Source organism: Neltuma alba, unplaced genomic scaffold (assembly GCF_004799145.2).
Source record: "Neltuma alba isolate B1F8T4 unplaced genomic scaffold, ASM479914v2 tig00013118_pilon, whole genome shotgun sequence".
NCBI lineage: Eukaryota > Viridiplantae > Streptophyta > Magnoliopsida > Fabales > Fabaceae > Neltuma > Neltuma alba.
The window spans coordinates 139,557-208,940 of NW_021637440.1; the positions used below are offsets into that span (position 1 = coordinate 139,557).

Sequence of the window (69,384 nt, forward strand, 5' to 3'; positions counted from 1 at the left end):
AAAAGAAATTCAAAATTACTAAATATTAAATATAAAATTTTAATAAATTTTTTTATTATTTATAAATTCAATGTTATTAATATTAAATAAAGTGTTGTTACTAAATCTAATTTAAAATTTAATAATTTTTAGTTTTTTGAAAAATTATTTTCTCAATTATCTATTTATCATTATCAGCGGTCCTATGGTTGCTTTCCCCACGCGGGTCACAGGAAAAAGTACAGATCAGAGTTAAGCAACGGTTCAATTTCTCACCAAAATAATAATAATAATAATAATAAAAGAATCTTTAACTCAAATTTCGAAGCGCGCAAAAGTCCCTCACTCCCGCCACTGAGCTCCGCCGAGTGCGCTCGGGTTTTCTGAGCAGCGAAGGTGTTGCGCAAAGGGTCCGAGGCTCGAACGATTGCAGGCTCTTCGCCTCCATACAAAGACCCTTTCCCCCATATTAATTTGTTCGATTTGCCCTCTCTCAGGGCGATCAAGCGCGATTTCGAGATAGAGGAGACGAATGCTGTGTAGGTCGGTTGGGATCATATCTGAGGTATGTGAAGTTATTTATTGTTATGGTGGCTCGTCAATCTAAGGTTTGTGTGGTCTGAGCTCATTCACATGAATGCTTCTGAATGATTCTTTGCTGATTGGTTCTCGAAGTCAATTGGTTATGCTTATAATATCATTTGGTGTTCATAAATTGGTCTTCAGACTCTGCATGTGATGATGATTGGCATGTCCATTGATAGGTTGGGTTAAAGTATTTGGCATTGGTTAATTTATACATGCTGTTTTATTGCTCTAGCTCTTAGACTTGTTTATTATTGGGTTTTTGTACTAAACTTTTATTGTAGTTATTATCATTGAAATCCTTTCCCTAGTAAAAGGAGTATTTGTGATCTTTTTCCCTAAAAAACAGCAATTCTGATGTATTGTTTTTGTGTTTTTTATTTTATCAACTTTTATTATGAATTAGTTTTATTATTGTACAGAATCAAAATAGTATATGAGGAAAACCAAAATCAATGGCATGTTTCATCTTTGTAGAGATAAATAACTCTAATATTGAAAATATTTACTTGAGTCTAGTTGTAGATAATGAAGATGAGACTTATGCTTTATACACAAAATATGCATCACATAAGTTTTTCTATAAGGAAATGAAAACAAAGATATGTTATTGGAATTAAAGAGATTCATACTAAGGACTATGTGTTATCAAAAGAAGGGTCTAATTTTAAAAGAAAGTAGCAGTCGTTTATTTACAAGGATGAATACAAGGACAAATTGTCAAGTCATGGTTTCGTTTATTGTTCAATTAGATGGTCTGTGAAAGATCATTAAGTTGATCACTAAGCATAACTTTAAATATGCAAAACAAGAGTTATGCAGTATGCTATGAATATTCCTACTGCTAAAGGTGAGTTTATTAGTTCTATGGTGATTGTTAGAATTAGAAGTAAGGATGTGTAAAATTATTTAGGAGAACAAATACATGGTTTTGATAATATTGGATTTTTGGAAAAAATTCTTATAATTATATCAACGGGCAAAATTAAAGATAAAAGCCAGGGATGAAAAAAATTTAGTTAATCTCTTACAAAGTCTTCAAGCTGAAGATTCAATATTTTACTGTAGTCTTTAATTTAACCAAAAATTATGTTTGACAAGTTTTTTTTGAAGGATGGGAGATCAACAACTGATTATGATTGTTTTAGGGCTGTAGTTGCTTTTGAAACAATTTATCATACAATAAAGTATAATTTAATTTGTGAACCATATATTGGGATAAATCATCATTAGTAAATTGCAATGTTTGGTTATGTTTTTTGTGATGAATGAATCAACAAGGTCTTTTGATTGGTGGAGCCATTTTTAAAATCCACGGGATAGGAAGAGATGCTATGTATGAAGAAATATTTTTTCAATTGCTTTACTGCAGTGGCATCCTGATGAGTGACAATAGTTTGTGGCAATCGATTCTCCATAGATTTTAGAAATTGTTAAAATAATCATTCAAAGGACTTTGTTGATTCATTCATAAAAAAAGCACAAGTAAATATTACATTTTGCCAATGATGATTTATCCCAACAAATGGTCCACAAATTAAATCATACTTATTTGTAAAATAAGTCGTGTTGAAAACCCCATATTAATTATAATCAATTGTTAACTTCTCATTCCTCCAAAAAACCATTTTCTTTGTCAAATTGAACACTATAGTAAAACATTGGATCTTCAGTCTAATGATTTTGTAAGAGATTAGCTATTTTTCCATCCTTGGCGTGTTTCAATTTCAATTGTTGCCTTGTGACATTATTATAATAATCTTTTTTTGAAAATCCATTATAACTCTGCACATCTTTAGTCTAATTCTAGTAGTTATCGGAGATTATTAAATTTACCCTTAACTATAGGAATATTTCTAGCACAACACATAAGGTGCCTATCCTCTTATTTTACAAATTTATTGTTATGCTCAATAATCAACTTAGTAATCTTCCACATATCATCCAATTGGAAAGTAAACTGAACCATGGCTTGACAATTTGTTCTTGCATTCATTCTAATAAACGAACTACTGCTACCTTCGTCTAAATATTTAAACCCTTTCTTTGAACACACATACTCCCTTATAGGCATCTTTCTATTTTTAAAAAATAGGTTTGTTTCCATTTTCTTGCCCAAAAAAACCAATTGATGCTCATATTTTGTATATAAAGCATTTGCCTCATTTTCATTGTTGACAACTTGACCCAAGTAAACATTTTCGACACTAGAGTTATATCTTTTCTGAAAGACAAAACTTTCATGATTTTTCTTTTTCACTCATACCTGGCTCTGATTCATTTGCTATTATCGTTCTGTATAATATTAAAACTAATTAAAAACCATGTTTCCAGAATTGCTGAAAGCTAAAACATTAATTTTCCATTCTTTATAAAGGGCATAAGCATAAGATGACAACAGACTTAATTGGCATATGTCACCTTTTGTTGAATGAGTAGGCCTATTTGGAGGATGTTATGCTAGCGAGTTGGGTGATTATCGTGCATACTCAACATGCGTCTAACGGAACCTGCTAGTTGAATGTTATCTTGGAATAATTTTGACCTATCTCAAAGCATAATAAGTCCTCGTTGGAGTTGGAACTTGGAACTTGGAAGTTTTTTCTGCAGTTGATTGTATTTTTCTATTTCCCGACTGACCATGTTTTGTCTGGACTATTATGGGCTTTCTTCTATTTCCCATTTCTTAAATTTCATTTCAAATTCAAGATGCCATGAATATAATTGTGTTGCTAATTTTATGTCAGACCATACCGTAGGAAACTGCAGCAGCTACTAGCTGATGCTTACTGATTGAAATCTCATTGGTTCTGATTGATACTCTGATCCCAGCTACTTTGGGTTTCTTCCAAGACAGCAGCAGCGGCAGTTACCATTCATAAATGGAGGCCCTGTACTCCAAGCTCTACGACAAGTATACCAAGCTAAAGGTGTTTGACTCCCCCTTTGTTGGTGCTAACTCTAAGTTCCTAGTTTTGTAGCTTCTCATTCACCGTTTTTTTAATGTCATTTATAGTTAAATAACCTCAAAGGATCAAGCAAATATGTTTTGAGGTGTTTGATTTTGATGTTCAATCTTTTTAAAAAAATTCATTCGCTACTTCAGAAAATTACATAAACATTGCGTTTGGGTTTGAATTAAAGCTTTGAGATGAACGTGGGTGAATAAAATTGATATTTCATTTGGTGAGTGATTTGCCAAACAAACATGAGTTTGGTTTTGTTATTGATTCGTAATTTTCTTTTCTTTTTCCAGGCTAAGAAACTTTCTGAGTTTGATCAGATAAATAAAGATCAAGAAGTTAAATTTATGAAGTTCATGTCTGGTATGTATTTTCTTATGCTTGTCACATACATTCCTTTCTTGAAGTTTCTGAAGGCCACGAGTATAATTATAAATTTATGATAATATGAGTGTGCCAAGAATATGTAATACATTTTGAATTTCAGCCCTATATAAATGGTTCTTAAGACTCATGTTCAGGAGGTCTTGCAAAACCTTTTTTTGCTTTTTAAATTCCTGGTTTCTGTTTCTGACTCTGACCTCTGTTTTTCCTCTTTAGCTTTGGCATATAATTTTGGAAAGTGTGATGCGAAATAGTTAATTGCATTGAGCAGTGCCTAGTAGCTATGCATAGCAGCTAAATTCTGCAAAATCATTTCTATATTTGGTACTTCTTATTTAGAATTCTTTTTCTGGTTCTCTTGGTTCAAACAACTTAAGCATTATTGGACTAAGTATTAGCCATCTCTTATTGTACTTCACTATTACAGCTGCAGAGGATTTGATAGAGCACTTGAAGAGCGAAAATAACCAGTTGCATGAACAAGTGAATGACTTGAGAAGTGAAGTGGCTTCGATAAGGCTTGCATTTCCATCCTCTGCTCTTTCTTTCTCTTTTCTTTACTGCTTCACTTCATGGTCAGTTTTTGTTTTGTTCATATTGATGTATTTTGTTGGGAGGGCTGAATGTATATTAACTATGTTAGGCTTGCCAAAGACAAAGAGGTTGCTGATTATCAAAGGATTGTAATGGAGGAGAGCAAGAAAAGTGAGACACTTGAGTCATTCTTTGATGTTACTCAAAGCTCTTGAACCTACTTTGCTTGCTTTATTAAGTGATAATAGCCGCATGAGTTTCTATAGTTCTATAGATGCGTTTTATTATTTATTGTGGATGGCAATTACATAGGGTGGAATAAGAAAGAGTGAATGTATTATTTTCCGCACAAAGTTTCACACCTTTTAAAAACATCTTTTTGCCTAGTGAAAAAAAACTCCAGAATTTAATATGCATAATTTCTTTCTGCTTCTCTGTTCTTTGTTCCTTAATCTTTCCTAATGTGGTATTAGTATTATAGTGGACTTCTGTTGTACATGGGTTGCATTCCCTTGGGCTTTAGTCACACTGTATTTAATCGCAGAAAATTCTTTATTCAGAAAACCAATCAATTCATTGGTGTTATTTTGTTTATGATAAAAAATCATTGATGTTGGTTAGGTCAGCAAATTTTCTTATATCATACACTTCTCCTTGTTCAGCAGATTGGACTAGATGATTGCTTTTATAGAGAAATTCATAATTGTTTGAAACTAGTTAGTGCTTGATTTTCAAAAGTTGCATGTGACTAGCTTGAGTTTCTTAGCGTGTCACTTGTCTAAAACCATATTTGACTTTTCATGCTTTCTGGTTAAATTAAATCCTTATTAAAAGGGTGCCGTAAGAGTTACTCTTCTGATAGCATTGTGACTATGTTTTCTTGGGAAATAGAAGACTGCTTATAAGCTTTATATAGTTAACCTTATCCACTCTCCTTCTGCTCTCTTCCTTTCATTTTTATCAATTCCTCTTTCATATTCAGGACTTAGGAGTTTGAACTTTTGGCAGATGAGGCTCTTATTGAAGAAATTGGGAGATTCCAAAAGCTGCATCAGGATGGAAGTTCTGGGAACTTGAAGCAAATCAATAATAAAATGCATGAAGATGATGAGCTTCGTGCTATATCCATTACCTCATCCATAAGGAGGACCAGAAAACGTACTAGGAATGATGCATCAGAAGAAATAGATAGGTCTAAACCATGTGGAAATGCTGAAAACAATTCTGTGGCACGAGACTCAGCAGCACAAAACTTATGCAATGAGACAGCCATTGGTGAGGTGAGCCTTTAACATCTGAGAAACATAAAATTGATGCATGGATGCGTTTGTGCATCTGTGCTGTTATACACTTATAATTTGTGTGTGTGTATGTGTGTGTGTACGTGCATCTCAATTATCACATTTGAGGGGAAAATATGAATGTCTCAATGAGCTGATGTTATGTTGTAAAAAAGCAGCTGATGTGTGGTTCTGGGGCCGGTGACCAATCAGGTTGGTATTGTTAGTTAAAGTTTATGCTGCTTCCTATGAATTTTTAACTGGCATACTTTGTTAACCCTTTCTTTCAACAGGTGTTAATTTGCAGGAAAGAAACTGGTTAGTTCAAGCTCTTTTTGAGCATGTTCTGGGCATGAAATTATCCACTGACCATCAAACTGAACGAGTATGCATTTCAGCCCTCCATCAGTCAAGCGGTAATTCTATTATTTTTCAATTTATAATTTTTTAAATGAACTGACATTTTGAACTTTTAGTGGATTTTGGTTTTAATAATTTAATGTCTCAAAGTTCGATTCTGAGTTGACGTGTGGGTTAATATGCTTGAGTACATGGTTTTAATCTGACTTTATGTGGGAGGATTCTGAAGATTTACAGTCCGTTTATTTAATTAATAATCACTTTGTTAATGGCTGCTTTTTAATAGGAAGTTTTGGATTGGCCGTGGTTAGTCACATTTTCTGTTATGGGCTTGTTCCTGTACCATGTAAATACGTAGAGGTTTCTGGTAGATTACTTTCTTGGATTCTTTATTATCTCCAGGATCTAGACATTCCAATGTACTTTGGTGGATATGAGATGCCTGCGAAATGGATATCTTTTTTGTCTGCCAATTAGCCAGCAGAACAGTGTTGAAATTCATTATCCGTTGCTCTTGTAGGTTTTTACGATTCGATTATTGGGAGTTGCATGTTTTATCCTTGGTTCAGTAAGACGTTCAGTAGCTAGACCATCATCGCTTTCTGTTTTGATAACAGACCACTCTTGGATAAACCAGTTCAATTCAGAAGTAGTTCATAGATAACTTTTTGGTTAAATGCTGATGCACTTCAACTTTGAGCGCAAATACTTCTTCCCAGCTTTGAAAAATTGTAAAATAATTTTTCTAACCATCACCTTTCGGGATCTCAATCTTTCTATCCATTTCTTTAGTTAACCCCGATGATGGAGATGCTCCTTAGATTCTATTGTTTGTCACATGATACACTTCCGTGTTTAGAAAAGAAAACCTGAGATGGCATTTCTGTTAATGCAATGGGTGGGAAAATAGACAAAGGGGTTGTTTAAATCCTGAAGGTTGGTACTTAAGGAAGATATTTTCTAATCTTGAAAGTTGAGGGGCAATTTTGCAAGTGGCTCAAAGTTCTGGGGGGAGTATTCGGATTATCTTTTCCATAGAATTTATTGCCGTTTGACGTCTGACTAACAATTGCTTGTGATTACGGTAGGTTATTCTTTCAGTTTGACTTGGGTAAGCAAAGCTCCTGGAGAGGAAGCAGAACTGCTGTACCATGTTGTTTCTTTGGGCACATTTGAAAGAGTAGCGCCAGAATGGATGAGAGAGGATATCATGTTCAGCACCAGCATGTGCCCCACCTTCTTTGAAAGGGTATCTCGGGTTATCAAGCTATGCTGCTAAGTTTCTTACAATATTGGGCTTCGCGGGTCACGTCTGCACAGTTTTAACTGTAGATTGTAGTCTTTGGATGTTGACTTGATGCAAAATAGTCGGCTCAGAACCAATCTGAGCCTTACCTGTATGATACTTCACTTTCCAGTTAACTTAGTCTTTGGATGTTGGGTTGATGTAAAATAGTTGACTTAGAACCTATCTGAGTCTTACCTGTGTGATACTCCATTTGCCAAGTTCAATATCAATATATTCGCTGATTCTGAAGTACAATTGTTGTGCTGTGTATCTGCTTATTTATTGGTTCACATTGACATTGGTGCACGACTAAAGCATCACTAAACCTGCTGCAAAACTGAATGACATAATTTTCAGTACAGCTTTTGTCCTGAATTACCGCAAAATAGACAAAGCTAGAGTGAAAGGAAGAGTGCCCTTTTTTTTTTTTGGGAGAATCATTATGAAGTCTCAAGAAAGGAATGTAATCATAAAAAATCCCATAACAAGTGTGCAACATGAATTTGATGTCATTTCTTGTATCGAAACTTGTTATTATTAAACTTTCTAGTGATTACATTCCTTCTTCAGCATTTCATAGCGATTTCCGCATTTTTTTTCTTGATCCGCACAAATTAAGTTATTCCCATTTGAATCTGATCTTCTGGGTGTGCCTGAAGTCATATTTCAGTAGTAATCTGCCATCCAGTCTCCTCAAACAAAAGCTCTCTACCAACACATAGCAGCTAAGTTTCTGCCATTCACTACCCTCCAACCGTCTCACTTGTTCTCTAACTTTCACTACCCTTTCTCTCCCACAAGGCCTCCCTCCTTCCTCTTCAACCCATCTCATATTCTCAACTATAGCTGTGTTCAATCCCACACTTGCCCTTGTCCTTTTGTGTGGATCATAAGCTCTGTACCAATAAAAACCATTAGGATCGACCCTATCACTCTTGCTTGCTTGCATTCCACCCACCATAACCACCTCTCTCTCCACGTCAGCAGTCACAAGAATGGCGCCGTTTTCTTCTGTGATCTCTTCTCTTCCATGAGAATATATCTCCTCCCACCTTTGCTGAAGTGTCATGCCGTAAAATATGGACTTCTTCATTTGCCTCCTGAATCGCCTGTTTACTCCTTCCCTTACAAATATAAATGGACAATACCATCTTCCTACAACAACTGGAGCAGAGCGTTGCCTAATGTAGGGGAAGTGGAAAGGTGGGAGCTGAGATCTCAGAGCTGTGTCCACACCAAGAGCCTCTGAGAGCTTCCTATAGGAAATGAATATGAATAAACACTTGAAATATCAATGAAAAAATAGAAGTTTTGGTCAGTGAACTTTCCTTCGAGTATTGATTTAGTGCTTGAATTTTGACACAATGACTTAGTCCTTGCAGTTATCTAAGAAACAAACCAAACTGAATCCATACATAGATCATACTGTTATTTTTTATTGGACAACAAACCCATTTTTTTAAATAAAAAAGAAGAAGAGGGGTTTCCAACAAAAACATCTTTTATAACTGCAAAAGTATATTTCTATATTTCACATCTAATTGAATTGAAGAAATATGATAATCTCCTTTTATTGATTTAGTTTGGCACATTAAATTTAACTATTAACTATATATGAAATAAAAAATCTTTCTGATAACAAAGAATATATTACTAGAGAGAGATAAATATAGTGATGGGTCTCACTTATCTAAAGAAATCGACCCCGTATTTATCTCTTTCATTATTTAACCAGATAATTGGAGGAGATTCAAATTATCACTCAAACACTTAATGCATGTAAGAATTAATATAACCAACCAAAGCATGGATTTATAAAAGAAAGATTAAAAAGAAGCAAGACCTGCAAGATCTCTTGGAGTAGGATCTTGATGAGGTGTGAAGGGTCCATCCTTTTCTCCTAAGGAAGGAGGGAGCGATGCCATCAGGAACAATGGATCTTGCAAAGAAGCCACCACTCTGGTGAGTATGAATCTTGAATATTTGGTACAAGTCCTTCACATTAAATGCCTTTGGCTTCTTATCATTCAACAGATTGCTGAAGCAGCAACTCACTATGTCCCTCTCCCTTGCGCATTTGCATGCTTTCCTACACAATTTCAATTTGCCACAACAATGGTCAAAACTATTTCAAGTATCCATTGATGTATTTCAAACCAATTTCTGCCCTCTGCATTAAGCTAGTGTAACAAAAAAATAAATGTCCTGCAGATTCTTCCTTTTTTTTTTGTATTTTTTTGCCATCATTTTTTTGTCACTCTTCCTTGTGTTCCATATTACTACCTTCAGTCCTTGATATAAGATCTGGATAACTAGTTTGGAGAGATTAATAAAAGTAGTTAAGTTAGTTAATTGTAATAAATGTGTGTTGATTTTTCTAAATTATTCTATTTAATCATGTGCATTGTAACTATCCTTTGGTGAGAACTTCTTACAATCAATAGGGATATTTTAGGAAAAAAATTATAAATTTGAAAGACAAATTGAATTGAGATATTATGTTTATGATCAAATTTAATATCCAACTAACTATTATATTAAGGAGTGGAGGTAATGTATTATAATCTTAATGTAAACTATTCAAGAATATTAATTTTACCTTATGCAGCAAAGAAGGGCAAAAGGGTAATTATATTCTAATAAGCGTGCATTATTTTGTTTCCTAAAAGGTAATATTTCTTTGAGAAAAAGAAAATAATTTAAAACACGTATAAATTTCAATATTTGTATAAGATATTACCAAGGACAAATTTTTGCATCAAGACTTTTTTCGTTTAATAAAAAACAAAGAAAAGCAATTACTAGCAAGGCTTCGTACGGCAGTTTTTGCTTTCTTTTTTTTATGAGATAACTCAGAGTATTTTTAAGTCACTTTGGATTTAAGATTGATTTTTATCAGGCAGAGATCGTTAAGATTAAAGTCTTTCTAATAAGTGCTCTTTCTAAAATTTGACCTTAATGTTGCTTAGCATGTGATCAAACAGCTTGTTGGTGCAATTTTGCTACTCTTGAGTTTCTCAAACCAATTTCTTTTGTTCAGAAGGACTTGTGCCGAAGCATCAATACGACAATCCCACTTGCATGGAACCTATCAAACCTCCGATTTAAATGAGAATTTTTCTGTCATTAAGTTATAAGACTAATCATGGAAACTATCAAACCTCCAATTTAAATGAGAATTTTTCTGTCATTAAGTTATAAGACTAAGCTGCAATTTCGCAATCCATTTTTAACGCAATAAGGGAATTTTATCCTTTATGCAGATCACCCTTCGTAGAAACTTGTTAGAACTCTTTTCTTGCGCATCTTATAATAACACTAAATATTTTAGATTTTTTCTCTAAGCAAAAGCTTGCTGATTCCCTCCAGTCCAAAGATAGTTAATTATGTCAACTAGAGGGTGAATCATCAATCAAAGTGAAAAACAAGAATTATAATTAAGGAACTCATCATGGGAAGAACATATATACATACCCTTTGTGTCTGCCATTTGCTCTGATGACAAAATAGCGATTGGAAGAGAGAGGTTGGTCAGGGACAGGGATGAAGACAACCTCAACGGCGTAGTCCCGATAATGCTCCGACGAATGAACGATGGTGAAGATCTTGTCTTGTGGGAAAGGAAGCTTCTTGACCTTGCCGCGTCGGCAGAGTCCCCAGCAGTAGCTGTCTGCGGCGTCGGCTTCCTCGTCGGTGATGACCAGGTAGCCGGAATATGGAGCATCCGGCGTCGGCACTTCCATGGCGCTCGGACTTCTTCTGTACATCGACAGTGGCCTCGTTACGTACATCTTCACGCAGACACACGCACATCACACACCCAGGAAGAACCCAGAAAGGAATTTATGGATATTACTATGATCAGTTTCCTTCTCCACCAAGATAATGATCAAGTCATCATCAAAATGGATGATGAATCGCTTTAACATGGCATGGCTAATTTTTTTGATTAAAAAAATATTTCCATATCTAAATGTGCGCGGCCAAATAAAACTCTTTTTTTTTTCTTCTGAAATATTAACTTCCATCCTTAATAGAAGAAATAGTTGGCTAAATTGACTAGATTAAAGAAGTTTCTTGGGTTAGTTATTTGTAATAATTAAATGTTGTATCTCCTAAGATACCTTTTTTCTTTACCTGAATCCTAAAATATCCTTGTTAATCATATGTATTAGCTAAAACTAAACATTTAACACATAAAACTACTACAAAACCACTTTGAAAAAAAATAGATAAATATGAAAAATAAAGTAGATTAGGATCTTATATTTAAGACTAAATTAAATGTCAAGCTAGTTCTTAAGTGGAACAGAGACTTTAATAAGAGGATATGTGTACTTAATTTTTAAAAAAAACCACAATACAATATGATATTATTAGTTACCTTAATTAGAAGTGGCTTTTCTAACAGGTAGAATTGTCAAAAAAAAAAATTTCATTGCAAAATTTATTATTCAAAGATAAGACCAAGATTTGTGAGTGAGTGCAGTTCATTGTCACCAGCTATAACTTTTTTAAATTTTGTGCAGTATATTTTGAGCTGTGCACAGATATCTTTTTTGTCTTTGGCAAAAATATCTTTTATTTTGCCCATAATTAAAGATATGTTGTTTATAATTGAAGAAGAGTTGCACTTACCCACTTAAGGGCTTCAGGTAACTTCGCATAATTAATTTTTAAACAAGAGACCCTTGATCAATTTTCTCATGAAATAAAGCAAAGGAGGAACACTTCTTTTACTTTAATTTATTGCCTTTTTCTTTTTCTCCTTTATTGAGTGGGCTAGCTGCGACGGCCACTAGTGATTCTCATCAACTTTGTGAAAAGGGCTCTATACAAGTCTCATTATTGGATTATTTGAATTTGATCACGAAAAGGGGTTTGTTAATTATCAACAATTATCTTGGGGATTAAGAAATGTTATCTTCAGCTCAGAAGGCTTATGACAGAAAAATTAAAAAAAGAAAGATTTTTGTATGCATTTGGAACATGGACAAGCAGATAATATAATGAAAATAAAAAATAGATCACCTATTGAGGATGATAACTAGATGCACAGCAAATTAGTTTATGAACAAGCCATTTATAAAATTGGCTGCATAGTTGGTGACTCATGTTACAGCTTTTATATTATATAAATATATAGGTTAAAATAAAAAAATGTAAACACTCTAAAATAATGACCCAGTATGTAAATTAATTAAATATGTGCTCATTTATTATATTGAGTCTAAAGAGTGAATTATATTGTTGGGATTCATTAAGTGTAATTCTTTCAAACATTTTTTTTAAAATTTATAAGGCTTAAATTCTTGATCTTATATAAAGAGAATTGATTCCCATTCACTTGACTCAATCATTATTACTTACAATCCTTAATTAGAGAGAGAGACCCAAAAAAAGGTTGTGTGTGTGAGTGTGCACGTATGTGCATAATACGAAAGACAAAGAGGGAAGTTGTTTATCAAGAGAAATTCTTCAAAGAGGATGAAATATTATATTGAAAAATTAAATATGAGATAATAATTGGAATGGTAACTACTTAAAAGCTTTTTAATTTATAAAGGGTCTCACCATGAGGCTGTTCCCTTATGAATAGATTGACCCCTTGAGCTCTCTATTCACAAATTTGATATTATGGGTGGGAACAACATCACAATACTATCTCTGACGCTAAATACTTCCCCTCTCTTTATTATAAAAATTAATTAGAAAGTTAATGTTGGTCCTATATATAAGATATATGTTTATCTTTTTTTTAAAATTAACCGTATTAATATTTTTTCAATAATAATTAAGTAGGAGAGAGAGAATTAAGAAAGATGTTTAGGGTATTTTAGAAAAAATTTATCATATTGACTAATTTAACTAACATCCTTACTCTACTCAAATTAGTTAATTATGTCTTATATTAAAGATCGGAGGAGTATAAAAGTTATAACTAATTTGATAATATTGTGAAAATTAATTAAATCAATTTTTTTTGTCATAGATGTGCCTTGGCCCTTTTGAATTATCCTCTTTAATATTTTTTTTGGTCATTAATATAAGAGCTAATAACTAATTTATGGATATTAAAAAAAATTAGTTAAAGGAGTTATTCATAATAAATGAAGTTAATAATATGCATTGGAACTACCCATTATTGGAAACTCTTTAACATATATAATCACCATAGGATTATTTTGTGGCAAAATTGATAAATATTGGATACAAAGTATATTGAAGTCTTATATTTAGAATCAAATTGAATCTACAACTAGCTATTATATTAATAACTAAAAGAAGTAATATGCATTGAAATGCCAAAAATAGCGTCATTTTGAGGAGAATCGGAGAATAGATTGATGTATTATATTTTGGATTAAATCTAACTCCTCAACTAGCTCTTATATTAAGGATCAAAGATAGTACTACCTCTAATTCTTAATATAAGAGCTAGTTAAAGGGTTAGATTTGGTTTTAAATATAAGGCTTTAATTTATTTTGTCTTCTAAATTTATAATTTATTTTCTAAAATATTTCTATTGATTGTAAGGGTTCTCACTAAAACGTGGTTTCAATACACATAATTAGAGAGAATGGGTTAGGAAAGTTAGCATACATTTGTTATAATTGATCAACTTAATTAATTTTTTTAATCTTCCTCAATTATTTATTGGGAAAACTAACTTGGAGGTCCTTATAGTTTTTATCGGTTTGGAATCAGGGCCTTATGGTTTTTTTTCTTTTTATTATATCCTTTAATTTTCTCCTGTTTGGTCCATTAATACCTACCGTTAAATAAGACAAACATCGTGATAACTTTCTGTCAACATATTCTCCTTCCCTGCTGTTCTCGTGACCTCACTGATATGAGTAGTATGAGCTCGTCCATCAAACTCGTGAAAACACCTCGAATTCCAGTTGCATCCCACTTGTTCATCTGATATACTTGCCCACTTCCACTTTCTTCCTTTTTTTTTTTTTAATACTGGATCTGCGCAAGTCTCTCTCCCTTTAAACGGTTTCTTAAATTGAATCCATGCTAGTTATAGAATTTATCTTTACTTTATTGTTGGATTTAGTTTATTTTTCATTTGTTTCTCTATTTTCTGTTATCCTCTTATCTCAAATTTGCTTCCCCTTAGTTTGGACTCTTGAATATTCTACTTTAGTAATTCAAGCTCAAAGAAATGAACTTTGTATGAAACCCCCATTTTAAGGTTCTTTGCTTTGTTCTCTTTTCTGCTTCGCCTTCATTCCCTGTGTTCCTCCCCTACCCCTGTGAGCTATATGGACATGACCCAAGAACGCATTTCCTTCTTGGCCTTCAAAGCTGAACCAAACCAAATGCTATAATTTTTGTAGAGCATACTCGATGTACTGCCTGATGATATTTACCATGGAAGGAACAGTGAGTTGGGTGAATGGAGGGGTGGGTGAGGAGAAAATTTAACGGAAAGTTATAACGATGTTTGTCTTATTTAACTGTAGGGATTAATGGACCTAACAGGAGAAAGTTAAAGGATCTAATAGAAAGAAAAAAAATTACAAGGACCTGATTCCAAACTGATAAAAATTATAAAGACTTCTAAATTAGTTTTCCCTTGTTTATTTGACTCTTATGTTAATTCCAAGAACTAGGATTACATTTTGAGTGAAAGGGCCGAACACCACACTCTATTGCTGAAGCCCAAGATCACATTCTTAAAAATGCACAAAGCAACAGCATCCACCTTTTATAGTCCGCAAAGATTATAATTTAGGATATGTTTGGAATAGCAGTGGTAAAAGTTACTCCACCGGTCTTAATTATAAGACCTAATTGATTTATTTGAGGAGATTAAGGAAGTAAGTTAAATTGGTTATTTATAATAAATAAGTGTTGTCATTCCTAAAATATCCTTGCTAATTAAGTATATTGGCTAAAACTATCATTATTAGAAGGATTATCTTGGAAAAAAATGCATAAATATAAGAGACAAAATGGATTGGGGTCTTATAATTAGGACCAAATAAAAAGTCAAATGGGGTCTTATAATAAGGACCGGAGGAGTACTTTTTTACAATCTGGCTATTGTAAGAATTAGTTAAGGTAAAAATCAGTTAGTGTAATGTGATTTATGTTTGGATTGAATTTTATAAAAAAATTAGTTTGACAAATTGAAACTTGTTTGGATAAGTAATGAAAAAATAAGTTCAGATATAAAATAACTGAAAAGGACATGAGTTTTATAACATATATCTTATGTATATAATTTGCTAGATTTAATAAAAATAATAAATTAAAATAAAAAGAGTTAATATATTATTAGAAAAATTGATAAGTATTAAAAACCATTTAACCAAATATATTGGATAAATAAAAATAAAAATAAATGTGAATATAAAATTGTTATTAAAAAAATTCTAAGCACAGAAAAACAATTAATTAGATATATTTAACGTGATTTTTGTAGACATGTTTATTGAATATTATTTTATTTTTGTAAATTTGTGGGCTTAGAGTAAACTCTCCAAATTAAATTTTATTAGTTAATTTTTTTCATATAATATTTTTATAAACATCAAATTATTGAATTAGGTGGATGATTTAAATACCCTTCTCCTTTTTTTTCATCTTCAATTTTCTATCTCCACGGTGTGGGTGAGAAGCAGCAATTTTGAGTTTCTCATTCAGTCTGACTTTTTCATAAAAAGCTCATCTACTTCACTGTGATCACAAACAACAATTTTTAGGTTAAAGTTCGTTTCAGCCTTCAAATAGAGCATCCCAGATACATACTCTTATTAGTGAACCATTTGTGGTTTTGAACTTGCCCTCCTAAATAAGGGTGGTAATATGGGCTAACCTACAGGTTGCAAGTTGGCACATAGCTGGTTAGGATTAAGTGGTGCGAGTTAAAAAAGGCTCATGTAATAGTGAGTTGGCTTTTAGGTAACTCTAATCTGTCACGGTGGGTTATCAAGTTGCCTTGCCAACCCCCAACTTTTTTTAAAAAAAAATTTTCATTCTTAAAATATTTTTTTCTCATACAATATAAAAAAAGTAATAAAATTTTTACTTTTTCTACAAATATTTGATTGAAAACACCAAACAAATGATATTGATTTTTTTTAACTTCTTTTAGATAGGATATAAAATACAAAAATATAATTATAATAATCAATAAAATTTTAAAATATAAAAAAAATAAATGCGGGCTGGCCTGCTGGTTGGTAGGGTAGCCCATGGTGGGCAATGGGTTATGCGGTGTAGGTTAAATAGTTTTGTTTGCTAACGGGTTAACTTTTAGCTAACCATAACTTGTCATTTTTTGTGGATTGGCAGATTGAACTCACGAGTTCAACCCGTATTACCGGCTCTACTCTTAAGATGTATATGTCACCTAATTTTGTGAGCCTGCGCCCCTGCGCACATCAAGTTCCGTTCGCCTTTTACATTTCATCCAAAGGATTTTAATTATAATTATTACTCACTCCAATCTTTATTATGAAAGCTAATAATTAATTTGTAGATATTAAAGCAAAAAATATTTTAGATATCAAAAAATTAAGTACTTGTAGAAAAAGGGTGCCGTTTTTTTTTTAAATGTTCTCTTTAATAATTTGTATTATTAATGTCGTTATTTATATTAAAATTGATATTGATGGTTGTCTATTTTTTTTTAATATTTTTCAAAAAGCTCTACTTTTTCCTAAAGAAAATTGAGAGTTGAGAAAATAGGCAAGCCTTTACCCCAAAACGCTGCGAATTAACGAGAGGAAGAACTTTTCCTAAAGCATCGAGATGAGTAGGGGTGGAAACAGGTCAGGCGACCTGTTAGGAGCCTACAGCCTGACCTGTATTTGGCCTAGCCTGTTTTCCTAAAGAGACAGGCTCAGACCTGTTTGAAGGCCTGTTTAAGTTAATAGGTCAAGCTTAGGCCCTCTAAAAGGCCTGTTTAAGTTAATAGGCCAGGTTTAGGCCCTTTAAAAGGCCTGTTAAGCCTGTTAGGCCCGCCTGGGCCTATTAAAAATTTATAATTATAATATATAAAAAAATTAGTTAATGATATTGTTAATGTGCTCTTTTAATTTATTTTTTAATTTTAATATATAGTTAATAGCTTAGTTCTTCCTTAGATTTTGAAGTTTAGTTGACAAGTAAAGATAAAAATATAATTTAAAATAAAAATATCAATAAAAAATATGATCTTTAAATCTTAAAAATATAAATAAAATAGGAAAGAAAATTTTTGTTCTAAGAATGATAGATTAATTAACTTATGTATTATATTAATTAAATTATGATACTCTCTTTATTCATTGTAAAATTAATAGTTTTTTCTCTTTATTTATTGTCTTAATTTTTTTTGTACTTAAACATAGTTTTGTCCCAAATTTTAACATACAATTAGAACTAGTTTTCAATAATATCTTTGTAAGTTGTAATTAAGATTTAAAACAGTACCTATGATACTAAAATTTAAATAAAAGACAAGACTAAAAAATTAATTATTATATATGTTTTTTTTATTTTAGCTTTTTTCTGAAAAAAAATTATTGTAATTTGAATTTTCTAAAAATATAAGCTTTTAAACAAATTTCAGACCAGACCAGACTTAAACAGAAAGATAAGCATGTAATAGGCCACTAGCCAAACTCAGGCCTATAAGCTATAAAACAAGCCTGGTTAACAGTAAAGCCTGTTTCCGGGTGAGTTGCAAGGCCAAGGACGAGGACCGGATATCAAATCAGCTTCTTCCTTTCCGACGAAGATTTCTATCACCGACCGTTATTTCTCTGCTCAGTATCCACCGTCGCCATTTAAGTTTCTTCAGGTTCATTTCTCTCTTCTTGTATCTTTTTTCATTCTCGACTTCCTTTTTTTCGGAGCCCGACTTCTCATCTCAATAATGCTTTAATTCCGTTTGTTTCTTCTATGTATGGATAGATTGCTTTCTCCTCTCCCCTTGTCACTGTGTATGTGTGTTTTTAAACTTTGCAAGTTTACAGTAATGTCGTTGCTAGATCTCGTACTTATTTCAGTATTTACTCGAGTATCTGTTAATATGGTATTTGATCGAAATCATTAACAATTAGTGGAGCTAGCGTTTCTGCGTAATTCTTGTTTTGCTTTTATTTTCTTCCGCTGAATCAATTTGGACCAGAGATTGTTCATTCTTTAACCTGTGAAGCATTCCCATCCTTACGACCATCTTGTTATTGATTGATTGAAATGTTTATTCTATGCCTCTGTGAATGTCGCAAATTACTGTCTACAAGCAAACAGGGGTGGGGTCTCTGTAAAATTCTTGGCATGAATCACATTATAATTTGAGCTGATATAGTTTAGTGAAATAGCTTCTTGTCGGTTGAGCTTCCTTATCTGTATTATGTGTGGGAGACTGAGAAATGAGCTTGTCTTCCTCTACAGTTTATGCATCTGGTAATGATTTTTGCCTTTCGTGATGGCAGCAAGAATGTACGCTAAGATTGGATCGCAAACTGTGGTACCTCAACCTCCAACAGGATCAGAGCCTAATCCTTTTGGGAATGCAATTCATGTAACTAGTTCAGGTCTCATTAGAGGTGGATTGGGTGCATACGGTGAAAAAATACTGGGGTCAAGCTCTGAGTATGTCCAGAGCAATGTAAGTAGCATTCTAGTTTTTATTTTCTCTTGTTGATGTTTATAATCGAATTCACCGGTTTGATTCACACATAGTGGTATTTATCTTGTTCACTATTTGGCCCTATTTTTAGCTGTTTATGGATTTCAAGCCCTTGCATTTTCCATCAGATATATTCTATCTTCCGCAATCTTTGTTCGTATCTTGAAAATTGCTTGATCTTGGAACATTGATGTAGATATTTAATTGCTTCCTCATTTGACCAGTTTCCATATAATTTGAACAGCACTTACACTTCAACTGTGTTAGCATGACCTTGGCCAAAAAAAAAAAAAAACTGTGTTAGCATGGCAACTTGACGCTTCCATTGAAATTTGTGAAGAAATATGTAATTTTCTTGTACTTTCCTTTCTACTCTATTCCCCATGCATGTAAATTCATTGATGATTGTATAGCCGAATCATTAATTTTTTCTGGGGTGATAAATCTATTCAGATGAGCAATGAAGTTAGGTAGCTAATCAGGCCCTGTATTGCTTCAGACCGAAACAAAAAATAAAACAAAAAAGAAACGAACAAAAACAAAAGCCAAAAAAGACCCTGCTTCGCTCCCCCTTAACTCTTTGCTTACTTTGCTTGTTGATATTCTCTGAAGGCATGGATTTAAGCCTTTTATTTTAAAGCTGACTTTTTAATTGATTGACAGATAAGTCGATATTTCTCTGATCCCCAGTATTATTTTCAAGTGAATGATCATTATGTTAGGAACAAATTGAAGGTTGTTTTGTTCCCATTTCTGCATCGGGTGAGCTCTAATCCACTATTTGTTATTTCCGCAGTCCCTTCCTGCTTTTCATTGCTTATCTTATTTTAACACCTGCTTGGCTTTTTTTTTTCTCCCTTTTCTGGTTCAGGGTCAGTGGACAAGAATAACCGAGCCAGTGGGAGGGCGGCTCTCTCATAAACCACCATTTCATGACATAAATGCGCCAGACCTGTACATTCCATTAATGGCGTTTGGTACCTATGTTGTTCTTGCTGGCCTTTCCTTAGGTCTTCGTGGAAAGTAAGCATATGATGGCCTCTAACTCGAATTATCCTTTCTCTTAGGTCCATGACACAGAGAGATTAGGCAAAAATGCACTTTATTTCATTTACCATGCATTATGTTTCAGTTTTGCCTCTAAAAAGTTTTGTTTAATTTTATTTTTGTCACTAACTTTCAAAATAAATAAAATTTTCTCATTGCTAACATTCTTTACTTAACCTAAAATGATGAGTAAGATTTGGTGCAAAACTGCTACTAATGCATAATTAAATTCATTCCAAGTTACCGCTACTTTAATTTACCGTTGATCAAGCATGTGGGAAAAAAGACGATGTTCTGTGAATTTGCTAAAACGGCATTTTATGCATCTCTTCTTCATTGATAAACTTCTTAGCTTCCAAATTGCTTGGATTTTGTGCCAGCATGCTTCTTGCGTGCTGTTGTGTTTTTGTGCAAGCACAGTTCTATAGCGAGCCCACAAAGTTGAATCAGGAAAAATAGTGCTGAACGAAAAGGTTTAGCCTTGGGATATTATTTTAGGTATAGGAAAAGGGTATCAGTATGGACTGCTTATTCTTTGGTAGATGTTGATGATATGAATTCCGTCCTCTGGGGATTTATATTATTGTGTTTTAACTACATTCTTAGTCTTTATTCTCTAGAATAAGTCTAATCAACAGCCTCAACCAGCCTTTCAGTGGCAAGCGAAGACAATCTTTGAAAGATGATATAATGATGCAATGACATCTTCATAATTATCTAAAGCTAAAGCACCAAGGCAATAAGCTTGGAAGTTCTCTGAATCCCAGGCAGTTACAAGGATGATAAAAATATGAAAAACAAAATCAACATTAATTATTTACCTGGATGTAACCCTGTTTGTAACCAAAGCTCAATTGTCAAAAGTTTTGACTTGGAACGATTTAGAAAGATTTTACACTTGAATTAGTGGATAGGCAATAGATGATTGATTTGGCTTAATGTTCACATTTGGACATTTTCTGTTAAACTTAGTGTTAGGAGTCAATAATTCTTACTTGTTTTCAAAAGTTAAGGAGAACAATTTAAGGGACAAAGTCAAACTCTGAATTGAAGGAGCAAGGATATACTTTTGCCAAAAAATTATACAATATTGACAAGTATTGACACTGAGCAATGTTATCCATCCCTCAACATGTGCACCAGTAAATCTGTGTACTGTCTTTGTTGTTTGCGGTAATTTATCTTTTTTTACTGTACAAGTTCTATTCTCTGTTAATTCTTTTGCCGAGGCACCTGCTTTGAAATAGGTAATTCCAAAATACCTGTCCAAACTTGTAATGGAACTAGAGATTACTTAGAGCCTCTAGACTTGTTATTAATGACAGCAACCAGTATGCGCATTATACTCTGTATACTACTTAGTAATTGGTACCGCTTTCTAGGGGAAAAATTTACAAATAGATGATTTTTGTTTCTTCTCTGCAATGCCTCAACACAATTATTTGAATTTTTATTGCTCTGAGAAAGGTTCAGAAATATGGGAACAAAAATTTGTGTTGGAGGGACAACAGGATGAAAGGCATGGAGCATTAATGATCTACTTCCGTTTAGCCGAAAGCATGTTGAACCAAAAAGTTAACTTCATTAGCAGAAAATAGTTTGCAAAGATTTTTTTGATATACATCAAATGTAAGGGGAGCTGAATAATAGCTTTGAAATAATGAGGTACTAGGAGTATTTAACTAACTTTCAAGAAAAATTGTGTAATTTTCTATCTCATATTTTAGAAATACAAATGGTTGAACAATGTAAGTCTGCAATGAGGAACCTCGCAATAGTAAATGCATGCTATAACTTTTTCCCCCTCTTTTCCCTTTTAGCAACGTTAGTTTTATGTTGAATTATCTGAAAATATAATTTTTGAATTTGATGGAAACCATGGAAGTAATGGACTTCTTATATGTTGAGCACAAAGTTAACTTATTACAAGAAAGTAATTTTCATCATTTTATATTTTAAATATGCTGATGTTTGAACAATGGAAAAATGTTACAAGCTTCCTGCCATTAGAAATTGAAGACTATAGTTGGCTTTACAGTTTCCATTTTTGTAGGCCATAGTCATAGATGACCTTTTGCTGATAAAAATGTTCCCTTCTGCTTGATTACTTTTATGTTGAATTCCTCTTAGGACTAGATAATTATAATTTGATAGAATCCACTCAAGTAATGAACTTATCATATCATATTTATAATATTGATTGCTTTTCATAATTACTCCCCCCTCCCCCTGTGAATCCTGTGGTTGGATTTTGGCGTGTAACAAACAGAATTTAGTTTTTTCCCCCCTCCTCGTAGTACTCCCATCTATTTCATCTTCACTCCAAGGTTTGTCACAGCTTACCATTTTTATGGTCAGGTTTAGTCCAGAAGCTCTGAACTGGTTGTTCATCAAGGGATTGCTTGGTTGGTTTATGCAAGCAATACTGCTTAAGGTGACACTGTTTTCACTGGGTAGTGGGGAGGCTCCCCTGCTAGACATTATGGCATACGCCGGCTATACTTTTGCCGGCATGTGTTTGGCTGTTCTCGGGAGAATTGTGTCAGGTTACTCTTACTACTTTTTGATGCCATTTGCCTGTTTCAGCATGGGATTTTTCTTGGTTAAAACGCTGAAGAGGGTCCTTTTTGCTGAGGTGAGGACTTATGAATCATCCAAACATCACTATCTCTTGCTCTTCATTGCTCTGGCTCAGTTCCCGCTGTTCACCTGGCTTGGCAACATTACCGTCAATTGGCTTATTTAGATTGCAATCTCTTCACATGGTATATGGAATCAATTCTTCGCGGAAGCTTTATATCTTGTTATAGGTTTTTTGTAGTGATTATTTCATTTGTTTATTTATTTACTTTCTCATTTTTAAACTATCTTATAGTATATTTTCATTTAATCCCTTCTCCCGTGTTTGAGTCTGATGTTGAGAAATTCTATTGAGGCCTTTTTGTTTTCCCATTGCTTTTCTCCAGTTTGCTGGCGAATAAGCTTTCATTTGTTCGAAGCTCTGAATTCCATATTTGGAGAGCACTGCTTCACCAAATGAGCACTCTCAAGCAAGAGTGTCTTTTTTTGGTATGATTTCTGACCCTCTTACTTATGGCCATTCAAGATAGTCGATAGAGTTCGATCAGTCTTCTTTCGGTGGCGTTTGTCCTCCGTGCGTTTTTATTTTAAAAAGTAATAAAAAAAATAATTATTACTAAATTATCATTGATATATAAAAAGTAATGCATATCTCTTTTTTTATGCAAGAAAAACTGAGTAGGCCTTGTAGAACGGGAGCAAAAAGATATATGATACATGTATACATAATATGAAGATAGTGGTTCGCAAAAAAAATGAAGATAGTGAATTATAAATTTGTAATAAAAGAAGTGGTTTTATGGATTAGTGATTATTGTCTATATTGTATTTAAAAATAATAAATGTTCTTTTATATATACACACATGTTTATTTATACGAGGACAGGGAAGAGTGGTGGAAGATAAGGTAGAAGATAATGTCTATATGAACTTGGAAGGTTCAGGAGGCCACAGCCAACAGCTGGCAATATCAATAGAGTTTTTAAAAAAGATGATGACTAATAAAAAGAAGAAAAGAAAAATAGTTTTAATTATACCCTCCACGCTTATATATAGGGCATCTATTAGAAAATGTATTTGATTCTTTTTATTAGTTATTGGTCACTTTATACGTTCGTTGAAGTAATAAATATTTTGTCTTGTGTATTTCTATGTTAACTGTAATGTCGGGGTAATAAGAAAGTATAAATTAATATGATGGTATGATTTAATATGACTAATAAGAGTAATATAAAAAACTTTAAAATTTATTACGACTACAATGTTTTAATTATCATTTAACTTTTTTTTTTTTTTTTGGTAATATGAATTAGTTGGAAACAGGAATTTTCGTCATATTGTCTTTAAGGGAAACAGTAAAATTACTCATATTACCCCCATTTGTTCATAAGAGGACAGGGAAGTATGGTAGAAGATCACGTCTATAAAAACTTAGAATCGAGAGGCCATGGCCAATTGATTATATATAAATATATATTTGGAAAAAAAATATTTGTATTCGTTACTTTTTCATATATAAACTGTCTTGTTATTTTGTAGGTTTTATTCATAAACAAATAAAACCTAATATTAAGGAATTATTGGTTTATATAATAAATTAATGAATTATACATTACACACACATACACACATCAATTAGTATGTTTATCTTATAGCAGATGAGACGTTGCACGAAAGTGCCTCCATACATTTTTTGTCCCATTAACTTTAGGTAATTCTATTAAAATTCCTCGCAAAGTAGGCCCAGAGCATAAAATAATTTATTTTAAAAATTATTTATTCATTGATAAATGATATGATTCCCTCTACGCAAAATAATAGAAGGAATGAATGGTACTTAATGCTCATTACAAAGTAGAGAATTAATTACATTTTTCCTATTCAATTTTTCTTTGTCATATGTTAAGATTTTTAAAAAAATTAAATAGATTTAATTTAATAATTTAACCACCCTTCTTAATTCTTGTGAGATAGTTGGAAGTGCTTTGTAATACAGGTAGCCAAGTAGTATTTTTCAATTAAAAACTATTTAATGTCAGACCATATGTTTTTTAGGCCAACGCCAAACCATGAACTGATCTCAAGACTGGACAGTTGGATGCTTAACTTGCATGAGCTTGTTGCAACTTGCAAAAGAAGAAAGAAGAATCTAAAATATATATACGGGAATAAAAATGTTTTGATTTTCGTAACTGCTGATTTTAAATTTTTGAAACGCGCGTCAACATGATATTTTGGTTTTTAGATGAATAAACAATTATCTAAATGGGGAACAAAAATTATATGCGGTTATGCTCGTTAACTTTTTAGTTGGCAGTAATAATGGGTATTCGATTGAAACGTGTTCCACATGATTTTTTTAGATGAATGAATGGCTACAAACCAGGAATTAAAAAATAGACATATGTTTATTAACTGCTAATATCTGATATGTTAGTCATATTATTTCAACCGTACCATTCATTGAATTGGGAGTAATAATTAAAAAATTATTTGATATAGGTTAAAAAATTAAACTTTAAAGTACGGGAATTTATGGGGGGGGGGGGGGAATGCATTTGCAATACATTTGAAAATGCTAGCAACAGTCACTCACGGGAGTGTGTTAAATATAATAGTAGGATGCTTTTTGAAGAATGGAGGAAGTAGATACTGTTCTTATAATATTCAAATCCGGCAATGTTGGAGGAGAATCTTTAATTAGTTGTCGCTTAGCGGGTCAAAGAAAGCAACCGTCCGTATGGGCAATGTCACATGTGGGGCTGAATCTCTGTGGGTCTCTGATTCTAGAATTTCGGGGATTCCCCCCCTTATTTTTAGAATTATTGTTTTTCTTTTGAAAGATTATATATTACTTTTGTAATCCTATTTATAAGTCATTTTTAACTTTTTTTTATATAAATAAAAAACCTTAAATTTTATTAACTCTTATTTAAAATTTAATAACTTTTCAATTTTATTCTTATTTAATATACATCATATCTCATATAAATAAAATTAATTCAATAATAAATGAAAGATAAAATTTTACATCTATATAAAAAATTTCTCTTAATATCTTATAAGTAGGATTAAGGAAAAAAAAATTTTATCCTATAAATAAAATCAAAAGAGTACTGTGATATAATAAAAATAGACAGCTATAACACGGTCCCGGCTTATTGTTCAGGATACAACTCACGGGGGACCCCATTTGCTGTAGTACAAATGACTTTTGATGTTCTGTTATACTCCTAGTATTACCAGATTTAAAATTTAAAATATTTTAAAATTAGAGTGAAGGAACATGTGCATTAAATGCACAGGCGCGCAATTCATCGTCAAATTCTTAAAAAAAATTTGTAATAATTTGAAAAAATGCCTTTTTAATAGGGAAAATTGCAAAAAAAGACATTGGAATTGCAAAAACGCAGATAGGGATCTTTGACAACTTCACTTTGGGTTTTGACAACTTCAGGGCATATTATTCTTGTCAAAACCCAAAGTGAAGTTGTCAAGGGTCCCTATCTGCGTTTTTACAATTCCAAGGTCTTTTTTTGCAATTTCCCTTTTTAATAAGTGACGAAGGAGTGTGTTTATTATTTTTCATTAAAAAGAAGAAGAACATAAACCCGGGAAACCCGGGAGGTGTAGTTGGGCGGTGGGGGTTCATCCTCCCTTAACCAAGTGTCGAGGGTTCGATCCTTGTCTTGGGTATAGAAAAGCTTTAAAACCCCGAACCAGCTGTCCCACCCATCAAGGTACCTACAAACCAGTGAAGGGATTAGTCACCGGATCCGTCAGTGGATATCCTGATGTTTCATTAAAAAAAAAAAAAGAAGAACATAAAATTAGAACATTAAGGGGATAATGAATATGAAATTTGGGGGGGTGATGAAAGTGATTAAATAATATAGAGTTGATAAAAACGGTTATCTTGAAAGAGAATTAAAGTGAGGAGGCATGCTATATAGGTGTCGTGATGAGAATTTATATTTAAATTCTGGAAGATGCATGTTGGGGACAGAGAGAGAAAGAGAGAGAGAGATAGGCATCGTGGATCCACGTAAGGGCTTACTCATCTCCACCTCTCTTTCTCTCTCTACAGCCCCAACTTGTTCCAAATGGCCAGCTCATACCTGCGCTTTCCTTGTCCCTTCCCTCTTTTCCGCCCTTTCTATCTTGTTTTCCACACCCATTCCCCACCTAATTAACACGTTTCCTTTTCCTGACCAATTACTACTGAATACAAATAGTTGAAAAGTATTAATTTGTCATAAAATTAAATTGATTTTTAATGCTCCAATATCAAGTCATAATGATTTAATTGGTATTATATAATGATTTATTTCTTCCAGTGAATTTCAAGTATCGGTACAATGGGTGACATGAATATTATTAAAATTAATAGGAGGTGGTTACGTCATTAATTTTATTTACCTGTGCTTAATACGGTTAATTACATTTAAGAAGTCATAAAAATTGCAATCAATGAGATTTGTAGATGGGTACAATTTAAAAATTGTAATTAATACCCAATTTGATAAAATTAAGTAACTTTCAAATTTTGGTTATTATTTAATAATTAATATACATTCTTTCTAAGTAATGAGTACATGCATAGCTCTCATTTTAGAATTTCGTGGAGTATTAATTACTACTTTTCTACAATTTTTTATAGGGATTATAAATTATAATATAATTAAACGAACATTTATTTGAAAATAAGTAGGGGAATTCTAGATGTTAACTAACATTGTATTATTTTGGTCAAAAAAAAAAACTAACATTGTATACTGTTAGTCAAATAATATCAAATAAAATCAAATGCTTTTTTATGCTATACCTAACCCTCTATTGAAAGTAATTGACAATTCTATTCGAGACTTGATAAATTTGATACTCTTTTACAATGAGAATTTCAATCTTGATTCGATTCATGAGGTTCTGATAGTTAAATCTGCTATAAAAAATTTTTTTGCTAACAGTTAAATTAATCAAATATTACTACATACTTAGTAAAATATATATGTAGTAACTCAATATATAGCTGTAACAAATCACACTAACTAAAAATATGACGTGGACACACGTCTGTCTTGACTCTTGATATAGCAGAAAAATATATAGCGGCAATTTTACCCTTTAAAATAGGTTAACCCATTTGAATTACCTAGACACGTTATTCTTCTTTCTTTGCCTATAAATCAACCCTCTCGCCTCACATTTCCACTCACATATTACATTCCCTCAGCTCCCCATTTCTCATTCCTTCCTCTTCCTTAGATTATCATCCCAGAGATCGTCGCCTCCGCCGCCGTCTTCTTCTTCTTCTTCCTCTTCCGGTGATCCTCTAAACGTCGCTGCAATTGTTGATGGCCACCCGTGTTATCCCTCCAAGAATCCTCCGGAAGGTCCGTTACAACACCGCTTCCTCCACCAAGCCTCTCAACTACCCCCAACCTTCTCTTTCCCCTGCCGCCGCTTCCGCCGCCGGCGCCGCCGTTGAACCCCCCGTTTTTCTTGAGAGAACGTCCAGCCCTCAGAAGCCTCCCGCCGGCCCCCTCACCGGGGAGAGTCTCCTCAATTTCGACGACGTTCAGAGGCTGTTCTCGTTCGTCCCTACCTCCAAGCTCCTCCGATCTTCCGCTGTCCTGCATGCAACCGCATCCGAATCCATGGTGGATTTCGGAATGTGGGTTATGAAGTCCAAGCTCTTGGAGGTAGAGCCGCTTCGGAACATCATTTTCGCCGCCGTCAGACGAACTTTCTTTGACCATTTCTGCGCCGGCGAGGACGCCGCCACCGCCGCTCGTAGCATCAAGGGACTCACCGACGCAGGATTACGAGGCATGCTCGTGTACGGCGTCGAAGACGCCCACGACAACGACGCCTGTGATCGTAACCTTAACGGATTCCTTCACACCGTTGACGTTAGCAGATCGCTTCCACCGTCATCCGTAAGCTCCTAAATTATCTCTTCTTTAGTTATTTTTTTTATCATTCCTAAAAATATACAAATCCCCCAACAACAATAACAACGACAAAACAAATTTATATTTTCTCCATTTCCATATCTGTGAATGTTTCTCCATTTCAAGTAATAACGAACAGTCTGAAAATAGACTCCTCCTAAACGTGCCACGAGGGCCATCACTCCATTTCTGCATGAGAAACCATGGGGGCGGGTTGGTGGTGGTGGTGGCGGCGGCGGCGGTGGCGGGTCCCTCCGGTGGTGGTGCGATACAACTGGAAAATGAAAATGGAAAAAAGCGAAAAAAATTCTTTTTGCCCTTTTTCGTATTTTTCTTGTCCCACTTGAATCCAGATTTTTGTACACAAGTGGTACATTCAATTTGGGCTCTGTTTCACTTCTAGAGAACGTCGGACAATATTGTACAAATAATTCTCGTGATTCAAAATACAACTAGCTTGCTTTGCTCTCCATCGTCCATTTTGGTGGGCCCTGCTCCTTCATTTCAATGGACCCCACATGCCAAAAAGTACAATTTGCCTGTCATGGTCCTCCTAGTCCTAGATTCCTCGTTGAGGCACGCTTAAGCTTCGTGTCACTTAACCCATGAACAACGTTACATATGGTTTTCCTGTAAAATGTAAATGTGTCACCTTTCAAACTATGTTAAAGTTATTGACATTTCTGGGGTTGTTTAATGGATTAAAGTTTTGATCTTTGTGGGTTTTTTTTGTGTAATTGCAGGTAAGCTTTGTGATAGTGAAGATCACTGCGATTTGTCCCATGAGATTGCTAGAAAGAGTAAGCGATTTGTTAAGATGGCAACAGAAAGATCCAAGCTTGAATCTTCCATGGAAGAGAGAAACCCTACCGGTTTTCTCAGAATCCAGTCCTTTGTACCATACTCAAACCAGACCAGAGCCTCTGACACCAGAAGAAGAATCTGATCTTGAGCTCGCTCACCGGAGACTCGAAGAATTATCACGACGATGTGTTCAGGCCAATATCCCCTTGCTGGTTGACGCCGAGCACACCACCGTCCAGCCGGCGATCGATTACTTCACGTACTCTTCCGCCGTCGAGCATAACAGAGGCAACAACCCCATCATCTTCGGGACGATGCAGACGTACCTGAAAGATGCCAAAGAGAGGTTGTTGAAGACGACGGAAGTTGCCGACAAAATGGGAGTCCCAATGGGATTCAAACTCGTCCGAGGCGCTTACATGTCAACAGAGGGAAGACTCGCCGAGTCACTGGGTCAACCGTCTCCGATTCACAACACCATTGAAGACACCCATAAGTGCTTCAACGACTGTTCGTCTCTGATGCTGGAGAGGATCGCGAATGGCTCCGGGGCTGTCTCCGGCGGAGCGGTGGTCCTGGCGACGCATAACGTGGAGTCCGGGAAGCTCGCGGCGGCGAAAGCTTGGGAATTGGGGATGGGGAAGGTGAATCACAAGCTTGAATTTGCTCAATTATATGGAATGTCAGAAGGGTTATCGTACGGATTGAGCAACGCAGGGTTTCAGGTGAGCAAATATATGCCGTTCGGACCGGTGGAGATGGTGATGCCATATCTTCTGAGAAGAGCTGAAGAAAACAGAGGAATGTTGGCTGCTTCTGGGTTTGACAGGAAGCTCATGAGCAAGGAACTGGCAAGACGACTCCAAGCTTCTGTTTTCTGAAGAAGAAATCAAATTCCAGAAGAAAAGAAGCAGTGATGATGATGGTTTTAATAAAGATAAATAAGAGGAATAATGAGGTGGGACGGAAGTGTATGTTATTATGGGGGATAGTTTTTGCTTTTGAGATCCAAGAATGAGAAGGGAGTGTGAAGGAGGTGATGACGTGTGTATTCATGTAAAGATTATTTGGACAGATAAAAATTGTCTCACTTTCTCTCTCTTGCTCTTTTTGAATTTCAGGTGAAAATTATTGTGGTTATATGTTAATCAGCCTTCTTGTAAAAATTGTGTATTATTATTTATATAATGTCATATGCTTTTAAAGTTGAATGTATGCCTCTCGTCCTATGTGTAAACTACCTATAGCTGAATTATGTAAAGAAAAGATGTAATTAAAATTACTTAAAAGTAGTAAATATATAAAAAATATATTAGAAATTAAAAAAAGGGAATAAAAGGCTGAGGAGAATAAGCGAAAAAAATATGACAAAAAAAAAAGAAGTAAAAATGAAATAAATCAAATGAAATGTGAGTGAAATTTGCCAACAGACCGGGTAGAGAAGGGCAAAAACCCTGGGGAAAAAGAGCTCTGTTGCTCCCGAAGGAATATAGTCGAAGACAAGGGTATGTACAATATTTTTAATATAAAAATAAATATAACAGTTTTTATTATTACCTCTAATATTTTATATAAAAAATCGTTTGATTTTTATTTTGATCATGAATATAAGATCCCAATCCACTTTGTCTCTCATATTTATTAATTTTTTCGTATAGTGGTAGTTCTAACCAGTACACTTGATTAGCAAGAATATTTTAGAAAAGACGTTACCTATTTATTATGAATAATTAATTTAACTAATTTTTTAAATCTATTTAAGTTAATCAACTAGCTCTTATATTAAGAATAAAAAATAGTATTTTTTTATTAAAATCACTTGAGTTTAGCCTGTGTAACTTATACTCCATCTGGTCCTTATTATAAGAAACTACTACCAAGTATTAATAACTAATAATTCACACGTACCGATAAAAATAGTTTAAAATATTAAATTTGTTATAAAATTTAAGTAACTTTTAAAGTATTGCCGCCATTAACTTTAACATCATATTAATGTTTTCTCTTATATATAAAAAAAAATATTTAATACTTATTGAAACTATCATAAAATCTTATAAAAAGGAGTACAAATTTTTCCAGAAGTCTTATAATAAAGACAAGAGCAAGAAGCTTATTTTCAACAATTGGCAAACATTTTTTATTTTGTATGTAGCTAAAAATGGGTTACAAACAATTAATGAAGAGATACTACCTCAAGAGGGATTTTTCAACAATTTTTGTATAAAGGGCTAAAATATAGTTGAACACACGGACATATCCGGTTTATTAACTTCGACGAAGAACAAGCTGTGAAAATGACTTTTGTGGATATGTATGACTTTTAAAAGAAAGACCTTATATATATATATAAATATATATATATATATGTAGTTGTTTAAATCCACATGCATGATACTTTTAAATCCGTGAAGAATTTTCTATTGTAAGATGTTCCCAGACAGTTTATATAGCTTTGAATTTTGACCGCTTTTAGTTATAGGACGGCATGATGATGAGGAGATGATGTGCGATCTTATCCTCCATGGAATCTATTGTATAATTTTTATGGCTCATATTTTCTCCAACTGAGACTTTAATTTTTGACCAATCCCAAGATAAAGATTATAGTTTTATAAGTTATTACAATCATATTTCCCTCATATCTTGTTATAATTCATTTGTTTTTTAAATAAATAATTCTTACTAGTAATTTATTATTGAGAATAATTCTATTCAAAATACTATCAACCTCTTTTAACAGAGATCTCAATGTTGATTTGTGTCGTTGAGATTTTTATTATGAGTTGATAAATGGGATGTTAATTATATTTTTTATGGATTGTCCCTAATTAAAATTTGCACAATTAATTTTTAATTGAAATTTATGATTTTAAATAAGAGTAAATTTTTAAAAAATTTCATTTTTAAACAAATCTAACATTCTAGAAGAAATTTCTTTTTGCTGCGTAAAATGACTGAAAAAAAACGTTATAAACAAAAAATGACTTAGTTTCATATCAAGAAACATTCAAGTCTTGGTCATTAAGTTTATCCGATAAGATAAAGAGGGTGTAAGTATTATTTTATAATTTTTGCGGCTCATATTTTTTAAAAGTGAAACTTTAGCCAATCTCAAGGGAAAAAGAATAGTCTTACAAACCATACGAAACTTAGTTTCAGATCAAGAAACATTCAAGTCGTGGCCACTAATTTTATATGATAAGATAAAGAGGCTGTCGGAAGAGACTTGGAGGGGAGGAATTTGGACTTTCAGAATTAGACCGATTGATGTGATGTGCCTACAAAATGGCTCCAAATTCCCACCCTTGAAAGCTCACCAGTGAATTTTGTTTATACTTTTTGCCGTCTAATTGTTTTAGTAGTATAAAATTTTAATTTGATTTCTTTTTTTCTTTTTATGAAACAAGGGTAACAAGTACTATTCCTGAAATTTAAACTTGTGTTCTCTTCCTTATGAGAATGAATCATTACCATATCAACCAACAGCTTGTTAGTAATTTGATTTCTTTATTTTAAAAGATATCTTTTCAGTTCTCTAATTCTAACATTATTAATCTAAATTAAACTGAATATATTGGAATTTGAGAATTTTTTTAATATTTAAAATTTAATATTAGCATTGTTAATGACTTAAGATCAGAGAAATAAAAATATATTTTACAAAATTAAGGAATCAAAATAAAAGCTTGTACAAAGTTTTTTTTACAAATACCAATAGCTGAAACCCAGAAACACTAGAAAAGAAAAATTATTAGTACAACCTAACCCACAAAAACTCATAACAAAAGAAAAGAAAAGAAAAGAAGCAATAGTAGTTTTGAAACAACAACAGTCCAACTTAACACGGGAAGGTCTTATCAACAAAATTATAGTTAGGGAGTGTTTGAATAAAAATCAAATTATGATTTTAAAAATAATTGTACGATGTATAAAAACAGTATTTTATGAGAAGAGTAATTTTAAAATAACACACACACAACAAGAAGCTAATTTGTGACGACTTTTCCACCAATGTTTGCAATTGCTTTAAAAGCAACGTTATTAAGTGAAGGGGACCCATTTCCAGTTAAAATTTCGCATTGTTCACATTGAAAGGGACAAATTGTAAATTAATGCCTCCACCAGCCAACTTGCTTGATCCTATTCTCTATTCTGATTTGAGTAATCTAATTCCATAATGATCCCATTGATGATCCTTAAACCTTTTTGTTTAAGAATAATTGATGACATTTAAGTTTCAAAACATGATTTTTTTTTCCATCTTTTAAAAAAATATTTAATAATAATTAGGTCTCCCAAAAAACAAAATCCTGAAAAGCGAATTGCAGATATCGATTCAGATGTTGTAGACGAGAAGTTCAGTCATAAACTGGAGTTACATTTGAAACTTTCACAATGAAAACTTCTCATTACAACTTATTTTCCTGCGATTAGATCATTCTTTTGGTACTTAAATGTTATTATCCTCTTTTCTTGTTCTATAAGAAAATATATGTGAATGTGATTAGATAAGAAATGTATTCTTACTTATCACATCAAGTGATCAAACAATTGAAAAAAGGTGGATTCTTTTACCATTTCTTGTAGATTCCATGGAATGGTCAGAAAAGAAAATTATGTGTTTAGTGGTGAATGCAATCTTACACTTTATTTCAAAATCTGTGTTTGAATAATTAAGACACCCGAAAAATTAGGCATGACTATTTCATTGAAAATATATAAAAGGTTGAAAATTAGGCATGATTATATATATTAGAATTTATTATTTGTAGGATGGAAATTTAAGTCCATATACTCAAAAAGGTCCTTTTCTATTTTTGTTTTTATTGGCTGATTGTGGAGCGTGATTCTCATGGAATTGAATGCGGTCCCTCCAATTGATATGGAAATCCACCTTATGGACGGCAGGGGAAAAAAAGAAAGAAAGAAAGGAAATCCACATCCACATTATATATATTTTTTTAAAAATATTGAGTATTAAATAATAAAATTCAACTTTGTCCAATTGTTGAAATCAAATTTAATTAATTAAATGAGATTTCAACAACATTGATTTAACTAGTAAACATACAAATCATATCATACAGGAATATGCCTTCGAATCTTGATATAAGAACAATGTTAATATGTAACTTATAGTATCTCCTATTAAAAAAATGGGATTTCATGGCAAGCCACAATATCCTTATTTACAAAAAAAACCCAGTCTTGGCGGTTCCATAAGTATATTGTTTTAATTGTGGTGATCTCCTAAAGTCAACTTATTTAAACTTTCCATGATAATAATACTTTAAAAAAAAAAAAAGAATATGATGGGTGCTCCTTTTTATTTTTTTTATAAGTTATAATTATTTTAAAAGGTCTGGTATTTTTTATGAATTACCCTTTGGAAATGTCTAAGTGTTATTTTTTTCACTTTACTCATGAATAAATAAATAAATAATTTATCTCTTCTTTTTTTTCCCCCTATGTTCATGAGATTCAACAAATTTTTACATTGGCTATCGAGGACTTAACACAACCCTCCTCCTTTATCTGAGCTTAGGGCTACTATACAGGCAGAGTATAGTGAATGAGGGAAGCAAATGTGCAGCTCAAAACTTACAAGACTTGCTAATTAGTGAAGATGATCGGAATTTGATTTTTTACTGCAAGATCTGCATCGGAGAGGTTAAGGAAGCTTTCAAGAAAATGGAAAATAGTAAAACCATTGGGCTTGATGGTATTCCTATTGAAGTTTGAACATATCTAGGCGAGAATGATGAATTGTGGCTAACCAAACTTTTTAATGAAATTTTACGATCCAAGAATATACCAGATGAATGGAGGAAAATGATTTTAGTTCCTATTTACAATAATAAAAGAGATATTCAAAATTGTGTAAGCTACAGAGGAATAAAACTTATGAGCCATACGATAAAATTGTGAGAAAAAGTGATTGAACATAGGTTGAGATTGGAGACTTCTCTTTCGAAGAACCAATTTGGATTTATGCCGGGGAGACCCACAACTAAAACAATCTATTTACTAAGGGGTTTAATAGAAAGATATAGGAATAAAGGAAAGGATTTACATATGGTTTTTATTGACTTGAAAAAAGCTTATGATCCTATGCCAAAAGAATTATTTTGAAAGGCTTTGGAAAAGAAAAGCGTACGAGTTGCTTATATCAAAGCAATATAAGATGTGTATGAGGGGGTAACTACTAGTGTAAGAATGCCTAAAGATAAGATAAAAGACTCCCTATTAAGATTGACCTACATCAGGGATCTTCTTTGAGTCCTTACTTGTTCAATATTGTATTGGACGTTCTAATAAAGTTTATTCAAGAAAAAAATCCCTAAGTGCATGCTTTTTACAAATGACATAGCCCTCATGGCGAAATCAAAAGAAGAGATTAATTTTATATTAGAGTTATGGAGAAGGACTTTAGAGTCGAAATGTTTTCGCTTGAGTATGAACAAAACAAAATATGTGCATTGTAATTTTGAGAGAAAGCAAGGCAATGGTGATTTGGAGGTGAAGATGGGGGATTAAATCATTCTTTAAGTATCAAAGTTTAAATACCTAGGATCTATTGTACATGAGGATGGTGAAATTGATGTGGACATTTCTCATAGAATACAAGCTGACTGGTTAAAGTGGAGGAATGCTATCAGAGTTATTTGCGATAAGAAGGTACCTATAAGAAGCTTAAGGAAAAATTTCATCAGATTGCTATAAGACCAGTTATATTGTACGGTAGTGAATATTGGGCGATAAAGGAAAAACAAGAGTATAAAGTTGGGATAGCAGAAATGATGATGTTAAGATGGATGTGTAGCCATACAAGAAAAGATAAGATTTGAAATGAAAATATCAGAGCAAGAGTCGGTGTGGTGCCTATCCAAGAAAAAATAGTTGAACATCGCTTGAAGTGGTTTGGACATATATAGAGAAGACTATTGGAGGCCCACGTGAGGAGGGTAGATCAGATAGTATGGAGTTCCACAAAAAAAAGTAAAGGAAGACCGAAAAAAATGCTAAATGAGGTCATTAAACAAGACCTCCTCGTCAACAACATATCTAAGGATTGGGTTGTTAATAGAGTACAATGGCATCGTGTGATTCACATAGCCGACCACATATCGTAGGATAAGACTTGTTGTTGTTGTATCTCTTTTTTTTTTTTCCTGCTCATTCTCTCACATCTTTTTCCTCAGTATCATTAAGAGTATGTTTGGGAGAAAAATACATTTCTTGCACATTTATTTTTTTAACTAATTTTAATTACCAATGTTTACAAATTCAGCGGTCCAATCCAATCTATTAAAAATAAGCGCAATAACAAAATCCAACCAAATCAGACTGTAATAACTAGTCAAGTTAGACGAAATCAAGACCAAGCAATCAAACCACTTAATATGGTCTGGTTTGGTTTGGCTTGGATAAATTTTTTATTATAGTTAGAGGTTTTATAATTAAATTGCAAAGTTTTTTTTATGAGGTGTATATGATTATAAGTTTTTTTTATTACTTGAATTGTATTTATTTGTTTGGAAAAAAAAAAAGACTTGTGTTTCTGACTGAAACCTTGTCTCTCATAAAGGAGAGAAGGGGAAAAAAGGCAAATTAAAGTCCTAGATTATTTTAACAAGTCTAAGGCTAGGCAGTTTCATAGACCAAGTCCAATCTCATGTAACTTTGAGTTAGTATTAAACTAAACTAGATTACGGATTGTCTAGTTTTCTCCAGACCATACTTCAGATTGATGGCTAACCCAGTATGATCTAGTATATGCATGTGCCTTATTTTAATCTGCATCATTTGCTTATTATTTCTAATTTTTAAAAAATGACCCGACGGAGTATGATCAAAGCAAAGAAAGAATTGGTTTTGGCATGAGCATGAATATGGATGAAGACAGCGTATGGTGAGGACAAGCACATCCAATTCATTTCACCTAACCACGAGAAACAAATAAAACATATAATGTACTGTCTCATTATAATAAAGCTCCTCCTCCTACTACTACCATGCCAAATTGAGTAGCCCCTTATTATTATTCCCAACCAAGATATCTTTTTATAACCATCAAGATTTATTTTTCTACTTTAATTTATATTTGATGCATATTATAGATTCCACAGAATCTGCATCCATATTTTCGACGGCAGAAGAATCATAAATACAGATTCCACAGAATGGTGTGAGAAAAGAACAAGGAAGCATGCATGTGATTGCTTAGTGGAAGAATCTAGAAAACAAATTATATTTAGGTGGCAGGTGTCCTTAAAAGTTAAAATTAATTTTGTTAACAGGTAATGTTGTTCGGTTTTTAAACTTCTGGAATCACATTGAATTTTAAAAAATTTCTGAGACAATATTGCTCTGAAGTAAAAACTTATGAGACAAAATTAGATCTTACTACTCTGTCTCTTATTATAAGATTTTTTTAACTAAATTACGCAGTTTAAAAAAGCAGTTAAAATTAGTCAAAAGCAATTAATATGTAGCAAATGCAATTTTTTTCAAATATACCCCTAAATATAAATGGGTAGATGTGAGAGAATAATAGTAAGATAAATGAAGAAAGAGAATGTATTAAATGCATTAAATTAGGGATAACATAGGTAATAATACATTAAATGTTCAAACAAACTCAAAAGGGATCTTATAAAAAAAGATAAACCTATTTAAAAATTAGATTTTAATAAAAGATGGAGGGAGTAATTTTTTAGGCCCTGGTTGTCTCTTCAAGAACCTAGTTCATGATAAAAAGCTATCTTTTTGTTTTGAATAACTAAAAAACAAAAAAAGAAAAAAGAAAAGAGGCAGCACTTATTTAACTGATGGAACACAAAGGTTGGTTGGTTTGTTTTTATACGGCTCTGTTTATTAATTATTTGCTTTCTTTGTGATGGAAATTTAATGCAAATTAAATTTCAGTTCACATCCACTAACTTTTTCCTCAAAAATTGTATCAAACCTAAACCTAAACATGAGGCTTTGTTATTTGATGATTTGATCAGCAGAAAAATGAGATCATATCAGCCATGATTCCAACTACCGACTTGTGGGGACAGGATCTTTATAGTGTACGCCACCACACATTTCAGAGAAAGGGACAAAGGCATTAAATTAATTTCACCTAACCCGCCATCCTCTGGTGAGAAGCAAGATATTTAATTGTCTCATTAATCTAATCGTTGAATTTGAAAAGCAACTAATTAGGACTAACACACATGCCAAACTGAGAGTATAGGTTGTACCTTCAAATCTTAATTAATATATTATTCTTCCCTTAAGAAAATATCTGCCTCACATGCACAACTAACTCAAGTTTTTCCCCCCAACAATTTAGGTAAATTTGAGTCACAGGATTTAAGAGTTAAGATAGATTTTAATTCAACAAATAATTTATATAATACTCCTCCGGTCCTAATTATAAGACCCAATTGACTTATTTGAGGAGATTAAAGAAGTAAGTTAAGTTGGTTATTTATAATAAATAAGTGTTGTCATTCCTAAAATATCCTTGCTAATTAAGTATATTGGCTAAAACTATCATTATTAGAAGGGTTATCTTGAAAAAAATGCATAAATATAAGAGACAAAATGGATTGGGGTCTTATAATTAGGACCAAATAAAAAGTCAAATGGGGTCTTATAATAAGGACCGGAGGAGTATATAGTTACAGAATCCTTATATATTATAAGTGGACTGATTTTCATAGGCCCTAACTTGAGTTTTTAAATTCATCTTGAGTTGAAAATTTAGACTTGAGCAGAGTCTTCTTAGTTACTACCTCCAATTCTAAATATAAGATTTAGTTCGTGATAAAAATTATACCATAAATTAGATTTTATATTTATAACTGAAGTAGTATTAGTTCATTCTTTTCCCAAATAGCAAACCACAAGCTCCATATATTTTTATAGAAGACCTGTGAGCAATGAATCTAACTGGTCTAAAATTAATTTTAACACAAAAGTTGTAGATCTGAATCTCTCTCAATATAAAAACATCATTAGCAAATAATTAAGCTGGAAGTAATTATGCGTGTTCTGGTTTAAGAGCCAACTCACTTGAGTTTCTGCCCTCATTCAAAAAATTAATATTAACCACCCCATTTTTAATATTTTAGTAGGTTATTTTTTCCAGCATTAAACGTAAACCAAATATATAAATAAAATAAAATACTACCATAATTGGCTCCTATATAGCAAAACAAAGCCAATAATTCTATTGTTAGGCAGATGGAATATCCTTCGAGTCTCAATCAATGTTGAGTCAGAAGGCCATAATGCTTTGCTTAGAATGAATAAGACTTGCATTTCGTTCCTTTTCCACTTGCCTAAGCACTCCATAGTGAAGAGAGAGACATATAATTGGAAGTGCTTGTGCACAAAATTTACCGTGTCAAGGTCTTCTAGCCCCACTCACATCAACCATATTTCTTAAGGTTTTTTTTTTCCCTTTAAGTATGAAGTTGTGAGTTTGTGGAGTATATAATGTGTTTGTGAGTTATGGGGGGGAAAAAATATTATGTGGTTCATAGTGAAATCCCCAAAATTTGAAGACATTTTTTTAGTTTGTTAATTTATTAATAGTAAAAAATAATTGACAGTGAACTTTTTAACAACTATTTTGCAAGTGAAATTGAGCTTAAGAGGATGCACATAGGAAGATTCAAATATCATATCTTAATTCAAAATCTCACAATTGTGAGTTTATTGACCATTTCACTTATATACACTCATATCAGTTTAAAATATAAGTTTCAGATTTTTTAAGGGGTCTTGTCTTTCTTATAAGTTACAATTTGAATTTGTTTGATTAATTAATTAGTTTGTTTTAATTTTACCTCTAATTCTCTAACATTTGCCACGCTTCTCTCATTATCTTTTTTCATATATTCTCTTTCATCGTTTTTTTCACTTACTTTTTTGTATAAATAATAAGGACATATTTAAAAAAATAACTTATATATTTATTATTTTTAACTAATTCTACCTGACTTCTTATCAGTTATTTGAAGTTTATATTTTGAACCATATTAGTTATTATTAAACTAAACTCTATTAGATGTAGGGCCAATCCATTTATACTTCACATCCTAATATATAGTTGCTACTTTTATTATTTATAGTAATAGCTTATTACTGCTTTTGATTCTAATTATAATACCTCGTTTGTAATCTACAAATGAGATCTTATAACTAGGACCGAAGGTAGTACTATGTAATGTTCATTGCAATGAATCACAGCACATAAGTGCATCAATCGCTAATACTTCTAAATAATGTGCCTTACAAGGAACCTTATATAGTAGTTGATGACTTGAAAATAGCAGTGCAATTTTCTATATTATTATATATATAAATATTATTATTTATTTTATTGTATATCATTAATTTTTATTTTTTTAATGTTTAAATATTCCTTGGATTGCAGAGGTCCAGTTATTAAGTTATTATAACTCCCTTAAATTTTGCTCATGTGCCTTTTCGTTGGGAATACTCTAATAAGCTTTTTTTAACTCTTATAAAATTTAATGATGAAATTAAACATTCATTTAAAAAATTAATAATGTCACTTATAAATAAGCCTTATCTCTCTAACTTATAAATAAGACTAGAAAAGTGACTTTATTTTGACTATTATTTTTAGTTATTACATGCATTACTTGAATCAGACTTATATCATGGATAGGAAGAGTAAATTAAAAATTTGCAACAAAGACATTCATAAATACCCAAAAATTTATGTAGAATGATTTACATTTAGAACTATAAATTCTTTTTAAAATATGACCGACATAAAAAGAATGAAGGAGTGCACTGTACACCCATATATATAACCCCCTAACATTTCACATTTTAATACTGAAAAAGCACACTAATTAACAAAAGAATTTTATTTCAAAAAAAAAATCAAGAAGAATGATTTTCCACTTTTATAGACTGAAAAATTATCATCACATGATCCAAAAGTTCAAAATCATATAGACAACTTAAATGCTAGACCAAACATAGATACTTCCCTTAAAAGAAATATTTGTATTTTTCCGATCTTAAATGTAAAACTTTTTTTATAGTGTAAATTACACTACGAAAAAGATTTTATATTTAATACCGGAAGAGTATGATATATTTTTATCTTGAGAAAAAGTAAACACTTAAAATTTTCTATTAGAAAATAAAAAATTAGTGGGTTTCGTTCAATTGAGGGCACATGGGGTCCGGTCCAAAAGCAAAAGCGAAATTGACATGCAATTTGGAAAATGACTTGTTAAGAAAACCATATTCACTGAAACACTTCAACTTGCAAGTTGTAATTATGATTCCGAACGACAAGATTTTGATTCCGCCGCCCACCACATTTGCTGGAGTGGATTCCTCAGATTCCAACGTTTGACGCCGACAATTCAAAATTCTGAGGTGCGTGCTTAATGTTCTGGGATCTAAAGATCCTTGGAATCTGCAAGTTTCCAGTCATGTGTGAGCAGCGAGATTCCACACGAGAAATTAAAATGTCAGGCAGAATCTTGACTAAGCAGGAGAGATAAATTATAAAATGATAAAACCAGAAGGTAATGATGCTCTGAATCTGAATCTAAAGACTGAACTTTTTGGGAAAATCACTCAAAAACCCAAAATTTGAATTTAATCACTAAAAACCCTCAATAACAAGTAAGGAATATAAAAATGTTATTGTTTAGAAACTATCATCACATGCTGCTAATTTGTTGAGACCTTTTAATGATTATTGTTGCTTGTTTGGCAACCTTCAAAATTACTTTTGAAAATCACTTTTTTTTAAAACGAGACAAATTTTTGTACGTATTTATTTCGTAAATTGTAAAAATACTTTTAAAATTATGGTTTGATTTCCATCTAAGCACCAATCTCTTTTGTAAGACTTTTTGATAGTTTCAACCATCATTGAGCATTTTATGTTATATATACTCATATTTAATAAGGATAATAAAAAAATAAAAATTAGCATTATCTCTAATTCTGACTATAAAACCCCATTTATAGTCTACAAATGAGATTTTATAATTATAATCGAAGGTAGTAGTATGATGTTAAAATTTAGTGTATTTAATAATACTAACATTGGAAATAACTTGAATTGTTTGTGATTTTTTTTTATTTATCTATCATATGGGTGAATTAGTTAGAAAGTCCTTATAATATATCCCACATTGCGGGGAGTATATTCATTCTTTACAATCTCATAATGATTTTCCCAATTTTTTTGGTTTATTAATTATTATTCTTGTTACAAGTAACAAATTAAAAAAAATATTTTATTATTAAATATAAGCAATATTACAGATTTTTATAAGTTAGAGGGATACTAATTAGTTCAACTATTTCACCGGAGATCAAATATAAAAGAGCATAATGTTTGGTTTTTTCTTGTTCGCCAGCATAATGTTTGGTTTAACTAATAGTAGTAACACCATGCTCATTACAACGATGACTGCGAAGTGTTTACCACAATTTGTATCATTTAGATAAATTTTGGATAATCCAAATTGAACTTAAATTCTTTGTAAATTTTAATTAATTTTTTGTTTTAATAGATGCAGAATTCAAAATAAATATAATCTTATAACTAACACTTTTTTTAAGAAATAAATTTATCATTAAAAAATTGTATATTAAAAATTTTAAATTTAAATAATCCATATCAGATTTTAGATAGTTTAAATTGTATTACAATGATTAGTACATGATACTTATTACTGTTATGAGCAATAAGCACCCATGACATACTCACAAACTTTAAAGTTGGACTGAGGAATTTGAAGGGATTTTGTTTTAAAACATATCTTTTTATCATATTGTACAAAAATTAATTGAACTATATTAATTGTTTATTTATGTTTTTATCAACAAATTTTCCATTTATCGTTAACATGTATTTCATGATATACAAGAATTTTTTTATTTTTTATTTTATGATATAAATTGTTATCTTTTTTTTGTCTTTTAAGATGTATTTAAATCAGTAAAACTTATCTGACCAAAAGAAGTAGCAAAAATTGCATTAATTAAAATAGAATAATGTATAAGTTACTTTTCTTTTGTGAAAAATAAAAGTATGCACACATTGAAATGGATGGTATATATAATTTTAATGAAATTCATGGAAATTTTGTATGAATGATTCATTTATTCTTCCGCAAGAAGACAAGAATGATCAATTTGCTTTTATATTGTGGCAAAAAAAAAAAAAAGGAATTTGCTTTTGCAGAAGAAATTCCCACATAATTAAAAACCGAAATGAAAAATCAACGGTGGCGCAATTAGCAGTTGGCTTGATTGATTAGCATGTATTACCTCCAGTCCTAATTATAAGAGCTAGTTAACTAATTTGAGAAAATTAAAAAAGTAAGTTAAGTTAGTTATTTATAATAAATATATGTTATTTTTCCTAAAATATCCTCACTAATCAAGTTTATTGGTTAGAACTATTATTATTAAATGGATTAGTTTGGAAAAAAATGCATAAATATGAGAGACAAAGTGGATTGGGGTCTTACAATTAGAACTAAAATAAAAATTAAACAAAATCTTATATTAAGGATCGAAAGTAGTTTTTTTTTTTTTTTAGTATGAAAATTTTAGGTAAGGGATTGGATTCACTCACAAGCCGAACTAGCCAATTACATACAATCCAACCATTTGTTGATCACACGCTACCTATTTAGGTCATTAGCGTGCCTAGGTCATTGGCCGGGGGGTTAGAGCATTAGCTCCAAATTTTATGCTTTACCTGGTTGTAAATATGCCTCCCTAAGTGCCATGATGATCTCAGGAATCGAAACTTTCTTTTTTTAAGTCAGAATGTCCAACTGTTTGATGGCTAAACCCATGGTACGATGGGTGAATGCACTGTTGTTAATGCTGAATAATAAACAAATTGTGGTAAAACACAATTTGGATTTTAAGGTTGGGTTTGCTTACATGGGCCTTCGTTCCATGAACTGTGTGGAGCCCAATTAAACTAAAGTCTATTTGCATTGAAAAACAAACACTTGTTGTTCTGGCAAAAATTGGAAAGGTACACATAGCATCATCAAACCTGCTACCTCTTACCAACGGAAGTTGGATCTAGCAGAAGGGATAAACCAAGGTTTGAATCCCAGTTGAAAAAGGTGCCTACATTTAGTGCCCAATAGTACCTCAATATGATTGTCTCTAATAAGAGGATACCTATGCTTTAGGGGGGAAAAAAAAAACCTGCTACCTCTTTCTTACAAAATATTTATATCATCAAACTACAAGGTCATTGACAAACATGAATTTAGATTATTTAGAAAATCCATGGCTTAAAAGTAGCTGACGCCATAACCAAAGGATGCAGAAAAGCTCTAATAGATACTACTACTCTCGTCCTAATTATAATTTACTTCTGACATATTAAATAGGACTGAAATTCACTTTCTCTCAATTCTTATAAATAGAACTAGAGGAGTACATCTGAGCATACTGGATCTAAGAAACTGATGATTATTCTGTATTCTTTTTTCAAACAATAATCTTTAACATGCCCTGAGGAAGACATCATCTGCCTACAAAAATTTGGTTTGGGTGGTGGTTGGGTGTCAGATGAAGAATTATTGAATGGTTGAAAGGCTGGTTTGCCCACATGGACCACAGAAATACAATGAAAGCAGTTTATGTATCGTCGGTGGCTGTTTTTATTCTCAGCAAAATTTGGGACTGCAAAAATGAAAGGATCTATGCCACACACAAAACAAGCCCTCTAATAAAATTGTCCTGACCCAAGTAAAAGCCTTTATGTCTCTTTTTTTTAACCTCGTCTTCTTTGTGTGACTGGATGTCCTTAAACTTGTGTAAGGAGTTGGGTATGAATGATAATTCTGAACGGAATCTGATTTGGACTGTTACTGCTTAGTTTTTGTGGATTTGGAGGAATAAACCAGGCAGCTCACCCGTATTATTTCATCCGCTATACCTGGAAATCCTTTGTGCACTTGAACAACTTGCCATCTCTATTTAGCTTTGATTGCTTGTATGGGTGAATTCCCTCTTCTTTTATTAAATAAAAGGTCTCGTACTATGGATGAAGTATTCAAACCATTATTGTCTAAAGCATCAGCATAGCAATTTTGATCTCTTGAGATGTATTGCATAGTAACTATATTAATTAGTTGGAAAAGAACAACACAACGACATGGAGAAAAAATCTCATAAATGATGGAGCAACAAGCTCATTAGAATTGAATTGATCCCAAAACTTTTAGGGGAGAGAGAGAGATCCAAGTTACCCTCTCTCAGTATACACATCCCATCACGCTAAATACATAAATAAAAAACCTTTTATATAGAGCCTATCTCAACTAACTAGTGACCCTTGATATCTCTAACATTGCAATGCAGTGGTCCTTGGACATGAGTAGAACCAGCCATTCAAAACCTACAATGATATCTTTATGATCCCACCACAACGCAAGGGTCTTTATGTCATATCAACAAATTCAGAGGCCTGTTGGGAAAAAAAAAAGAAAAAGAAAAAAGAAAATCAGTGGATTCCATTTATTGATGGGTTTGTGAAAGCAATCAAGCACAAGAGGTAGAAGGTGTTTTGGAATAAAAAAACGAATTGAAGTCCAAATATTGATCTCTATGGGTGGCATTTTGGTTCAAAAAAAAGAAGAAGAGAGAGATGCCACTCTACTGGAATACCAGCATCTCAATTTTATGGACTCATAATGAACCCTGGTTGACAGGGTCCTTAAATGATATGCTCAATTTTTTTTTTTTGGTGTTTGGTTATCTCCCCTAACTATGGTTTGGAAAAAAAATTTGCCAAACACCCTATAAAAATCTCAAACCATGGTTTTGTGGGAAATCATGGTTTTGCCCCCCAAAACCATGGTTTTAGATATAGCCACCAAGAGCTGCTTCTGCTTCAAATTATTGAACGTTGGTGGTGGGTCCAGGGGATATTACACAGAGCAGGCGTCAATTATTTGCTTCCTCCTTCACTCTTCACCTAGCTCCTGGTAAGAAATAATCATATTTTTTGTTGGCAAAATAAATTATTTTACAAAAAACATATTTACTTATTTTATTAATATATATACGTATTAATTTTTTTATTTATATTATTTATGTCTTATTTATTATGTTGTCAAAATATATATTATTAACAAATTTATTACTTCAAATAAACAGATATTATGAAATATATCTTATATGTAATTATCATTTAAACTTATGTCCTTTTTAGTAATTTTTACATATAAAAGCACTTCTGACAACAACTATCCCAACACTCTCACTTTATCAGAATTACTTTTTCAGAAAATCTATTCTTTCAAAATCTATTCTCTCCAGAAGCTATTCTCCAAACTATAGTTTGACTTCATCCAAACACCCCCTAAAATTGGTCTCATAATCCAGGAAAAAATCCCAATGAAAATACATCTAATAGTAACAGTGCTTTATATGTTACATAAAAGAATTGTAATAAACCAACGCTTCCCCATCATTGAAAGGATCCCAGGTCGTTCTAAATCTAGTCTAGGCAATGAGAGGCCAAATTAATCATAATAATACCAAGGACTATGTCGTAATCGAGTTAAAATTTAAAAGACCAAAAAATAATTTTTCTTAAAATTTAATTTAAAAGGGCGGGCAAATTTAGGTTGGATATTTATTTGGTGTGTTGGACTTGTAAATCCAATTCATATTAATGGATTATGTAATGAAATGAATTTTAAAAGTTCATTGGGAAATTACTGTTCATGAGATGCGAATGAAACGTTTCAAGCAAGACAAACCTGGAAAAAACTTTAATTATATGTATTATTAATTAATGAAATGATATTTTGTTAAATATAAGCAATGTAATTTATTCAAAACTTTAATTAAAATGATAATAATGATATACTTTATCAAAAGAAACGGATGAATCAATTTTTTTATTGAATCAAATTCTGATTGAGGTTGGATTTTTTTTTCTGGCCAACGGATTGAAGTTGGATTTAGATAATCGAAACTTGTAAAAATCAGATACACAAAATAAAAAATTAGGAGAATTACAATGAGATCTCAAGAAAAAAATAATTACTAAAAAATCCCAATAATAATCTAAACAACATAAATTTCAAAATAAAAATAATAACTTTTAAAACTTTTTTTTCGAGATCTGGTATTCTGGTTGTGATTTTTCCAAAGAAATTTCAATCAGGGTCGGTTTGGGTCATACCTCTCATCATGATACGACGTCGTTGAACTGAAAGAGTCTAATTAGGGTTTTCACTTGGCATATATAACAGCGTGATATCAACCCCCTACCTCCTCTGCGTCCATTCATCAGCAGCCGCGAGCTTTGGTAGCCGAAGCAGAGTTTCTTGGCGCAGCTGAAGATGGGTCACTCCAACGTGTGGAATTCTCACCCTAAGAACTACGGTCCTGGTTCTCGCACCTGGTAGGTTTACCGGTTCGCGTTTAATTTCTCAGCGAATATAGATTTCTATGGAAAACTGTTCTGTTTCATGGGGCATGATGGATTTGAATCGTTTAGTTGGTTGACCCTTTCAAATCTCATTATCAGATGGTTGTTAAAGTGTTCATCTTTAGCGCCAAGTTATCTCTGAGCCCCAATATGATGGCTGAATCGTTTGTTCGTGTTTGTAATCAAGAGTATCTTAAGTGATTTGATTTATTTTGGTTTAACGATGTTAAGCCCTTTGTCTTCTGATGCGGTTTAGCCATAATGTTCATAATCAATCGAATAATCAAATTGCACAATAACCTTGGTGATTATGTATATTTTCAATGACTGAACTAGTGAACTGACATTTTGGATGTCCAAATTATCAGATTCATCTACATTTAGACCATGAAAATAACAAACTACTGCAGTTTCTTTTTGATTCAAGGACTCTAAGAATGTTAATGTGGAGCGGATTTGTTAATTTCTAGTGTCAGCATGTGCATTCGCCTCATTTAGAGAGTAAAGTTAATTGACCGGGGCCAATAATTCAGGGATTAAATGACTAGTTTATTCTATTTATCGAATAGTAAGTTATTGGTTAGGTTATTTGTTTACTAACCTGGGGTTCTATTATTTGCGATTTTTATCGCCTTCTACATTGTAAAACATGGCAGATGTTGCATTGGGGCCGGTCATAATGTTTAGAACCGAGCTTGTGCATCAAGCACTTCTAAAAGCTGGCTTATCTTTGGTCATAGAGCTAGAATTTTTTTGGTCTCAATTACTACCGTGGATTTCTTTAATTGGGTGCTTTTTTTTTTTTTTAATATCTTGATTCAATGTTGAATAGTTACGTTGATTATGACTAATTTTCCTTGTGTTTTTCCAGCCGGGTGTGTGGTAACCCTCATGGTTTGATTAGGAAGTATGGGCTTATGTGTTGCCGCCAGTGCTTCCGAAGCAATGCCAAGGAAATTGGCTTCATTAAGGTAGAAAAGAATAGTCTTTGTATTACTTGCTCTGTATTGTTTTACCATCACTTTTTTCTCTTTACAAAGAATCAGATGCACCGTACAGGATTTGTCATGAGTACTGATATATATCTTGTACTTTATGTTGACAATATTAACGGATTTTTAACACTTTCATTGGCAGTATCGCTGAAGGATATGGGGACACGCCTCTCTAACTTTGGAGGAACTTGAAGGCGTTTTAAGTTTTTGCTTTTTTACATTAGTAACGTAGCTTGCATTGAGAACTTTTGCTTTACGGTGTATCCTGAACTATATTTAATGTTGGCTGAGTCTTTGGTATTCTATAAATGAAAAGATTTTAATTGGCTGAAATCGGATTTGAATATACACGATCCTATGTCTTGTAGATAGATTTATCGCCCTCTGTAGTTGTTCTACGCTGATGGATACGCTAATTCAACTCAAAATCAAGATCTTGTGTAAATTTTGACTGCCATATCAATTTTTGGCCGAAAGTACATGGAAATATCTCCTCAATTGTTTTTCCCTCCATCTCTTGGAGAAAAAATTAATGACCAAAGACCTCTAGTTATTTTTTTCAGTGTTATTATTAAATCACAATCTAATGGTAAATACGAGGAGATTTAAACACGAAAAGGCTTCTGTCCAAAAAAAAAAAAACACGAAAAGGCGCTCAACTCTAATAAAATATGTTAGACCCCTTATCATCTGAAGTAAAAGACCGAACCCTTTGCCATGACAAACCCATCGTACAAAACAAATTTGATAGCTTTGCCAAACAATATAGTGGCTGCTTAATCGCTAATGTTATCAAGATATCTAAGAAGTGATCAAAATTTGTTATTACTTACAAGCAAGAAGTAAATGGTTGTAAACATGCAAACGCATTCATGAGCTCAATGCTTGGTAGCCTAATGGTCCTTGGGGATCATTCGGTGTTCTCTCACTTCTACCCATCAAGGTTGGCATCCATGGGAATATCTTCCCAAGCTCCTTGCTTATTGTATTGGGACTCAACTTCTTTTCATTGATTCCAAACTTTGCTCTTTCAATAGCTTCCATTATATCTTCTCTAGTCACAGTTTCACCGCCTGCAACAGAGTCCAAATGCATATGTTTGACATTACTGATTTCAACAGTCTTGAAAATATAAAAAAAATCAAACATCATTCAATGCACGCTACAAGAAACAATGAAAACATTCAAGTCCTTTTGCCTTACATTCTCTTCAATCAAAGATTACTCTAAATTATAATCTATTTTAACATAAGGCGTCATGAGATGAATAACGTTGTTGTATGTGATAACAACTAAGGGATTTGAATATAAATGGTAACTCATAACTCAGTTTTACCTCTACGAGCAGCAAGCAAAGCAGCTTCATTGACAATGTTTGCAAGATCAGCACCTACGAAACCAGGGGTGAGAGAAGCAACTAAATGGCATATGATGCTGGTTTCCTCCTCCAAAGGAACTCCTCTTAGATGTACAGCCAATATCATTCTCCTTCCTTCTTCATCGGGTTCTCCTACATATACTTTCCTTGAGAAACGACCAGGACGACATAGGGCTGGATCCAATGCTTCTGGTCTATTTGTTGCCGCAATAACAACAACTCTCATCTCTGACTCAAATCCATCCATTTCTGTCAGCAACTACAGAGACAGAAAATATAGAGAAGCTTAGGTTAGAACCAATAGTAGTCATTAAGTGCGCAAGAGATTTAACCCCCTTTAATTTCAATTTTTCAAGATTATGTAGTGCATGAAGAAATTATACAATGGAAAAAAATAATACACAAATGACAATTGTTGTTATCTACCTGACATTACAGTAAGGGAAAGAAAAAAGGAAAAACGTATAGATAAATTCTAGCGCTTCCAGATGTTAGATTCCTCCCACAACTATTTCCCAATGAGTGAACCAACAAACTAGTCTCAAGATTATTGGGACCCATCTAGCTTTAATCCCCAAAAATTAGTATATGTATAAGTTAGTCCTTGAAAATTATGAACAAGTTACATATCAATTCTTTTGTTAAGATATGCCCAAAAGCTTGCCTGATTTAATGTTTGGTCACGTTCATCATTGAAACTTCTCCCACGCCTGCCTCCAACTGCATCTAATTCATCAATGAATATAATTGACGGCGCAAATTTCCTGGCTGCTTTGAAAAGGTCCCTAATTCTTGCCGCTCCTCTTCCAACAAACATTTCAACAAATTCACTGGCAGATACAGTGAAAAAGGGTACACCAGCTTCTCCTGCAACTGCGCGTGCAAGTAATGTTTTCCCAGTCCCAGGAGGGCCTACCAGTAGTACGCCTCTTGGTAACTTAGCTCCTAGCTTTTGGTACTGAATATCTCCTTGCAGACATGAAACTACCTACAAAAAAGGGACTAAGTCAGGAAAACAATCAAAGATGCTTGGCTATTTACAAGAAAATTTCTTCAAGGTAAAGTGAATGATCAAAAACACCAAATTAGAATATGTTTTTTTAAATCTTCCTAAGCTCAATTAATTTTCATCCTTTTACTTTTATAGTCATTACAATCTGGTCCCCTTGGTTTCATAAGTGAATTGTATTTCTTCTTGGACAGTTGTTTAATTTTCAGTGACATATTGATAAGATAAGGCAGGAGTCCACAAGGATGCTGCATTTTCTTTCCAACAGATATGTCAGAAAACATTTAAACCAAACGTATCAACAGCAACCGTATAGGTGTTTTAGGACAAACAAAAGGGATGAAGGTCAACCTATTCTTTAAACTCGGAAAACTAAATTATAATGATCAAAAGTAAAAGGACTAAAAATGTATGCTCATCCAGACAACTTGACCAGCTAAATTTTCCTTTTCTTACTTTTGTCTTTAACTTACATGATTTATATCTTGTCCTTAAGTAAATTTATCATGGAATGTGAGGTGCTATCTACATGGCCTTTATGGAAGAATGCTTCCAAAATTGTCATTTCATGTATTAGGTCATATAAAGAAATTCAAGAACTTCCCATTTCAAAACTCAGGGGCAACATAACATCTTAAGAGAACGTCCAATCTCTTTTTAATCAATTGCCCTCACTCAGGGCAAGCACAGACACAATCGGAGTCAACCCTGGCCTACAAATTGACACAAACACAGGAGGCAAAAAAAAAAAAAACATGGGACTTGAATTGCAATATGTCGTGTCTGCATTACTAATGGGTTTTTGCTTAAATGTGTCAAAACAAAATTGCCATTTAGGTTCCATGAACAGTTGAACCTACATATACATGGGACTTAGACCGTCTACAATAAATACAATAGTAATCCTTTTCACAAATGACATATAATTAATTATAAATCATCTACAGAAATTATATCAACACTAGAATCTCTGAAAATGATCCCTACTAAGAATCAATTATGCAATTTTCGATGCAGATATAGCTTTACAAACATTACAAACAGCAAAGCTATTATGAAAAAACAAAACCTGTCAAAGGCTCATTACTCAAAGCAGAATTTTGAGGAAAGGGTTCCCAATATGAAATTAAAGAATTATTTACAAGTAAAAGATCCAGATGGGTCTCTGGTCCATGTAAAGGCATAAAAAAACATCAATATAAAATATACAATCCTAGTATTTTTTTTCTTATTCTTTCAATCTTTGTCAACGCATTTTGCTGGGGTTTGTGCAACTTTTCCCCTTCAATATTTTTCAACATATCTCAACAAGATTTAAATGCTAGAAAACAATACAATCTTTCTAAACACTTTTAAAATATTATACATCCTGTTCATCGTCAAATCAGACTGATGATTTGAAATAAGAATGCAGGACCGAATCAGAAATCCCAGTCATCCAGGTTCCAAAAGTAAGGGATATTCCTAGAAATGAGGACATTCAAAAGAGGAAAAAGGGAAACAATGGGAGCAAGGTAGAAATTTGATAAGGGAGGAAAAAAATGAATTTTCCACCCCTCATTTGGTTCACCAAAAGAACAACATACCTGAGACATGAACTTCCAGATACTCAAGTGAGTACAATAGACCCCAATATTTTTATCCTATCCCCACAAATTTTAGCGAAGACTGTATTGTTCTAGATCACCCAATGCTAAAGAGAATAAGATTCCAGTGTAGAACTCTCTAAGCCTACACTACTCTCCTTCATAGGCTTAAGGAACCACCCAACTAAATAAAGTCCCCTACTATTATCCATTCCTAGTAACCAGGGAAAAAAAAAAATCCTTGTGGTTTTGTCAATCCTCTTAACCTATAACCTAAAGTAATTTTATAAGACGGTCTTTCCGGGAATTTAAACAGCAAGTCACCTTTAACTTGTATTGCCTTATTGGGCTAAACTTTCCATACAATGCTTATGCCACAACAGCAAATGGTTAAGGCTAACACCAGAAAAATTGAAATACTAAAGGAGGAAGGAGGCCATTCCCCAAGTCCTTACAGTGAATGATCGGAATAGGCTAACTCAATTGTACCTGAAGTACAAATGATTTAACACATGATGAAAGTTTTCTTCATCTACATGAAATTGCTTAAGATGCCAAAACATGAATACACAAGGGTCTATAACAAAAGTTAAATATGTTAATAAAATAATCGATGGTCAAAAGAATATTCAGGCATTCATATTTCTAAAGTAATCTCAATTGTGGTTGTGAAGAAGCAAAAATGTCATCCATAATTACTATGTAAATAATTTCTTGACTATCAAGTTTGTGTCACTGCCTTAGCTACCATCCCGTTTACTTATTATTTTCTTTCAATCAAAGCACAAATTACTATATATTTTAGAGGAAACTAGTTGATGTTTGCTTCTACTATATTTCTTCTCCCAACCATCAACATTAACAAAGCTCAAATTAGTTAGTTTAACCTTGTTTATATTCTGTTATAAGTTGTTATCATATTTCTTCTTACATGCTATATACTAGCAATTTATGTTGGATCACATTTTAGGAATCACAACATAAGAGATTCCAAAGAAACAACTATAGTCCGTTTTCTAACAAAGTATTCACCTTAAATCTAATTATCTTGAACACAAGTCACTCTGACGGCCCAATTGCGGACTTCTGTTTAATGGTGGAAGTCTGGAAGAGACTTAATGATCAAACAAACAAAAAAGCAAAATCTAAGTCCATATTACATAAATACTCAGTCGTCACAAAAAAAGGTCATTACCTCCATGAGCTCTGCTTTCGCTGCATCAACACCTTCCACATCATCGAATCCAACATTTTGAGTATGCGGTTTTTGCTTCTTTGCCGGGCTATTAGCAGCAGAAAGTTGACGATATAGAAGCCACATCAATGGAATAAGAGGTATCCACAGCGTTAAAACTGTTAACAAAATGCTCCTCATTGACATTAACATTGACTGAGGGGATGAGCTATATGTAACACCCTTTTCTCTCATTAAACTAACAAGAAATTTTTCGTCATGATCAATTTTTCTTGTGGAATACTGCCACTCAGGAACAGAAGTTCGAGTCCTAGAGAACTTGCCTAGTACATTCACTAGCCTAGTTGGGCCAGTTTTTGAAGTGTCGTCACTTGCAAGCTTATTCATATCCTGATCGACTGAAACATTCATCCCTTGCGAATCATTATCAGTAATTTGCTTGTCCTTATCATTCTGAGAGTTCACATTATAATATATCCGTCGAGATCCCTCTTCAAGTAAAACTCTGGTAACAGATCCACTTTGAAGGTTTGTAATTAAATCTGAATATGGAACTATTGTTGGAGAGGGAAATGCCGTCAATTTCAGAAACATGTAACAAAGGCCCAATACAATGGAAACTGAGGTAGAAAAGGCCACTGCTCTAATGTTCTTCCGGATAAAGATTCCCACCTCATTCAAAAAGGATTTAATCGGAGACCGTTTCATCCTTGCCGCTAGTAACCGTAACCTTGGCCGTAATCTCAGCGAAAATCTCTTTCTGCCGTTGTTTCCTTCCGCTTTACCATATTGTGTCCTTCTATCTCCTCTACTTCCATTCATCAGAGGTTCAATTCCATGTTTATGGAGTTGAGAACGAGAATTAGAACGATATGGAAACCTCAACAAATTAGTTCCACATTTTCGATCAGAATGTCCAATTTTCTGATTGCAGAACAACCCGTGTTGAGATTTGAAGCATTGATTATACCTCACAGAAGGAAAATGAAACAAGCGAGTGCAAAAAACGCCATGAGACCCAAAGTATCTTGTTTGTGCCATACTAACTCCAAAATTATCGTGGGTAATAGACAAACCAGCACTACAAGTAACAGAAAAACAAGCCATACCTCAAAGAATACATATATCCAGAAAACCTGCTAGCTAGTTCCCACTAAACTGCATTTTTATCTTATCCAAATTTCAAGAATGAGAATAACGGAAGATGAAGTAGCTAAAGATTTTGTCCCCCGTGAAGCCAAGAAGAGTGCTACTATTACCTGAAAGAAAGGAAAATTGCGGGATTATGGTGAAACAATGCCAAACGTAGAAGAAGAGAATCAAGGTGGACTTTTTTTCTCCTGATTCAAAATTTGGGAGGTATATCTTCTTGTTTGGTGTTGAGCCATGGGAATATCAAAGCAACGTCAATTACTCATGTTTTGGGCCAGGTTTGCTGGCCCATTGAATAAATACCTTTTAAAGAGAAGCAGCCCATATCAATTGATGATTATTTGGGTTTTCAATTTTGTATTTATAATTCAAAAATTGGTCAATGCCTTTCTATTATTGTGGAATTTTTTTTTTGGACTCACTATTATTGTGGAATTTGATTCTTGTAGTTTTGGAAATTGGCATTATAGCCATTTAACATTGTTATACAAATAATTGAATTTGTATATTTTTAGAATAACTAATTTTTATGTCCTTTGAAGCCAATGAATATTTTTATACAAATAATTGAATTGACATGCATACAATTTAACATTTAGATGTTGATACAAGTTAATAAATTTGGGTGAATAAAATAACAAAGAAATAATTTTGATTTGATATTTATTAATGACGGTGATTTACTGCATGTATAAATATATATGTTATATTATAAATTTTAATTTTATAAATCATTTTAAAAGACTATTTTGAAATTTACATATTTCGATCATCTTTATATATTTATCTTCTGTAGCAATAATAATGTATAGTTATTACTCCACACTTGCATCTCCTACAGGGGAGGAAGGAGGGTTTTCTCTCTAAGAAGTTTCTTGCTCGAAGGTTCTTCTGAGCTCATGAGGTACCTTATTTTCTATACTTTCCTGGTTTGATCTTTTTCAGTTTGTTTCAGCTTCAGTTTAGTTTGCTTTTGCTTCTTGTCTTCGGCTTGGTTTGCTGCTACTTTCTATTGGGGTTGGTGTTTGTTATCTTAGGTGTGTGGTTCTTTGTAGTTTACAAGATGAAACCTCCAGCCTGTGATAATTCTCATCTAGCTTTCTGCCTAAAACGTTTTCTCTTTGTCAAAGTTCTTGGTGTGAGGAAGCTGCATGCAGCAAAACTTCAAGCTTTAAGCCGATATTATTGGAATTCAAAGGGTATCATAAGGGTGCCGCAAGATGTTGAGAATCTATTTGTTCTATATTTTACTCGTCCTCATCAACAGCTTGATGTTATTTTAAGGGGGTGCTTCGCTACGATGAATAGTATTTTTTAAAAACACTTTTTTGTAAATTAAGAAAAACTCTTTCACATATTTACTTTATACTCTTCTAGTCCTATTTATAAGGTATTTTCAACATATTTCACATAAACTAAGAAAAATCTTAAGCTATATTAACTTCTAATTAAAATACAGCTACTTTTCAATTTTATCCCTATTTAATATATATACTTTTCAAAAAATAACTACGTACATTATAATAAATGAAGGATAATATAGTACATTCATGATAAAAATTTAATGAAGTGACTTATAAATAGGATAAAAAAATTCTCTTTCTATCTTATAAATAGGATCAGAGGAGTATACTGTAAAAATAATTTTAAAATTATGATTTTGATTCCATTCAAATAGCGTTAAGTCAAGGAACGTGGATTCTTCAAGGTTTCTCCGCAGCAATATATGAAAGGACTTCTGATACTTTGTTAGGTTCTGCCCTTTTTCCCAAAGTTCATGTGTGGTCGTGTGGATGAGATTTTATGGTATTCCACTGGATTGTTATACGAAGGAAAGGTAGCAAAGTTTCGTGGTGGAAGGCTAGGCACTTTCTTGAGCTTCGACGCGTCTTCTACCACATGCAAATGGCCTGCGTGTCAGGATTGCATTGGAGAAGAAGATGTCATTAAATGCATGCCTCTCTCCCATAAATTCAGAAGCAAAAGTTTCCCCTTCCTTAATGCTTGGGCATATCAGTGGCATCTGTTTTAAATGCAATAGATTGGGTCACGAGAACAAGAACTGTTCAGAGGCTTGCTTCCACTGACGGGCTTATCACTTCTTTTAATGGGCCAAGATCTAATCACATTAACTTTCATGGATCAGGATTTGTTGCTTTTCATGGTTGGGACTATGTTATGAGTAGGGGTGGAAACAGGCTAGGCCAGGCCAGGCCAGGCCTCACCCTTAATAGGCCAGGCCTGTGATGAGGCCTGTTGGCCTGAGCCTGGCCTGTGGCCTGTAAAAGGCCTTTTAATTGGCCTGAGCCTGGCCTGTGGCCTGTTAAGAGGCCTGCATTTTTTAATAAATTGTAAACATAAATAAATCCATTCAAAATTATAATAACTTCATCCAAATTATCCAAAATACAAACAAAATATGAAATAATCAAATTAACACAATTGTTCTTGTTACAATTATAACGAATCATACAACTACAAAGCATTAAATCTTCAACACAATTTCTTCTTCTTGTTCAAACACCTGAGAAGAAAAAATCAAATATATATTAGATCATAACAAAATTTAATAACTAATAAATATAAGAAATTGTATTATTTTTATAATTCAAGATTTGTACCTTTGGTTTCTTTTTCAAACCATACTTATTGCGAAGCCAATCCCCACCACAAATAAGTGCTTCAATTGATTGTTCATTCAATTTAGAACGATATTCATCAATAACTCTACCACCAGCACTGAATGTGGACTCTGATGCCACTGTTGAAATTGGAATAGCTAAGACATCAGCTGCCATCTTAGACAAAATCTTATACTTTAGACTATTATTTTTCGACCACTCCAAGGCGCTGAATGAGTTAGAACTACCATCGGGAATGTAAACACCCTCCTCAAGGTAAGCTTCCAATTCTGATTTCATTGGGGGAATTGCTTGCTTTTCACGAACAATGCTCATGATTTGGTCGAATCCAGTAACTATGGAAGAACCAGAAACATTGACAGGAGAGTTGTTGCTAGCATTAACAAGTTCATTACCCATAGTTGTCTCTCCCTTATACATGCCAATATACTCATCATACATTGTTTTCATACTACTCACCACTTTATCCACATTCTCTGAAGCCACATAATCAGGTTTATAAATTAGAGGGAAACAATAATTAACAACATATAATTTGTGAAGGGAATTGAAAGACGACGCGTAGCGGAAAACGACATAAAATTTTAAAACTTTCAATCCCTTTCCCGGATCTACCGATCGCGTTTAAGTCAGGTAGTAAGAAGCATTACCTTCAGGCGTTCGATTTCCTGGTGACTCGATGATTCGGTCGTTCAGGATGCTTCTGCTCGCCTCCTTTGTCGTTCGAAGTCGACAACTCCGGTCGGCTTCCTCTACCGGTATCCACACGAGTAGCCCTCAACCTCGAATGGCGTGCTAGCGCCTATGTCCGTTTAGGGTTTTAGAAATCCGTCCACTCTTATCTCTCTTAGGCCGTCTCTTATCTGTTGTTACTCTAACTAAAACCCTAGCTCCTCATATCAAATATATAGGATGCTATAGGTTTAATGAATAATATTTAATTTCGAAATTAACTCTAAATTAATTCCGAAATTAATACAATATCAAATATTGCCTAATCAGATAAGAGAACAATTAAATAAATATGGTTTGAATTAAATCCGTCTCACAGATTTAATTCACTTATTTATTTAATAAAGAGATGACGGAATTAATTTATATATTTAATTTATCCTTATAAATTAAATCTAACAATTAATATCTCTTATATATATACGAATTTATATATATATATATACACGTCCACCCTATATTATTCATTGAATCTGGACATATCTTAGATTCAATGAATTTGGACATCATAACTCGTGTTGGGCTATTTTGTGTGCGACCCTGTAGGCCCATATGAAGTTGGCAGTGGGCCATTAACTATAATGACTCACAAGTCGTAAGCGGTCTCTAGCAAGACATCACGACTACCCAAAACATATGAGGATCATTGAACGATGCAACCTTTCATACAACCATATCACGTCCCTTTTGTCACACGACATTTTGGTCATGGATGAGGCATGGAGAATGTCATCCTCCTATTCATGACCGTTACTTTCTCGATCCTTGAGTAGTCTGAGTATAGAAACGGAACTACCTTTCCATTATAGTATGGCCATACATTTCTCAGACTCACTCATCGAGGGGCCCAGTAATGTCTCTCTACGAATGTGAGGGACAAATTCCATCTTGACCATTCACATTCCTCCGCATGAAAAACCACTAAGCCTGAACATAGTCTTTATGGTCACTCGGTCAAAAGTGACTTTTAACTAGGTCAAAGCTAAGCGTTTCTCATGTAGGAATCCATGATGATCTCAGGTCAAAGGGCACAGTGACATGGTTTGTATATGAGAGAAGCTTATGACTTAACCCATGCAGCTCTCTCATAGCGGGTCGGTCCAACACCTTGTACTCTTACATGTGCCTATGACTTTAATTTATATCTCTATATATCTTTAAAGTCATACTGGTCTTATTTCATCTTTGCTCCCACATAGATGACCGACCAGGGACATTTAGGATAAACCATGAGTTATCCAAGGATAGTCATCACAGTAAACATGCAAATAATATGATAACGTAATTAATAAATTCATAAATTAACAATGTTCAAAACATAATGATTGGCCCCTAGGGCACAATTTCCAACAATTTGCACCTCGGATCTAGAACACTTGCAATAGCCATTAACATATTACATTCCCCCCAATATTTGTCAAACTTCTCTTTCATTGAGGATGCCATGTCTGTAATGAAGAAATCATCATCTTCTATGGCATTATCAATTACTTGTTTCACTCTCCAAACTTCAGGAAGGTACAAATTTGCAGTAGGATACTCACTACCTGAGATGACATGGGTTGCTAGATTGAACACTTCTAAAAGTTTACAAATCTTCTCAACCTTATTCCAATCCTCTTCTGATGGTGCATAGTTGTAATGTGGCTCTCTTTCTTTATAAGCAGGAAAGACAACCTTGAACTTCAAAGCAGTAGACAACATCTTATATGTAGAATTCCATCTTGTTGGACAATCAATGATGAGCTTCTTTTCCTTCAACCGTTTCTGCTCAACAACATCACAAAATGCTTTCAGCCTTGAATCATTATAGTTAATATATTTCACACTCTCACGGACATTATGTATGATGTCCCTAATTCTACCAAGGCCATCTTGCACCAACAAATTTAGTATGTGTGCACAACATCTAACATGAAACAAACTACCACCAAGAGGCAATGAACTACTAAGTGATAGGGTATCTTTAAGAGCCCTCAAACAAGAATCATTATAAGAAGCATTGTCAACTGAAATAGAAAATACTTTGTTTTCAATCCCCCAAGCCTTCAAACACTTGAAAATAGCATCTGCCACGTCAATTCCCCGTCTAGGAGCAGGAACTTTTACAAAACTCAAAACCCTCTTTTGCAGATTCCACCCCGCATCTATGAAATGACCAGTGATAACCATGTATTCAGCTACTTGGTGAGCTGATTTCCACATATCAGTGGTCAAACTAATCTTGCTCACACCTTGTAATAGAGCTTTTAATTGTTTCTTTTCTGCCTCATATATGGCCAAACAATCACTTCTTGCCGTCTTGCGAGAAATTTTTTGAAATTCAGAATTTGCATACTGAAAGCCCCACATCCAGACCTCATCCTCAACAATGTTAAAAGGATGCTCGTGTACCATAATTGCAGTAGCCATTATTTCCCTCATCTTTTCATTAGAATATCTCGCACCAGGTGCTATAAATGGATTAACACTCTGATTAGAAGGTTGGAATGGAATGGTGGGTTGCTTTTGTTGTGAAGAAGTGTGCAACTTCCTTTGCAAGCAAGATCCAACATGCCTCCAAAGATGGGAAGTGCTAGCTCCCTTGCCTGAGTATGCAAATAGTTGTTTGCAATACTTGCATCTACCTTTGAGCCCATTATCAGTTTCAACTTGATCCATTTCCTCCCAAATACCTGAAGTCTTTCGTCTCTTTTTCTGAATGATACAATCACCACCATTATTCTCATCATTAGTTTGTTGACTAGAATCTGTTGGTGCTTGTTGATTGACCTCAATTGCATTTGTATTAGGAGGAACTGAATTGGATGACATTGTTTCACTTCCAAGTGGAGTTGACATTAACTAGAACTCAATAACAATAAAAAATCAGAAAAATAAAGAGTATGTAAATTAATATACTGAATAAGAGGAACGAGCAAGAGCAACGAGCAAGAGCAAACACGTCCTCAGCAAGAGCAATGCAAATAAAGCTGATGAATTGACCATTATATTCAGCAAATCTGATATGAAACAGATTGATGAGCTACCTGAATTGACTATTATTACTAGAAAACTAATAATGACTCCAACCGATATATCAATCACAAATACCAGAAAACTAATAATGACTCCAGCCTATATATCAATCACAAACCTTGGATTAATTTATCAGATAAGAACACGAAGAAGAAGCAAACACGTCCTCAGGCTTACTTGCAGTCTACAGATCGATGCAAATATTTTTATTCTAGTGGTTCCCCTTTCTCCCAGAATAAGGACATTCATATCACGAATTATAATTTTAGAAGCAAACACAATCAATGCATTAAATTTGTGAACCAAAGAGAAAACTTACAACTTACTTGTTCTGCCAATGTTAACTCGGACTGCAACTTCTGAATGTAAGTGAGAGGCTGAGAGCTTTGGGAGACAAATTTGCAAACAAACAAGGCTAAATCACCGGGGTCTTTGCACGGCGTCGGCAGATCAGAAGTTTGAACCATAAAAGAATCAATCAGGCTACAACACTCGGTATTCTCAATCCAGAAATAAAAGAATCAATAGGCAGCGCTTGACTAGATAATACATATATATATATGTGATGGAATCGAAAATGCAGAGGCAGCAGATTTATATCTATGATGGAATCGAAAACGCAGCGATCAACCGAAGAACAAAATGGAAGAAGAAGGGAGGAAGGGAAGCGTGTGCGATTAGCTAGTGGGTACCTGAATGTGCCGCTATCAGCCCGTGCACCGCCGTCGACTAGCTTCTGAGTTCTGCCGTCTGCTATTTTCTGTTGCCGAGCGCCGACCAGAGAGTAGAGAAGCCTGGAACTTCCACTGTACGCTGTTTGGGCTGGAAGGATTAAGCGTAGTCTGTTTTCGGCGAAAATGAAATGGGACCGTCCAAACTCCAAAGTCGAAGAACTGAAGATTGAAGAAGAGACGGGCGAGTGGCGACGGTAGCGTGAGCGGGGAGACCGGGAGAGTAGGAGTGACTGAGTGACTTAGGGTAAATTTCTCACCCCCTATGAAATTACAATTTTAACCCTAAGAAAAAAAACAGGCCCAGACCGGCCTAACAGGCCTAAAAGGCTGATTATCAGGCTTGAGCCTGGCCTGATAAGATAAACAGGCCATTTCACAGGCCTGAGCCTGTTCTGATAGTTAAATAGGCCAGGCCAGGCCAGGCTATTTACAGGCCAGGCCACAGGCCCCTGACAGGCCGCCTGGCCTATTCCCACCCCTAGTTATGAGGAAAGCATCGGATCACTCTAGGATAACAAGTCTCATTGAATCACAGGAGTGCTTGAGTGGTGCTGGAGTTTCTAATAATCATAATCAGACTCCCCATGCTGCCACGCGGAAGCATAAATGAGAGGCTAATGATCGCGCTTTGTTTTAAGAGACCAGGAGTGTTTAAGTAGAAACCAAACTATAGTTTTAAAAGTGATTTTACGGTACACAAAATAATATGCAGAGGAATTTGCCTCATTTTACGGAGAAGTGCTTTTTCAAAGCACTTTTAATGGTTGCCAATCACTCCCAAAACTTGAACCTCAAGATACGCTTATGGATTTTGGTGACAGTAATTCTCTTCAAAGTGGTGTGAAAGAGTTTAGCTTGCGAGAGAAAAGGATTCTTCTAGATCAAGTAGAGAAGGTCCGGTCTTTGGGTCAAGCACAAGTCTTAGTTTCGGGGTGTTTGGGTAGCATCAAAAGTGTTTCTAAAAAGTACTTTTTCGTAAATCGAGATAAACTCTTTCACATATTTATTTCGTATACCATAAAAGCATTTTTAAAATTATGGTTTTGATTCCATCCAAACACCCCCTATATCTTTCAGGAAACGTCCCCCTTTTGAGTTTTGTGACTCTAGCTTGAAGCAAGCCAGAAAACTAGAGAGTTCCCACGCCTTCGTTTGTTTTGGGAGTATGAATTTTGCTAGTCGACTGGGGTCTGGGGACTACGGAGTTATGCTGTTCTTGCCAGGATCAACTGTCTCTAAGAAGGAGTTATGTTATTTTTTAAGCAAGTGTACTCGGGAAGAGCATCCTATTAATGTCTTGAGTTCTGACGGAACTTATGCCAAAAAGCTCCACACATGTGGATGATACTATGGGGCCCTCTAAGTTCTTTAGTAGTCACTTAGAGGTCCATCAAGCAGTATTGCAACATTTTGTCTTTGTGTTCTCATGTTTGTTCAACCAAGTATGCAGTTGCTTCTATTCTATCTTTGTTTCTCTAAGTTCCAGTGGTTTCATGATATCTTGTCCACTACTTGTTCAAGCACTAGCCTTACTGCGTGTCTATTGGCACTTCTCTACTTTGGATTCTATGCCAAAATCTTGCTCTTTGGTGTATGTTGCCAGGGACGTTTTAAATACCCCATGAGGTACCCACACCCGAGTTTTGACTCTTAATAGCATAATTTGATAGCTACTACTCCCCACAAAGGATGCTTATGGTTACTAGGGCTCTTTGAAGCGTCACAAATGGCAGTATCTTAGCCAGTGTAAGCTGCAGCTCGTACTTTGGTTCCAGTCTTCCTAGCTTACTTTGCATCATGTGGTCGCTATTACAGGATGTATTGTTGATTCTAATGTAATGCATCCACATGTCATGGGTATGTTCCAAACTTGATAGTCATCTAGCAATAAAATTTTTTTCATATAATATTTATTGGCGATGGTAATTTATTACATGTATAAATTTTAACTTCAAAATATTACATCAATTTTTGTTCAACATCATTTAGCAGTTAATTATATATCAAAATGTTAATTTAAATTATTTAGTGATAAATAGCCTCGATTTTTATTAATTCAAATTAATTAAGTTACTTGCATATTAAATACATTTAATCACATGGTAAGAAAACCTTTTAATCCTTTTTAATTTAAACTAAATTTTACACCAATGAGATGTAAGGTAATATTTAAAAAATGGTACTACCTCCGGTCCTAATTATAATACTTTGTTTGGAGTCTATAAATGAGATCTTATAATTATGACACAATCAATTAGTATAACAATAAAAGTATAAGCAACAGGATTTTTCAACTTCATCCATAGAAATGTTTTTAGTATCCAGCAAAGAATGATTCACTATGGCGAACATTATATTGTCACAGCTCATATTTTATCATCAAAATCTACCAATTTTCTAGAGTCCCTGTCATGAATTCTAGACATCGAAATCATGTAATTTAAGTTTAATATAAGAGCTAATTAGAGACTTAATTTGGTCCTAAAAACAAATATCAATCCATTTTGTTAGCCATATTGATCTATTTTACCTCCCAAGTAATATTTATAGTGATTGCAAGAATTGTTTCGATACGCATTATTAATAAAAATATTTTAGAAAAAACAGCATCTATTTATTACAAATGAATAACTTACTTAATTTTGTTAATATTCAAAAATTAGTTTTTTAGTTCTTATATTAATGATCTAATATTAAAGAAAAAGGGACCATAATTGGTTTTCTCTTTGTCCGGCCTTTCAAAGTCTCTCCATTGTCTCTCTTCATCATACTCTCTTTCTGCTAAAAACGGCCTCAACATTTCTAATATGCTCAATTTAATTTTTCTTAGAAAATTACACTCAAGTCCCACAGAAAACAATTAATTTAGAAAAAGTCCCTGAAAATCCCGAAATAATTCTGAAGTCCCTAGAGACCTGTGTGTAATTAATTATAATTGTAAAATTACTCATTTACCCCCATTAATTTTATTATAGTAATTCATTTACAGCCTTAACAGTGGCTGTTGACAACCCGAGAAGAAGTGGTTGACAACCTTAGCAGTGCTCCTGACAACTCATTCTGTGGGATGCCAGGGGCATTGCCAAGGTTGTTAACAATCTCTTCTTGGGTTGTCAACAGCCACTATTAATGTTGTAAATGAACTAGCACAAGTTTTCCCGTGCGAGCATTTCCACAATTAAATAACTAAAACAACACACCTACAGGTTCAATAACGTAGTCCAAATTCATTTCTCATAAACCAAACATACTATCAATGTAATAATCAAACATACACGCCTGGAAGCAAGTATACAAAATAACTTACAAGGAACATAAAATAACATCTTCTCAATCTCACAAATTACGAAAGATCTCCTTGTACACAACATTTGTTGTTGTGGACTTCATATTTTTTCTATCTGCATCAATTATAATCTTCAAGCCATCAATTGATTTCACTCTTGATAGTGCAACATATAGCTGGCCATGAGCAAAAACAGGTTTTGTTAGAAAAAGTCCAACACTTCTTAAAGATTGGCCTTGACTTTTGTTTATTGTCATGGCAAATGAAAGAGTGATAGGGAATTGCCTACGCTTCATACGAAATGGCCACCTACTCTCAGAGGGATTTATGTCCATCCTATGAAGTAATACCTTTTGGTTTGGATTTGAACCACTTAATATGATCGCTTCAATGACATTCTTGCCCAATTTGGATATACGCATGCGTGTACCATTACAAAGGCATGCAGATTGATCAATATTCCGTAGCAACATAATTGGTACTCCAACTTTCAAGATCAACTTGTGTGGTGGTAAACCTGAACAACTAATAGTGTTAAGGAATTCTGTTGTATACAAATTGTTGAAGCTATCAATGTCTTCATCAGATCTACATACAGTATCACAACTGAGGAACTCAAATGTTTCTCCTGGTAACAAAGAGCACATATAGTCATTCACTTGATAGACATGCTCAATGGTTGGTGCTAGTATAGCTCTATCATTGAAGTATTCATTCTTGTGTAGATTTTCAAGTAGATTGGGATAAGTCGAAGCAACAATTGCTTGTATTGGATTTGTATAACTACTAATCAAGAGCTCTAGGGGGATATCAATCTCTGCAATTCCATCATTTGCTTCGCCTAAATGACCATTACCTACATCCAGTAATCACTGTGAAAACCTTTGTAGCCTCAAGCAACCTTCTGTTGATGTCGCTAAATTCAAGCGCATGTTTTTTGTCAATTTGAAAACTTTGCAATGTTCCCACAATGCTGATGAGTTAATGCATGCATTAACAATTGTTGCTCTTGTACCTTTCGGGATAACAGGAAGTATCTGACGGAAATCACCAATCATAACAATGCACTTCCCACCAAGTGGAGCTGAACAATGCATTATATCTTTTAATGTTCTGTCAAAAGCTTCTATGCAGTAGCATTGGACCATTGGAGCTTCATCCCATATAATAAGCTTCATCTTCTCAATAAGATTAGATATAGGAGAATTTTGCTTGATAGAACACATGGAATATTCATGTACATGAATAGGAATTGCAAACCTTGAATGAGCTGTTCTTCCAGAAGGCAATAAAGTTGCTGCTATTCCACTTGAGGCAACTGTTAACACAATTTCTCCATTAGAACGTAATATTGATGTCAGAGCATTCCATAGAAATGTTTTACCAGTTCTACCATAACCATACACAAAGAAAAAACCACCTGTTTGATGTTCCAACACTGACATTACATGATTGAATATATGAAGTTGCTCTTCATTCAATGATTCTATGAGTCTCGCAGCTTCTAAACGAAGAGCATTCTGATCATAGTTTAACTCTTGTAATATAAGTTGATTTGAAACATCAAGAGGTTCAATGCATGCTAGACTTGGCATAGAGGGAAAATCAGCTAGGCTTCTCCCATTCCCTTGTAATAACTTATCAATTTCTGTCAATGCTACTTGTTCTTTCTATTCTAGAGGGATAGAAATATCTGCATGTAAAACAGAGGACAATAAATTAATGCATATGTAATTATTTACTAAACATATATATGAATTGAGCAAATTTAATGTAGTATACGGAGAAAGTTAAATATCTAGCAAGCATTAGAGATGTACTTGAGAAGTTTGGATCATTTCGTGGAATGTATAATAAATCTTCAGATAATAATGCAGCTATCTCCTTCCATACATCTTCAGGCCGACTCAAACAATAACATAACAGCATACTAACAAACATTCTACGAAGATATTGACCAGGTGCCCATGTTGATGCCTCCTTTATTGCAAATATGTACTCCTTATCATCATCTAATAATCCCATGGCAAAACGTGCTCCCCTAAAAGTTGGATATGGAACACCATCAACTGTTCTAATTTCATCAAAAGAACGTGGTCCTTTTACTTTTGTTAGAAGGACCCGCAAGTAGTAAAACTCTCCAAAGGTTGATGAAGCATGACAAATGCGGCCAACTGAAAATCCTCTCTTCCTTTTCTTCCATTCCCTCATAGTTCTTTTATACACATAATGATTTGGGAATTCTGCATAAGTTAGAGTCCTAGCAAAAGTATCAGTTACGTTAATCTTCATCCAAGCAAGGAATTGTGATTCACTAACTCTTGGTTTGTCAAGTATGTCAGCAACATCATTAGAATTACAATATATTACACTTTGCTGATTAGGTAGATGAAAACTTAACCTTTCCACTGACGGATACCTATGATGTATATCAAACCCAAATATTCTCCATGAAGCCTCACATGATCAGATATATCTGCAATTATAGTACTATTGAATCTCATCAAATATTGCAGCACCATCTTTGTCAAATATTTTGACAACTACTCTGTCATTACCTTTACTGATATACTTGAATAAATACTTAATTGCAGATGATTGATTACATTTCTCCACATTTATATGAGCTTGGAACATTTGTAGAAGCGAAGGATTATAAGGCACAACATATCGATTATCTAAAGTGATAGACTTGATTTCAACTAACCTACCATTAGCTTTGCGACGATATGTAGGATATCCTTCGTCATCAACTTTTGTATTATCATTGAATCTCTTTGGGAAGTATTTACTACATTTCTTATCCTTCATACAAGGTGATTTAGGATTGCTAGAGCCACAAGGACCATGAACCATGAATTTCCTTACCAAGTCATATAACAGTAGTGATGAATCCTTATCAGGGATTTCTGCACATATGATCTTATCAACATCTTTAGGATGTTTGAGCTTATCCCTTGTATCAAGGAATAATAGTATATGCGCATGTGGTAATCCTCTCTTCTGGAACTCAATTGTGTAAATCTCTGTCAAAATAAAGATAAATATATATAAATTCATTTGGAAACAAATAGATAATGATTATTCAAAACTACCATTAATTAAACAACTATGCATGAACATATACCTGCCCTAACAGTACCAAAAATCTTTTTTGTTTTGATGGTCTTCATCAATGATTGAAGCTTCATTTTGAATACTCTGCATAAAATATCTAGCCTATCAGAAGGATGTAATCCATGTTGAGAACAAAATCTTGTAATTTCAGGCCAAGCTAGATTGCAAGTGAATGTTATGAAGATATCAGGGTATCCTACCCACCGACAAATAGCCATTGCATCTTGGTAATTCATTATCATGTAACGAGCTCCTCCAGTAAAAGACGAAGGAAGTATTATACGTCTTCCTATTGATGCAGCATCTCTCTCCCCACTTGTTAATGCATCAGACAGTCCTTGGTATAGATCAACCCTTAGTTCTCTTTGGTGAGTTTTAACCCAAAGCAACCTTTGAGACTCAATCATCGTATAACCATCAACAACAAATTGTTGCAACAATCTTCTTGCATGGAGTAAGGTAGAGATTTCATTTTCCCTCACCATCAATCTAAATGTGAAATATTCCCTCATGCTAAGCTTTTTCTTCTTCTTAGTAATAGCAAGGCTCTCTTCTCTATGGTCAATGTCAACTTTATATCCATCTTCCCCATACGGAAATAAGATAGGATACTGCAATGGAAGATATGCAGCATGAAGTTCGCTAATTCGTTG

General features: G+C 33.5%; 10 protein-coding genes across 12 annotated transcripts in view; 4 read left to right on the forward strand and 6 right to left on the reverse strand.

Annotated features, from left to right (window-relative positions):
• Window positions 1–321: 321 nt before the first annotated feature.
• Window positions 322–7,625, forward strand: LOC114734590 (uncharacterized). Of its 2 annotated transcripts, none has more exons than XM_028922211.1 (9): window positions 322–544; window positions 3,312–3,494; window positions 3,821–3,890; window positions 4,339–4,429; window positions 4,555–4,616; window positions 5,454–5,725; window positions 5,905–5,938; window positions 6,019–6,141; window positions 7,174–7,625. In XM_028922211.1, the coding sequence occupies exons 2-9, from the start codon at window positions 3,447–3,449 to the stop codon at window positions 7,362–7,364; spliced, it is 891 nt and encodes a 296-aa protein (XP_028778044.1). In that variant the 5' UTR covers window positions 322–544; window positions 3,312–3,446; the 3' UTR covers window positions 7,365–7,625. The 2 variants fall into 2 exon arrangements, with proteins under 2 accessions (XP_028778044.1, XP_028778045.1); XM_028922212.1 differs by having other exon boundaries at window positions 3,397–3,494.
• A 64-nt stretch (window positions 7,626–7,689) lies between these two features.
• On the reverse strand, window positions 7,690–11,237 carry LOC114734589 (uncharacterized). The gene is made up of 3 exons (XM_028922210.1): window positions 10,848–11,237; window positions 9,217–9,462; window positions 7,690–8,629 (listed from the first exon to the last, which is right to left on the reverse strand). The coding sequence occupies exons 1-3, from the start codon at window positions 11,162–11,164 to the stop codon at window positions 7,993–7,995; spliced, it is 1,200 nt and encodes a 399-aa protein (XP_028778043.1). The 5' UTR covers window positions 11,165–11,237; the 3' UTR covers window positions 7,690–7,992.
• Window positions 11,238–18,064: 6,827 nt separating this feature from the next.
• On the forward strand, window positions 18,065–23,475 carry LOC114734579 (protein YIF1B-A). 2 transcript variants are annotated; one of them, XR_003739180.1, is made up of 6 exons: window positions 18,065–18,178; window positions 18,816–18,991; window positions 19,676–19,774; window positions 19,884–20,035; window positions 22,418–22,876; window positions 23,026–23,475. XR_003739180.1 is itself a non-coding variant. In XM_028922198.1 (6 exons), the coding sequence occupies exons 2-5, from the start codon at window positions 18,821–18,823 to the stop codon at window positions 22,803–22,805; spliced, it is 810 nt and encodes a 269-aa protein (XP_028778031.1). In that variant the 5' UTR covers window positions 18,065–18,178; window positions 18,816–18,820; the 3' UTR covers window positions 22,806–22,824; window positions 23,026–23,475. The 2 variants fall into 2 exon arrangements, 1 of the variants encoding a protein (XP_028778031.1); XM_028922198.1 differs by having other exon boundaries at window positions 22,418–22,824.
• A 4,364-nt stretch (window positions 23,476–27,839) lies between these two features.
• LOC114734592 (proline dehydrogenase 2, mitochondrial) lies at window positions 27,840–30,479 on the forward strand. Its single transcript, XM_028922214.1, has 2 exons — window positions 27,840–28,578; window positions 29,337–30,479. Exons 1-2 carry the CDS (start codon window positions 27,994–27,996, stop codon window positions 30,276–30,278), a joined length of 1,527 nt encoding a protein of 508 aa, XP_028778047.1. The 5' UTR covers window positions 27,840–27,993; the 3' UTR covers window positions 30,279–30,479.
• A 17,257-nt stretch (window positions 30,480–47,736) lies between these two features.
• Window positions 47,737–49,226, forward strand: LOC114734591 (40S ribosomal protein S29). The gene is made up of 3 exons (XM_028922213.1): window positions 47,737–47,860; window positions 48,759–48,858; window positions 49,025–49,226. The coding sequence occupies exons 1-3, from the start codon at window positions 47,799–47,801 to the stop codon at window positions 49,031–49,033; spliced, it is 171 nt and encodes a 56-aa protein (XP_028778046.1). The 5' UTR covers window positions 47,737–47,798; the 3' UTR covers window positions 49,034–49,226.
• A 388-nt stretch (window positions 49,227–49,614) lies between these two features.
• Window positions 49,615–55,368, reverse strand: LOC114734580 (probable inactive ATP-dependent zinc metalloprotease FTSHI 3, chloroplastic). The gene is made up of 4 exons (XM_028922199.1): window positions 54,051–55,368; window positions 50,925–51,248; window positions 50,219–50,519; window positions 49,615–49,955 (listed from the first exon to the last, which is right to left on the reverse strand). Exons 1-4 carry the CDS (start codon window positions 55,155–55,157, stop codon window positions 49,753–49,755), a joined length of 1,935 nt encoding a protein of 644 aa, XP_028778032.1. The 5' UTR covers window positions 55,158–55,368; the 3' UTR covers window positions 49,615–49,752.
• A 2,235-nt stretch (window positions 55,369–57,603) lies between these two features.
• Window positions 57,604–58,285, reverse strand: LOC114734582 (zinc finger BED domain-containing protein RICESLEEPER 2-like). The gene is made up of 2 exons (XM_028922201.1): window positions 57,824–58,285; window positions 57,604–57,726 (listed from the first exon to the last, which is right to left on the reverse strand). Exons 1-2 carry the CDS (start codon window positions 58,283–58,285, stop codon window positions 57,688–57,690), a joined length of 501 nt encoding a protein of 166 aa, XP_028778034.1. The 3' UTR covers window positions 57,604–57,687.
• A 1,623-nt stretch (window positions 58,286–59,908) lies between these two features.
• Window positions 59,909–62,700, reverse strand: LOC114734583 (zinc finger BED domain-containing protein RICESLEEPER 2-like). The gene is made up of 4 exons (XM_028922202.1): window positions 62,635–62,700; window positions 62,287–62,558; window positions 61,921–62,077; window positions 59,909–61,420 (listed from the first exon to the last, which is right to left on the reverse strand). Exons 1-4 carry the CDS (start codon window positions 62,698–62,700, stop codon window positions 59,909–59,911), a joined length of 2,007 nt encoding a protein of 668 aa, XP_028778035.1.
• Window positions 62,701–65,664: 2,964 nt separating this feature from the next.
• On the reverse strand, window positions 65,665–67,825 carry LOC114734584 (ATP-dependent DNA helicase PIF1-like). Its single transcript, XM_028922203.1, has 3 exons — window positions 67,550–67,825; window positions 66,630–67,134; window positions 65,665–66,470 (listed from the first exon to the last, which is right to left on the reverse strand). The coding sequence occupies exons 1-3, from the start codon at window positions 67,823–67,825 to the stop codon at window positions 65,665–65,667; spliced, it is 1,587 nt and encodes a 528-aa protein (XP_028778036.1).
• A 279-nt stretch (window positions 67,826–68,104) lies between these two features.
• Window positions 68,105–69,384, reverse strand: part of LOC114734585 (uncharacterized) — a 2,048-nt gene continuing 768 nt past the window's right edge. The window contains exons 3-4 of the mRNA XM_028922204.1: window positions 68,742–69,342; window positions 68,105–68,640 (exon numbers count right to left, since the gene is read on the reverse strand). Of these exons, the coding sequence (XP_028778037.1) occupies window positions 68,105–68,640; window positions 68,742–69,342 (1,137 nt within the window). The remainder of the gene's footprint in view (window positions 68,641–68,741; window positions 69,343–69,384) is intronic.

Excerpts from the sequence above, each read along its gene's own strand:
- LOC114734590 (XM_028922211.1), top strand. The coding sequence starts at position 3,447 with ATGGAGGCCCTGTACTCCAAGCTCTACGACAAGTATACCAAGCTAAAG. Across the intron at positions 4,617-5,453 it reads AATGGAGGAGAGCAAGAAAA|ATGAGGCTCTTATTGAAGAA; the intron begins GTGAGACACTTG and ends AACTTTTGGCAG. Across the intron at positions 5,939-6,018 it reads TGGGGCCGGTGACCAATCAG|GTGTTAATTTGCAGGAAAGA; the intron begins GTTGGTATTGTT and ends TTCTTTCAACAG.
- LOC114734589 (XM_028922210.1), bottom strand. The coding sequence starts at position 11,164 with ATGTACGTAACGAGGCCACTGTCGATGTACAGAAGAAGTCCGAGCGCC. Across the intron at positions 9,463-10,847 it reads GCAAATGGCAGACACAAAGG|GAAAGCATGCAAATGCGCAA; the intron begins GTATGTATATAT and ends GAAATTGTGTAG. Across the intron at positions 8,630-9,216 it reads TACTCCAAGAGATCTTGCAG|GAAGCTCTCAGAGGCTCTTG; the intron begins GTCTTGCTTCTT and ends CATTTCCTATAG.
- LOC114734579 (XM_028922198.1), top strand. The coding sequence starts at position 18,821 with ATGTACGCTAAGATTGGATCGCAAACTGTGGTACCTCAACCTCCAACA. Across the intron at positions 19,775-19,883 it reads TGTTCCCATTTCTGCATCGG|GGTCAGTGGACAAGAATAAC; the intron begins GTGAGCTCTAAT and ends TTTCTGGTTCAG. Across the intron at positions 20,036-22,417 it reads TCCTTAGGTCTTCGTGGAAA|GTTTAGTCCAGAAGCTCTGA; the intron begins GTAAGCATATGA and ends TTTTATGGTCAG.
- LOC114734592 (XM_028922214.1), top strand. The coding sequence starts at position 27,994 with ATGGCCACCCGTGTTATCCCTCCAAGAATCCTCCGGAAGGTCCGTTAC. Across the intron at positions 28,579-29,336 it reads GATCGCTTCCACCGTCATCC|GTAAGCTTTGTGATAGTGAA; the intron begins GTAAGCTCCTAA and ends GTGTAATTGCAG.
- LOC114734591 (XM_028922213.1), top strand. The coding sequence starts at position 47,799 with ATGGGTCACTCCAACGTGTGGAATTCTCACCCTAAGAACTACGGTCCT. Across the intron at positions 47,861-48,758 it reads GGTCCTGGTTCTCGCACCTG|CCGGGTGTGTGGTAACCCTC; the intron begins GTAGGTTTACCG and ends GTGTTTTTCCAG.
- LOC114734580 (XM_028922199.1), bottom strand. The coding sequence starts at position 55,157 with ATGGCTTGTTTTTCTGTTACTTGTAGTGCTGGTTTGTCTATTACCCAC. Across the intron at positions 51,249-54,050 it reads CGAAAGCAGAGCTCATGGAG|GTAGTTTCATGTCTGCAAGG; the intron begins GTAATGACCTTT and ends CCTTTTTTGTAG. Across the intron at positions 50,520-50,924 it reads GTGACCAAACATTAAATCAG|TTGCTGACAGAAATGGATGG; the intron begins GCAAGCTTTTGG and ends CTGTCTCTGTAG.
- LOC114734582 (XM_028922201.1), bottom strand. The coding sequence starts at position 58,285 with ATGTATGATGAGTATATTGGCATGTATAAGGGAGAGACAACTATGGGT. Across the intron at positions 57,727-57,823 it reads GTTTGAAAAAGAAACCAAAG|GTGTTTGAACAAGAAGAAGA; the intron begins GTACAAATCTTG and ends TTTTCTTCTCAG.
- LOC114734583 (XM_028922202.1), bottom strand. The coding sequence starts at position 62,700 with ATGGCCTGTTTATCTTATCAGGCCAGGCTCAAGCCTGATAATCAGCCT. Across the intron at positions 62,559-62,634 it reads CTTTTAGGCCTGTTAGGCCG|TCACTCCTACTCTCCCGGTC; the intron begins GTCTGGGCCTGT and ends TAAGTCACTCAG. Across the intron at positions 62,078-62,286 it reads GCTGATAGCGGCACATTCAG|CCTGATTGATTCTTTTATGG; the intron begins GTACCCACTAGC and ends CGAGTGTTGTAG.
- LOC114734584 (XM_028922203.1), bottom strand. The coding sequence starts at position 67,825 with ATGAGGGAATGGAAGAAAAGGAAGAGAGGATTTTCAGTTGGCCGCATT. Across the intron at positions 67,135-67,549 it reads AATATCTTCGTAGAATGTTT|AATGCTCTTCGTTTAGAAGC; the intron begins GTTAGTATGCTG and ends AACTATGATCAG. Across the intron at positions 66,471-66,629 it reads ACTTCCTGTTATCCCGAAAG|GTAATGGTCATTTAGGCGAA; the intron begins GTACAAGAGCAA and ends TACTGGATGTAG.